Source organism: Pholcus phalangioides, unplaced genomic scaffold (genome assembly GCF_987345545.1).
Source record: "Pholcus phalangioides strain wild (caught in Gottingen) unplaced genomic scaffold, Ppha-v1.0 ptg000010l_1, whole genome shotgun sequence".
Classification (NCBI taxonomy): domain Eukaryota; kingdom Metazoa; phylum Arthropoda; class Arachnida; order Araneae; family Pholcidae; genus Pholcus; species Pholcus phalangioides.
Window position 1 is genome coordinate 22,281,169 of NW_028301603.1, and position 58,597 is coordinate 22,339,765.

The following is a 58,597-nucleotide window of genomic DNA, read 5'->3' on the forward strand; positions in this document are numbered from 1 at the left end:
CACACTTGAGCTCTTTTCTTTTCGTTTACCCCTGCAGGAGATTTTGGGAAGAAGACACAACCTTCTTTCTCTTTTGTTGTGCTGAAAAAAATGAAAAGATTGGAGGAATCTCTCTCGCGCGGTCACCTAATTTTTTTGCTAAAGAGAGCAAGAGCGTTGTGGGGAGTATTACAAAATTTGAAGGTGCTTTTTTTTATATGGGAAAGATTTTGAGCCAGAGGCCTTTCATGCCCCTTTTTTTCCGACTTGTATTACTTGCATTAAAAACGCAGAATCGAATCGCCAACACAGTACAGTATTGCAATATATAGGCCTACATTATATATATTAACTAAAACCTGATTTTCTGACCATTTTAAATAGGGATCCTGTCCTTGGTCATGTTTCCATGCCAACCTTTCACACGAGGAGAAACAAAAAAATGTGCTCTCTCTCTCTCTCTCTCTCTCTCTCTCTCACAAGAAAGCCCAAGCACTTTGGCGCCCCCGATCACAGGTCCGTCTTCCGACCTCGCCAGACGTTCCTGGTAGTGCAACCAGGGCAGCTCGGTCACACAGGGGCCACAAATCCAAGGTAAAAGGACAAAAAAAAAATTCGGTATGATATTGTGATGACATAAAATATCGCTGTTCCTTTGAACGCATCAAAACGAAGCGATTGAAACAAAAGGTTTTTTTTAATTGAGGGAGGTCAGGGCACAAAAATAGATTTCGCTCCGGTAGACATTTTTTCTCGAGCCGCCCCTGAGTGCAACGTATGTGTATGTGGACTTCAAAATTGTAACAAACCATACATACACAACTGAACATCTTTTCGGAGTTTCATGGATATTGTTCCAGATACCCGGTGAGCCTCCTATGAGGCTCCTAGATAGTATCTCTGTCTAGGAGGCCTTGGTAAGGTGTGGCCACAACGGGTCTCTAAAAAAGACATTTTTTTTCCTTTCAAGAAACTAACGAGGAACTTATGCTGAAAATTTAATTTGATTCTTTTTAAACATCCTTCTAAACCAGATTCCACAATCATGACCCCCTCCCCAGGATGGGATCCCGTCCTTTGGGATCACCTTAAATCACTCGTTTATGCGATACCCGTGGACACACCGGAGGATCTCATAGCGCGGATTGTAGTCGCTGTGGCAGACATCAAAAGTATACCTGGTATCTTCGAGCGCGTCCGGGAATCGTTTTTACGTCGTTGTAGACTGTGCAATGACGTCAGCGACCGCGACTTCCAACAACTTTTGTAATAATTAATCAAATAAATCTTTTTGCAGTTATTATATATATTGTAGTTTTTGTCGTTCCAACGTGACGTCGAAACCTGCATGCGTTTCTCGCGATTCTCACCCTCTCAACGTGGTTCACGACACCATGTTCCATTGCAATTTTTGTTCCTCTTGATGTCAACTAACAACCCTCTGAGTTTGTCGGTCCGTTAACAGAACACCCTGCATATTGCTTTATTCCATTAGGATCGTTGTTCCTAAATATGCTTCACGGCATTGTTTTGCACCTTCGAAAGTACTAGATGGTATAATGCGTTGCACTAAATAGATCTATTATTTGAATAATGTGCCAGTTTATTAACGCATGTAATTCTTCCACTACGTTATACATTATTTGGGAATACGAATCATTGCATGAACTTAATCAATGTAGCTGCCCGCAACTGGCAGGTAGACTTATGTATTACAGTTACATAGGCACAGTGGTAAACATTTTTGATTAGCGAACCAAAAAAAAAAGTTTGAGAACTAGAGTGATTTTATGGCCATGTTTTAGGAAATGGAAAGATAACATCTCTAGAGAAATGCGAGCTTTTCCTGGAGCAGATTGGGTGGTCTTTTGTTGCCATTAAAAGGAGATGTAGAACAGTTGGAAGTTATGATTAGCTGAGCTTTGCATGACTCCTACTACTTAATCCGAAATCGACCATGACCCCCGCTCTGTCCCCATAGGGGATATAAGATGGTCACCCAGATAGTTTCGGCCATGGTGGAAGAGCGATGCAACATCCGAAACACCACTAAGTACCGAAAGACCACCAGCGCGCAAGAAGACAAAAAGTTGAGGTTACATGGGCAGGTGCATACGCACGTCGCCAGCAGGCCTCGAAGGGGGGCCCACGAATAACTATAGACATATGTATATGAGATATAATATAAACATATATATATATACAAACATATAAACACTCCTATATGTAATATATACAAGATAGGCGACATTACACATTGACAGCAACGGGAATCAAGGAACTTCAGTGTCTGTCAGAAGACGCGCACAAAGACACCATGAGACAACCCCCAAATATCTCATCTCATGCCAGAGGATCATAGTCTGAGTCTGATGAACGGTTGTTATCAACTTGTGAGGGAACTGAAGCATTCGTACTTTGGTACTGTTTCGTGACTGTGATTTTATCTTCGTTTGAAATGATATATCTAATAAGGCGCTTAATTCTTTCGATTCTGGAGTGTTTTCTCAGTAATTGTAGCTTCGAGGTAATGTAATTCTGTGGCATAGTAGAGCCAAAATGAAAGTCCTTGGTATACTCGCATGTTGTAACATAGTGAAAGACGGTTCCCTTCCCTCCAAATTTACACATGCTAGAAAACCTACTCTTATGAAAACGATGAAGATAGGAGGAGAAGGGTCCATGCTCCGAAAGAAAAAAAATAGCCTCTCTAGACCAGCCATAACTACAGTATTTAACTTGTGGAAGAACTTCATAGATCTGCTGTTTTCGTGTCATTTGACCATCGTGATTGCCATTTCTGTAACAGATCATTTCGCAACTTCTTCATCGCCTACGACTTCGGAAGGATAGAGAAATCGGTTCCTGGTCTTTCGGTCGCTCTTTTGGCTAACAGATCAGCTATTTCATTCCCAGTATTTCCTCTATGCGCTCTGATCCACGAGATATAGATATGTCTATTTGGCAGTAATAGGTCTCTGATATTTCTAGCCATCATGTGGCGTGATAGGAGATCTAGAACCGTTTATAACGAAGAAAGTGAATCAGAAAGAATGTGTGTTTCTTTCTTGCTGGCGCTTGCGTGTTGCGTAGTTATGAGCAGCGCAAACAACTCCGCCTGGAATACCGTATTTAGATCATTGAATTTATTGCTCCAGTTACTTATCTCCAAGTCATCCTGAAAGGTAACCATGCCCGAAGCCACTCCATGCTCAGTCTTGGAGCTACCAGTGTAGATCTTATATTTAGTCTGTGGGTGTATTACTCCTTTTAGGTCAATGCGGCATTCCCCCACAGCTTGTGCTACTACTTAACCGTACATGCACCTCGTACACATTCCTCTTCCGAATTTCTAACGAAATGCCACATGCCGGAATGTGTGTTCTGAGTGAATGTGTGGCCCTAATGTTCCTATCTATGTTTTAGAGTTGCGCTTGCTTCATATTCATATGCTACCATCTGTCTTACATTTTCTTAAGTAAAGATGGAAATGCTTGAATTTTCATGTTATGTCAGTATCGTGTTGTAGGTCTGCCTGCTCTCTGTGGAGAGACATTTAAATGTGAGACTCGCATTTACGCCTCGAAGCTAGAAAACCACATAAAACCAACTTCAACTGACCACCACTGTGCCGTCAACGGAGTTCGAACCTGAATCCTCTGGACGAGAGTCCAGCACGATGTCCAGCTTCACATGACAGTATATCGAACTCCGTTTTCAGAATTGTTCGCTCTGTACAAGTGGAAAAGTCGACAATACAAACTTTCCTTCCTTCAAAAGTGGCGGAGGTTAATAATCATCGATTATTAACCTTCCTATTGGGAATTCCTGGACACAGGAAGCTGGACACAGCTATGTCTGTCGAGTCAGAAGATAGGAATGCAAAATGATTGTCATTTTCCCGTTTTTTATGACTTTTCAAATAGAATTGGGTCATTGATTGCTGTTTAACTCTAAAAAAACAAGAGTGATTTTTTTTTTACCGGCGATTACGCAGTAGTCCTTTTAGACTCTGCATGCATAAACATGCGGGTTGCTTTTTTTTCACTTCAGATTTTTTTTTTTTTTTTTTTGACCTCGGGGATGTTCAGCCTAAACTTCAAAAGTTGTGCGTTATCATTGAAATTAAAGCCGAAGTCCCTGAGGTTAGAAAAATAATCTACAGATAGAAGAAAAAACCCTTCCCCAGGGACGTAGCGCGCTTTCTCGGAGCAGACTTTTCTTGGAGCTTCCTTGAAATGGTTATGCTCAGAAAAAGGAGGAATTATAGGGGCCCCATTCGGCTCGCTATATTCTATCTGCTTCCATAGCTTAGATGGCAGAGCACTCGTCCGGAGAGACCGGGGTTCGAGTCCCCGAAGGGGCAGTGATGAATTTTCTTCCTTGTAATTTTCATTTCCACAAATAACCAGTCTTTCAATGAATCTTGTATTGACAAGAGGAGAGGACTTTTCTAAATGCAATAGCTACCTTTTGTCGACCATGTACAAATGCAGATAACAGATCGATTCAATACTCACAAATCATTGGTAGACACAATGCAAATATTTCTCCCTCGTCACATCAATTCAAATTGTGGAAAACAACTCACCGCATGCAAAGAATTTTATGATAGTGGTCGTTCCAGAGAGCAGAACACTCGATGCCGAGTATTCTGTATGACGGAATAAATGGATTAAAACTGACGAAAATTTGACACCGGGAAACGCAGTGTAAGTCCTTTTACAATGCAACACAAATCTTTATCCTAATATTCATACGTTGCTGCAAATTCTTTCTGTACTGCTGATTTCCACAGCTACTTCAAAAAAGAACATTTTCTACTCTTAGACGACTAAAAACCTATTTCAGAAATACAAACTGGTGAAATGATTTCTTGCCAAATATGATAAACTGCTTACGTCACTCTCTCACCGGCCAATCGTATCACTATGCCTTTTGAGAATTAACGGCTCGTCGTTGATCAGGACGACTATATTATAGTATATGGCCTTGGCATCAGCTACTCCGTCGTCTGCATGCTCCGGTTTGAACGGAAGGGAAAGAAAACGCACAAGAGTGAAGAGGACATCAGCAAAACACGCGGCGCACGACACATTTGACTCCTCCAGAAGCAGTCGACCAATCACGCCCGACGTAAAGTGTTGTCGTAAGCCGTATTGCGCTCTATAGGAGAACAGTCATACTGCTTTTCTTATTGCAATAAGAAAAGCTTCGTCCTCTCACCATTGAGAGGACAACGTGTCGCGCTGTAAGCCAGGTTTTCCTAGGAGCATGTTTTCTGTGCCACGCGCAACGTGAATCACTCAGCTCGACCCACCGTCCTCTCACCTATGAGAAAATCAGTATGGCTGTTTTCCTACAGAGCGCAATGGGGTTCACAACAGCGCTTTAAGCCAGGTTTTCCTAGGAGCAAGTTTCTACAGCGCGCAGCGTGAACACGCTGATTAGTCAAAAAAAACCCTGAATTTCAGGTTTTTAACCAATCAGCGTTTTCCGCTGCACACGGCGCAAAATTTCTACTCCTAGGAAAATCCGGCTTTACGTCGGGCGTGATTGGCGGACTGCTTCTGGAGAAGTCAAAAGCGTCTTGCGTCGCGCGTTTCACCCATCTTCTCTTCATTTTTGTTGTTTTCTTTCCCTTCCCTTCAAACTGGAGCATGCAGACGACAGAGTAGCTGATGCCACTGCAATATAGCTTGGTGCATCATGATCTGATGCACCAAAAGTTACGAAAACACAAACGCGCAGCGTGAATGTGTAACACGTTTCTGTCGACGTGCAATGGCCGGGGCAATTCGGTTCACATGGCACAAAAAACTTAATCCTAGGAAAATCCGGCTTTATATTTATATAGAGGAGAAATAGAGTATATTTCTTATATTTCTTCTCGATGGGTTTAACAAATCCTACACATGGCGAGAAAGCATTCGCGCATGCGTGTTCTGATATCTACCATCCTGTAGTGACAGCCCACAAGCCTCATAGGGAATTTCGACGCATTCGTGACTCAGTGAAGATCTCATCAGAAATTAGGCACAACGGGATGGTATTACTTTTGTATAGAATTTCGTAGAAACTTCTGGATCGGGCATAATCAGTAAAACATCCGCGAGGCTTCACGCAACTGATCTTTGCTTTCATCCTCACTCAAGTCTAGCAAATATCAAAGCTCGTGATTGAGAAAAAAAGAAAGAAAATTACTCGTTCTAATAACAATTGTAAGTAATTTCAAATTGTGTATAATTTGTTTAAAAAATCCTATCCTTATTTTATTTTTTTTTTTTGTTTCTCATTGTGTTGTTTTCACGCACCTAATCCTTGTTATTACTTTGAGATGCATGTGTTTTTTCCATACATATTTCGGAATGGCTTAATTTGAAGGAAACCTCTATTTTGCATGTTCATTAAAATTGTGCGTTAGTGTTATCACGAGTGATTTTCTAAGCATAACATGTTATTGATCCACATTTTGTACTCGGTGATTGTATTTATAATTTTCTACAGCTTATGATAAAGTTTTTTTTAAACTCTCTAATCATGGGCTTAACGTACAATTACTTAAATGATTGGAAGCTCTCCTGAAAAGGTCTTTTACAGTTTGTCCATTTTAAATAAAACTCCATCTATGTCTGTGAATTCTCCGCAGTGGTCGGTCCTCTCCATTATTTTTTAAAATTCACTTAAACAATCTCAGTACCGCAAGAATTGTTTGCAGATGACTGCGTTATTTACCACATAATTACCATTATACCGTATATGAGTCGGATCAAAAACTACGTCAACGGAATCTGCCTCCAGATCATGGCCTGTTGCTCTGTCTGAGGGAAGAAATATAAGCAGATGGTCGAAGAAGGCTTGGATCATGCCAGAAAATGTGTTGTGAACCTAACGTATTGCTTGTTCTGCCATCAATCTCTAAAACAGTGTTTTGCATTGTTTTGCAACGAACCTTGGCTGATGGGAAAACAGTGTTTTTAAATTTTTCTTAAAAATCTTCTGCGACGTGTGTCACAGATTTTGGTATATTCTGCTTTGGGGGCATTAATTATTTTTTAAATGTGATCCTCACGTATTCTCAAGGGATTAGCATGATTCGTCCAGGGATTTTGTTAGACATCCATGCCTGAACTGGGATTCGAACCCAGACCTGCACAGTCAGAGGATAGTTCCCGAACCACTGGACTGCTAGGAGTCTATATTTTTCAAACTATGTGTGAAGTGGAATGATTGTAGATCAGTTCACATTTGCACCCTAAAAGTTGTGGGAACCACAAGAAATCAACTTCAGCCGATTGTCACTGTAGCAAAGCTCATCTTTGACTAGTGTACGACATGGGAAATGCTTATCAACACCTTAAAAACAGTTTTCATGAGGGTTTCCTCATAAAAAATATCCCTTTTGAATTTTCATAATCAATAACTTAACTATATCTCAAGTGTCTGAAATTAAATACCTAGGCAGCAGTATCTCGGCAGATCTATGTTAAAAGAAACATGTTGATCATATCTATCATAAATGTCTTAAACTTTTCTTCTTTTGCTGCAACCTTAAACATTCCATTCGAGATGTCGGACTCTGCTATCAAACAAACCTATTTTTGACTACTCACTGCTTTAAATTTATTTACAACCATCTTATTAAAAGGCATGAAATGAACTTACACTAGAAAAGTAATATATAAAAATAGCATAATAAAAAATGAAAAATAGTCAGTAGGGGAAGCACATATAGAGCCAGGTCGAAATCTTCAATAACAAATCTTGCTTAGGCGTCGCATACAAGTTCTGATGGCAAACTGTTTCAGATTCTTCTCACCCAGCATCTGTACCCGTTTGATAAACAATCTCTTCTGACCATTGGTATTCTTATTTGGAAGTGATGCCTATGTAGATTGGCTCGGCTGTTTATGATCAAGTGGACTAGTTTGTAGCACATTTTCAAATCAGGGATTCTACGCCATTCTAGAGAATGCAAACCTAGATATTCCGACCTCTGGTGATGATACCAGCTATGAGTTTGATGAACTCTCTGTTGTTTTTCGAGTGGCTTTATGTTGTTAATTTCTTAAGGGCTCCATACTTGTGAACAGAACTGTAGAGTTGGGTGAATGTACATGCACACAAAAAGCATATGACAATGTATGCGTATCATATTTGCAGTATACTGTGAATAACATGTATGAAATTCTATTAGCTTTGCAAACTACGTCATAGTAATGTTAAGTAAAATCCAGCATGCGGCTGATTGCACTATCTAATTGATGCAAAATTCCATTACCCCAGTTGATGATATTCAGAATCAGTGCATCTGTCCAAATGCATTGATCCACATTTTGATAATTGAAATAGGGAGTTTATACATGGCAAGTCAACTGGAAAAGTTGTTGGCATACAATTACAGCTTCTTTTGTCGCAACATAGTTGTAAGGAACAAACTCCTCCTCTCTATTGTTGATTCTCCCACAATCATTAAATTTTCATGCAACGTTAAACAATATATGTATAAATAAATTACTATACGGAACTCTCATGATTTTCCATTTTTTTACTGTAGGTTTTGATTCAATATGGTGAAAGAGACTACTTACTATGATGTTCTTGGTGTCAAGCCCAGCTGTACTGCTGATGAGTTGAAAAAAGCTTACAGAAAACTCGCTCTCAAATATCATCCTGACAAGAATCCATCCGAGGGTGAAAGGGTAAGATAATTTGGTTAATAATAGCCTTTATTTTAACAAGTGAGCCAGATTTATGTAAAATGGTGAGTGATCAAAATTTTGCTAATACATCTCATAAACATTCACCGGTGGAATTTTTAACAAACTAACAGGCACTGGAAAGTGTTGGGTTATGTGCTTGCACGAATAAATATTTGAGGTTGTTCTTTTTACCAGGCAGCCTCTGTTTACACCCTAGTGAACAAAGGCTGCCTGGTAAAAAGAACAACCTCGGATATTTATTCGTGCAAGCACATAACCCTTCACCCAACATTTCAAAGAAGAATATTTTCTGGGCATCAGTGTCAAGATGAACATCGGAGAAAAAGTTATTTTTCTCCCCCCAGTATCGGGTCCTCTTGAAAGTGTGCTACCAATACACCAGAACTGAATGAATGAACGCCAGAACTTTACCACTTTACTTATCCCATTGCCGAGATTTCTTCCAGCCCAGCTTCATGATAATACACCAGGACTTGACAAATCTAGAAAAAATGCTAAGCACTAAGGTTTTTTTTACTGACAAAATCATTGTATTTTTTTGGGACCAAGTCTATTCTAGCAAACATTTGCCGACATAATTTCTGATGGGTTTGGGCTGTCTTTAGATTTCAATTAAGTTATCATACATGAAAAAATTAAGTGTCAATAATAATTTTTAGCCACACTACGGTGACCTGGCACTGGAGCCCCTGCACCAGAGATGCATTTCTCTGTATCAAGCAAACATAAGTACTATTGTGATGTGTTGAGTGGAGGCGTTTTGCCCCCACCCCCTTTTAACTTTAGCAAATACACTACTTCTGAATCGCACATGCACCTTATCCATATTTCTCTGCTAATGAGTGAGTGCATGTTAGAATGTGTGCTTATGGATTGTGAACCTAATGTGAAGTTTGTCTCTGTGTAATGCTAGTTATAATGCTTCCATCTATTTTTCAAGCTTTTGTGAATGAAAAAAAGTGGAACCTCCCTTAATGGACACTCCCTGCTAGCTGCCACCTCCCATTAATAGACACTTTTCTGATCCCCAGTACTGTGGAATAGGGCTTTAATGTATCTCGCTCACCATTAGCGGACTATCGATAGCGGACAGTAAAATCAGGCAAACTCTAATTTGCAAATGTGTTCATAAATCCAGAATTTACCTTATTCAATGGTGATTATGTATAATCTCAAGCTCATATTTGTAGATATGATAATCTGTCAATTAATTAACTGAACATAATTATGGTCCAGAATGCTGATTCCGAATGGTAATGTTAATATTTTATTTGCACATGCTGATACGCGTGAAGAATACTGACATAACTGATAATGTTGCTAAAAACGTTTTTACTTCTTCACACTTATTTTAATTTCATTTTTATTGAAAAATATATGTAGTGCACATATCATGTATGAGAAGAAAGGTTATAATTTTTCCATATTTTTATCAGACTTTCCAACTTTATTTGGGAATTATGCATAATCACTGGTAAAAGTGATAAATGTAGTGCAATTTCATCAAACTTTCTTTATCGAGCCACCAATATCCACTTTTACATAGTAACATATAGGAACCAATTGCGGACATTCCCCGTTAGTGGACAAAAGTTTTGGTCCCACGGGTGTCCGTTATTGAGAGGCTCTACTGTATAATGATTGAATATTTGTACCATTGTAGGCTTGTTGCTCTCTGTTGCAAGTGATCAGCAAGTTATATGGTGATCAGCTTGCATTTGCACCTTGAAGTTGGGAATCATAGAAAACTACAGCCGGCCATCTGTGGGATTGGGACGAATAGTGATTTTACCAAATACTAAATATTCAGCTTATGTTTTAGCCAAATACCACTTTTTTTTTAAATCTGTCACAATTATGAATAAAAGTAGTGGTGTTTTTAATTAAAAATAAAATAGTGTTCCGGATAATATCTCTAGGGCTCCCACTCGTCCTCCATTTCCTACTTTTTGGTAAAATGGCCTACTTTTATCCTACTTTCTCGGTTTTGTCCTACATTCTAGTTTTTGTCTTATTTTTCCTACGAAATCCTATCAACAAAATTCATGCAATTAACTTTAATTGAGCAAGGAATCATCAATATATTGTAAATGTTGTAGATTGCAATTAATGATTCTGCCAAAGCAGAAATTGTATTGTTGCAAAGTTTCTTTGAAGGAAGGTGTGAATGAGAGATTGATTGATTCATAAGCCTATTCTAGGTAGAGATGTAAAATTCTCGAGAATAATCTGTAGATGATTGAGGAGAATATTCTCTGGAAGGACCATTATAAATAACTTGAATATTATTCTTAATGAGAATATTCTAATTTTATAATATAAATATATAGGCCCTATATCTTCGAAAATATTCTTTGGAGGGACTAATTTTACAAATTACTAATATTCTTATCGAAAATAGTAACAATTGTTCAGAAGTTCAAGTAAACTGTTATTTTTACAGAATTATAAATACAAATACAACGCCACAACAGGCAAAATGCCCAATGAGGTGGCTTATTCTGAAGTTGTTTATAATAGTCCTTCCAGAGGGTATTCTCAAGAATATTTGTAATAACATGCATTACAATAAATAATCTCTATGAATAACTTGAGAATAATTTATATTATTTCACGATAAGAATATTCTTCTGGTAATTTATAATGGTAGTCCTTTGAGAGAATATTCTGTGTCCCCCATCTCTTCCCGTGAAGAAGACAGATAATATTGTGGTTTGCAGCCCACAATATTGTGGTTAAGTTTAAATGCAGGAAAATGAAACCAACATAGTGAATTGCACAACTTGCAAACAAATGTGAGTGATACAAAATTTTTTAAGTGTATGTACATTGAAGAAACAACAGTTCTGTATCTTAGAATTAACTATTTTCTACCGTGTCCATTCAAACATTTTTTCTTTCTCTTTGCATTTTCTTTCAAATATTGTAAAATATGTAATTTAATTTTAAACCCGTAATTTGTATAGTATTATTGAAATTGACTATATTGAATATGTTATGTTAGAACGAAGGTGATCGTATGAGAATAGCTTCCTTATCAATCAACTTTGGTTTAATTTCTTTTAAGGGCCATGGGTGTCATATTAACTTTTTTTTCTGTGGAATTCTTTAATACAGTTCACGTCGCTTAATGTGATCACACCCAGACTCAGGGTTTCTGATAACACTAACTGAATACTAACTATATCCGAAAAAGTCTTGTTTGCAAGTACAGTGATTGTACATCTTGTTTGGTTGAACAAGATCTATGATTAATGGGACAACCATTTTTCTTTCCCATATAATCGGTTACAAAATGTTCGATCATTCCATTTTTTTGAGATTCTATTCTAAAATGGGTGGCCCTCTTTTTTTTTTTTTTTTTTTTTTTTTTTCTTCTTCTTCTTCTTCTTCTTCTTCGAGCTAAAATTTTACATTTTCTGTTAATCAGCCATGTAAGGTGTTGGAATGGAACTGTCTGATGTATATCAAGAGTTGCAATGTTTTTTTTAATGTATAATATGTTTCATAGATCCCTTTTAAAAAGTCTCAAGAAATTTGAATCTAATCAACTGAAAGACTTTCTGGTCATGAACTGAAAGAGTTTTATTTTATTTTTTTGGTCATACATTTGCCTTCACTGCAGGAAGGTTATTGCAAAAGCAGTCCTATGTATACATGGATCAAAGTGAAAATACAGTGATACCTGAGTTTTCATTGATAATCTGTCTGAAAACAATTGGCGGAAGCTGTGGCAATTATTTTCATATAAATCAATGTTAATCCAATTCTTTCTAGATAATACTAAAAACAATAAGACATTAATATAAAATGAATATAAAAAAAACTAATGTAAATATTTTAAATGAACATTTAACATGGAATTTCACATTTTTATACCTTTCTGAATACTGGCATATGGAAGACGGCGAGAAGTGGGGAAAGAAAGGTGCAGATATATTATTATTTGGGGGGGGGGGGAAATGCCCCTCCATAAAGACCTTAGGTATTGAGGCACAGAGTTCACGTGGATTCGGACAAATTTTTCAGTCCCCGACTTGTCCAAACTTGCACCTACACCATGCCTAATGGCACTGTGTATGCCAGTGTGCCTCTTGAATTTTTCGAACTAGCCTCTGCTGGCCTTAAAGTCACAAAGCACACTAGCACTTGTCCCAGGCATTTTCTTAATGAGATCAACATAAAACAGTCTGGCCTTTTCATGCATGATGGCCTCCGAAACAGAATCGCCATCTATTTTTGATTGATCCAAATTAATAATAATTGTTCGACACCTTCTATTGCTTGCGATCTCTGCTTCATTAGCACATTCACACCTTTCATTACATTAGCCTCCTTTATTGCTTCCTTTTCACCACAGTGGAACTTATCGTAACTTCCTGTACATGTGGCCGATTTCAGCAATCTTAATGCCGCTCTCGTATTTTTCATTTATTTCCTTCAATTTGATTGTGTTCTTGGCCTTTTTCAGAGAGCTACTGGCTCTGGAAATTTTCTTAGGTCCCATGAAATTGTTTGACTAAACGTGTGGGGGGATGATGCTCACACAATGGGAAACAATGTCGCACTGCAGGAGAACGAAAATTAGCAGCGAAGTACAGGGGCAACATAGATGAAAACAAAGATAAATTTTTCACAGAAAAATCAATGAAAACCAAAACTGACGATAACCAGAGTCAACGAAAACTGAGGTATTGCTGTACTATAACTGATTACAACATTAACCATTTAAAGGCCAAATGGAACATAGTTTTTATTTGCTAAAATTTCATATAAAAATTAATTCAAACATTTCCAATTTTTATCATGTACAGAGAAAAGTTCAAAGTATTTTTTGAAATATATTCGGAAACCTCAGATTAATAACTTTAATTAATACTTTTTTTGACAACTTGAAATTTGGCATTTTTTTGGGCATAGTTGCAACGATTAGCTTGCATTTCCTGGTTCTTTAACATTTTCCCCCAGTAGCCATTGAATGGATGAAACAAGAAACACCAATGAAAGAAACAAGATTTAGATTAAACTATAAGTATTTATTCAATTATGTATTAACTATTAATATAACGTTTTAACAATTATCACAATTAAACCTTTCTCTCAATATTACTACAGAATAATAAATGGAACGGTCTCACCGCCATGCCCAGGTTTTCACGTATTAGTTCACATCGTCCAATAGACACTCCCAGGTGTCTACCTCACAACAGAACACTCTCCGGTACCAGTTTCAGACGGCTTGGTGTCTCCAAACACACGTTGAGATTAAAGCTCAGCCACTGCGTAGGGAACTGGAGGCGAACGTCCACGAGTAGCCGGTCTGGCCACTAACCAATCCACAGGCGATGGGATCATGCCGTTGGGTTTTCACATGAAGTTCAGCGATGAGACGGGTGAACTGCCAATGGGCACAACTCTACAATTTCAGTTCATTTTTTCAGAGAGACGATCTAGCTCACGCCTCAATAGGGCGTGACGTCTTAGTGATTAAGACAGGATGTTAGTCGGAGGAAGGTAGAAGTGACTGTTCGTGCAGATCTGTCCGGTTTTATACAGAAGCATTCCCACAATGCCCTAAGGCAGAACCAATCAGATGATCGAGGGTGTGGTATCGAGCTTGCGTCTAATTATCTAATTGACATAACTTCATGAGAGAAAAGGAAATATTGTAAAAGTTATAATACTGAATCTGGAAACCAAACATAACAAATTGCGGACGATCGGCGGACACGCGATAGATCCAAGAAACGAAAAGGTAAAACAAACTAAAATATATTAAAGTGACTAGGACAAGGATGATTTCCGCGGGGGCCTAAATAGTAATGTTACATTAATTAAATAACTTCAATTAATTACATTAATTAACTTCAATTAATTGCATTAATTAATAGCATTAATAAACTTTTTTGACAACTTGAAATTTGACATTTTTTGGGCATAGTAATGATGGGTAATTTAGCCCACTGATTGACAACTTGGCACTAATCAACAATGGCTTGTACCATAGGCAGAATTTTCTTAAGTTGAGGGTTTAAAATTTTTTTCTTCTGAAGTGGGGGAGGGAGGGTTAAGTGTTTTCCTACAAAATAACACTATATAATCGTGGGGGGGGGGGGGTTTCCACCTTGCATATGCCAATGGCTGGTACATTTTTGGAAAATGTTCCAACAATTTTACTTTTGTTAATGAAAAATCCCTACATTGTTTCTCAAATATCCCTTTTACATTTATTTTTGTGCAGAATTTGAACCCACACGAAAACCTCACTAATTTTCATTCTTAAATGTTGGCAGCTATGGAGCTATGGGACAGGGTCACCAAACATTGCAAAAAAAAAAAAAAATTAATACATTGTAATCAGTGTTTTTGGCAGTTTAAACCAGTTTTTGATGCTGCTTGTCATCTCAAAAACCCAACCTTGCATTTTATGTTGAATAGAAAAATTTGATGTCACATGCTATTATGTATCCAAGTTTTTCTTGCTCTATATTGTTGACTCTAAATATTTTGAAGTTCTAAAATTTCATCTTCCAGTTCAAGCAAATTTCGCAAGCATATGAGGTCTTGTCCAATCCAGACAAGAGAAGAATCTATGACCAGGGTGGAGAGCAAGCTATCAAAGAAGGTGTCCCTAGTGGCAATGTCTTCTCTTCGCCTATGGACATATTTGATATGTTCTTTGGTGGTGGTGGCGGAAGCAGAAGAAGGGAGCGCAGAGGAAAAGATGTTGTTCACCAAATGGGTGTAACTTTAGAAGAGCTTTATAACGGTACAGTGAGGAAACTTGCTGTTCAGAAAAATGTGTTGTGTGACAAATGCGAAGGTAAGACTCTTCATGGAGTTTGTTATGAAATATAGAACTTGATAATTTGAAGGTGTGGTACAAAAGTTAAAAAACTGGATTAGCCTGGGTATGGTTGCATGTGCTACTGCCGAAGTGTGGCCAATTGAATTAGCAGAGTTTTGGCCAAAGTCTGATTTCCAGAAATGATTCAGGCTTTGGCCGGTCAATTTGCAACGTGTCCGGAGATATCTAGCCAAAGTTTGATCTGCTGATATAAGACGTTCCAGTAGGCACCAAATCCTTTTTTTTTTCATCTCCACTATGTGATACATGGCTATATATAGTAGCTGTATTGGATTAGCTCCATATGATGAGATAAATTTGAGAAAACTATTTATATATAATAATATACACATATAATTTTTCTTGTCAAATTTTAAAAAGATTACTATATTGTGTCATAGCTAATATGTGCATAATTATTGCAAAAAAAATATGCCAAATAGTGATAAGCCCGAGTCATGCCTTTTCTTTTCAGACTTTAGCCAGGGATCTATCTCCAGCCACTTCGCAAACCAGTTGGTCAAAGAATGAAACTATGAACCTCTCTGCTAATTGTACGAAGTACAGATGACTGGATACCAAGCAAAGATAATTAGAAAGAAAAGTCACATTTCTCGTTTGGGAATCAAACCACCAACCTTGCACTTTTTGGGGGCTTGTTCTACTATTAAACTACATAGGACAGACAGTTTATTTCCAAGAACACTTGGAACACATTTTATTACAAGAACACTGTGTTCATTTGGGCTGAACAGGACTGCACAATAAACAGCCTCCTAACTCAGCCAATCTCTCCATTAAAAAGTCTTGCCGCAGAGAGCAACAGGCCTACAACGTTACAATTATTCACTCACTATTGCTACGGACAAACGGGCGTGAAGCGAGAGAAGGAAAAACTGCAGAAAAATTTACAATAAGAAATTGTATAGCACCGGTCACAAAAGGTGCACGGTAACACGTGTTCCCTGCACAAAAGGTGCGTTCTCAAGGTCGCATGCACAAAAACTCAACTGGTTCCATTTTTCACATGATTTTCATCAGTCTGGGTGGACATGAGGATTTTATCATGCTGCAATTCTTTCTTTTTTTTTTGCCATTTTTCTCCATTTTTCTTTTTGCCAGAAATGGAGCATTTCGATAGCGAGTTGATTATTGTAACTAGAGCCCAGATTATATGCATTTGCATATTTTGGCCTTTTGGCATTAATACGTAATATATAAATGCATAAAATAAGAATTTTCAGAATTTTTTTTTTCTGGTAGGATTTGATGAATTAATTGTTTACAATACAGTATTTTCAAAATATCAACCGTTTTATTGTACCGTATTTGCCTGTGTATAATCCATTGGTGGCGCATAATCCACCCATGAAGTTTAAAAAAGAAAAACCCCATGTGTAATCTGTGGCAGCGTACTATCCGCAGGATTTTAAAAAAATAATAAAAACTTGTTTCAATAATCAATCCATTGATATGCTTATTAATGAAATTTATTTACGAAACAATAGCCTTATTTACAGTTCAATCACACACCTGCCAACTATCCGATTTTTACCTTTTTTCCTGCTCTCCAAATTTGTTAATTTCTCCGGATTTTGGCAGAAAATTAGATTTTACGCGAGCTTTCACATTGTTGTGACGTCAATGCCTACCGTCACCGTTAGGGAAAACACCCATAGAGGAGAGCCGTGGTCATTTCCATTGAGCAACCGTTAAAAAAAGCTTGTTGACCACATTGAAGCAACTGGCAAAGAGGTGACTTTGTTTACTTAACGTTTATCGGCAATCATCTATCAGGGGCATGAACTTGGTTGCTGAAATTCCTGTATAATCATTATTGTATTCTATTAACAGCCGTGCGGTAAACACAAGTTCTTTCGTCAGCAGCTTTGTATTTTGAAATTTTTAAATTCTTTCTTCCGATTAAATATGTCTTCAGAAAGAAAATATAAAACTTTGAGCTATATAAAGCTTTTAAGAGTTCATATAACCAAGATTATCAATCACTGATAGCATCCACGAAAAGAAAATGTTTTCTTTTGTTTCATAAAACATGAGTGTTTCCGAAACATTTGTTTTATGAACAGTATGTAGATGTGATTTCTATATTCTGCATGGAAAGGCTGACATGGAATTATATTCTGCTCAGGGGCAATGCAGAACCTGCCTGGAGGGGGGGGTGGAAATTTTTCTTTGATCGAATCTGAGTGTCGGGGGAGGGGGTACCCCCCTCGGGAGAATTTCTGGATTCCAAAAGTTGGCACGTCTGCAATCACAAATTTTCAAATTCAGACTCATGAAAATACTCATCAGTAGAGCCCAGATTATATGCACTTGAAAATGCCAAAATATTCATTAAAACCCAAAATATGAATATCCTGAAAAACGAAAAATTCCAAAATATGTACCAAAAATGAAAAAAATACCCATAATAAAGCTGTTCAGTAATAAAATACCAATAACAAAATAGTTCCGACGCTATTTCTAAAAAAATTGAACGTTTATGACATCTCTGGAAATATCATTACAATAAAATAATTGATATTTTTAAAATACTGTATTACAAGCATCTTTATTAATTCACTAAATCCCACCTCCAGAAAAAAAGATATTATGAAAATATTATGAACAATATTAACTTGAAACATTATTCAAAAAAAGTAATTGAGCCTAAATAAATCTTTAAAATTATGCACTTATTCTGAAAATTCTTTGATTTTATGCATTAATGTTAAAAAGGCCAAAATATAATCCGTGCCAGGGTATGAAAAAATCAAACATCGGATTTTGATTTAAAAAAAATTTTTTATTAAAATTAACTGACTGCTTATTAATTATAACAAACTAATTATAAATGGCCATAATCAGAAAAAATATGCCAATGCGTCTATGACCCCAAATCATAGGAATCTATGTAGGGATATATAAGGATCAATATATAGGGGCCAGTGAAAGCCAGAATTTCAGGCATTGGCAGGGTCAACTGGGCTGACCCTTTTTAAGGGGCAGTGTTTGCTTGTCTTAATGGGCATAAGGTTGCTTATGACAGACAACCAATTAGGAGCTGGTACCGTGATGTCACAAAACTTGCGTTGGCGTCCGAAATATGCTCTCGTGTGACCTGGGGGTAAAAGGTGTTCGAAAACAGGTTTGCGTCCAGCGGGAAAACTCTCCTGTGTGTCCATAGCCTTAAAAAATTGATTGCAGATGGCAGCACTACACAGAAACAAACTTCACGGAAGGTTCACTATATATATACACACATTCCAACATGTACCAATTCGTTAGAAGTTCTGCAGAGGAATATGGACAAGGTGCCTGTCTGGTTTAGTAGTAACCTCCTAACTCAGCAGCAGCTCGTAAGGAAATTAGCCTCCAGATGGCGACAGATTCAACGACATTCTATGTTGCTATCTGGAGGCTAATTTTGTTACGAGCTGCTGCTGAGTTAGGAGGCTGTCTATTGCACAGTCCTGTTCAGCCCAAAGGAACACTGTGTTCTTGGGAAAGAAAATGTCTGTCCTCTGTAGTTTAATCCATTAAGGACGACTTCGATTTTTTGAAAGAAAAAAAACAGTGCAACCACTCCCACCATTTATTGGCAAAGAAAAAAACTAAAATGTTGAATGGCAGATTTTCTTACCAACTGGTGTTAATGGTAGAACACGCGCCTGGAAAGTGCAAGGTTGGTGGTTTGATTTCACACAGAGGAATGACTTTTCTTTCCAATTATTCTTGCTTGGTATCCAGTCATCTGTACTTCGTACAGTTGATCAAAGCCAAAATTTGGACATTGGCCATGTCAATTTACAACAAAATTTACCAATTTGCAAACTGGCTGATCATTGACTCTGACAGTAACATACAAAGCTTAAATATATATTTAAAAAAAAGAATTTTTAGATATTGATATGTATTAATGTACACACAGTGTTGTCCAGAAAGTAATACCTGTTTTCAAATAAAGCACAAACTTGAATTTTTCTTACATTTACATACTTTACGATACTTTCCTACGTAGTTCCCATTTAAATTTAATCATTTGTCATATCTTGTTACAAGCTTTTAAATACCACTCATATTTTTCTGTTGCCATTCCATGAATAAAGGCTATGACCTCTTCTTTGAGCTCCTTATTTCAAAAATGTTCACCACCTATAAACTCCTCCTATAAAAGTTTGGTGAAGAGATGAAAGTTACTAGGGGCCAAGTCAGGACTATAATGGGAATAATCAGTTATTTGCTAATGGAACTTTTCAAGGACTTGTTTCGTTTTTTCAGCAACGTGAGGTGGTGCATTGTCACGCAAAAGCATAATGCCACTAGACAGCATTTCGTGCCTTCGATTCTGAATCAATCATCACAGTTTCGTCAGTGCGCATCTTCATTTATGCTATCACCTCGTTGCATGAACTCAATGAGAAACAATGTTGCCATGAGTTTTCAACTCAAGATTGCTTGAGTTTTTTTGGCCTAGTCGGTGAATGAACATGATTCTACTGCATAGACTGAGGTCTATGGAACTCTTCCAGCATTAAAACTTTGATGCACAGATGACATATCAGTCACATCACTGCACACGTCTTTGATTTCCTGTAAAAAAAATCTTCATTTGGCTGCACATTTTTAGCATTAAGATATCAAATTACAAACTTCACTTTGCAAAAGGTGGCATGCTCATGAACAAAATCTTTTGAAAACCTAGTTTTAATATTTTGACTATTGTGCAGCTATATAGTTACATTTCATAGACCACCATCTCACGTGTGAATGAGCACTTAATCAAAAAGTATCAAATGTTTTGAAAGGTGTTATTCAATTTTCTAATGGTATTATTTATCTTTTCTTTGTATAATATAAATGTTTTGTTTACTTCATGCCCGATTTCCCTCATACCAATCCTATTTTTCTTTTTCTTTAGGTCGTGGAGGAAAAAAAGGAGCCTGTGAGAAATGTCCCAAGTGTGGTGGAAGTGGTATGGTGGCTCATGTTCAGCAACTGGCTCCTGGAATGGTTCAGAGAATTCAGACAATGTGCCCAACTTGCCAGGGCCAAGGTGAATACATCAATCCTAAAGATAGGTGTAAAAATTGCAATGGCAAAAAGACTGTACGAGAACGAAAGCTTCTTGAAGTACACATTGACAAAGGTACTTTTTATTATGTATTATATTTTGATTGTATTTATTTGCTAGATACATAGCCAATGTTTGATATCTGGAATTATTCCTGAAAACCAATATTACTTTGTAGTGTAGAACTTGAATTTATATAAAATATACAGGATATTAAAATTTCTTTGAGGAAGAAATCAAAAATGTGAGTTATATATGAATTTTCCTGCAGTGAGAAAGACATTTTTGATTTTGTGCAGTGGAACCTTGATACTCCAACCTACCTACACTCCAAAAGTGACCTAAGCGATTGTCAAGTTAGCGAGGTGTTATTTGATCTCGCCCTCCCAATTTTTAAACATCATTTATGTCATGTAGTTGTACTGAAAAACATCGTTTAACAATTCTATTCTATCATCTATAAATTAATTTAAAAAATTATATGACATTTTCTTCGAAAAATTTCTGAATACGCTTGAAATATAGTGAAATAAACATAAGTGTATCAAAATATCTGTTATTTGCGAATTAGCGGTGCGATTGTAGACAGTTAGGAAAACTCATTTTTTAACTTAAAAATTTCAATCAAAGAAACCTTTGTTTTTTAAAATATTCACATCCATCTCTCACTCAAGAATTACTGATATCATCAGTAATTATCTATGACTTTCATAGTCTACTAGCTTACCCGTCGCGTGTTGCTGTGATCTCAGAAGAAAGGAAATTCAGGGAAATGAAGGAAAGGAAAAAAAGACTATGCCAGTATCCTTCGTGGGAGTGTACTCAACAACTTCCCAAAGTTTCATGGCGATCAGATGAATGGTGTAGTAATGCATAAAAGACATACATACATTTGTTTTTATATATATAGATAGCTCAAGTTTCCAGGCTCCATAATTTGGAAAATAACCCTACCCTCAAGGTACGAGGAAGTATTTTCGACCAACAAATGACAAAAAAAAATAAAATGAATAATTGGTGAAATGTCGTGAAAATATGGATTAACTGACTTGCCAATCCATAAGCAATTTCAAAAAATTAGTTGTGGTAACACAATGTGAATAATGCACAATGGTTAAGCCAGGTTTTTTGGTTTAAACCGGTTTTTTGTTTTAAATAGTATTAACATTAAAAACAATGAAATTTCTGAAAAATCATTCAAACTTCCAATAATTAACTAAAATAAAATGTTTATTAATGTAATTAACACTATTCCCATGCTAAATAATCAATAAATATTTATTACATTTTAACAAAAACCAACTTTTGCAATTTAATTATTTTTTGCTTAACTCAATGGATTACTGTGTGTTTAAAAATTCTTTTAATGTTATTATTAATCATATAATATATAAAGGTTTTTCTCCAGTTACTTTCAGTATACTTCATTAGGAAGCTATTTTGCAAAAAGTAATAAAAATTAGGTGAATATAATGTATTTAATGAAGCATAAATAATGCAGATTAATTAGCGATGATTTATGATATACAGGGTGATTATAACTACGGTTCTGATTTCAAAACACTGTTAAAAAAAGAATGATTGTCAGAATGACTTGAAAATTGACATGAATATTCCTGAAAAAATTCGATTTTATTTTATAAAGGGGAAAAAATACTTAATGTAAAATTAATGACATCATCCAACATGTGGGAAATTTACTCGTAGAATGGAAACGATAGCCAGTCATGGCAGAATGATACCTTAATTATAGCATTTCATGATTTCATAATTCATGGCAACATCACAAAAACGAATAAATTGAACAAATAACTACAACATACTTAAGAAATGTTAAATATGTTGCCCACCAAGTGTTCTGGCTATGAGGTTGAAAGCACAAAAATTCTTGTTCAACAACAGAATCGGAGTATGCTATGGTCATAATGTGGATGTGCTTGCGATTCAGCTTTATTAAACCAAACGCCCCCCCCCCACCCCATTCATATTCCTGAGGAACTTCTAACACATATAGGGAATGTGCTGGAGATTGCAATTCACCCAAGTTTGCAATCTGACCACTGTTTATAACATTTTGAGGTACCCCTACAGCTAGAAGTTGCAAGGGTTAAGGTGCATCCTTTCAAAATGCATCTTCAGCAGCTGGTTTGCTGGTATTGCAATGTGCATCTTGATGAAGGTTCTATCCACACACTGATGCTGTGGAAGTGCCGAAATGATGTTGCACAAAATAGATTATACTGCTGGCCAAGTACAGCATCATCTACTTGCACATTTTGCACTTTTTCTTTTGCAAAAGAAACGTCCATTGTTTCAGGAGTATCCATGTAAATTTTCAAGTCATTCTGATCAGTATTTATTGTATAGTTTTGGAATCAAAACTTTAATTATAATCACCCTGTATATAGCTGATTATTTTTCATAAACCTGTTACTACTATACAGTAGAACCTTGATTAACTGGGCTTAACAGTGTGTGTGTGAAAGTATAAAAAAAACAACTATTGAACATTAAGACTGGGAGATATACAGTAGGAGATGTGCTACTTCTTATGGGAAAGAAAATGAAAATGTATGTGAGGTAATGTAACAACTAGTACACTAGTCTTTAAGGACAGCTGGTGTCTTTATTGGATTATAAGACCACCTGCTCCTAGCATGATGGTGTCGCTACTGTAGCTGTTTCTTTGTGAAGGAAAAAAGAAACCATGTGAGATAATACACCACTACATTCAGATGTGTCATGCAATCCTTTAGGTCTGGACACACATATCCGCACCGTGCCCGACATGTGCGTCGGCCGAGTGTAGGTCATCACACGGTCAAAGAATAATTCTTTGCTAAGCAATGCAGCCGTTCACACATCACCGCACCGCGTCCGCTCCGTCACCAACTAGTTTATTTTATATTTTTACGGTGACGGTGCGGTCTCGGGAGAGAGAGAGAGAGAGCAGATTTTTTTATAAAAGAGGAGAGAGCTCATTTATTTTATGTCGCTTCTCAATTTTCATCAATTGCTGAATTATTAATTCCATTTATTTCTTGATTTTAATCAATTTCTGCATTATTACTTTTATTAATTATGAATTTTCAATAGTTCTGGAATTATAACTTCCATTAATTCTAAATTTCAATCTATTCCGAAATTATTTCTTTCATTAATTCTGAATTTTCATTGGTACTGAAATAATTTCTTTCAATTATTTTTAATCCATCGATTCTAAAGTTTTCCTTAATTTTTGTGTTAATTCACATTTGTGTAATTATTTTTTTTTGTATGGGGGTATTTCTTAGCGCTCGTGTATATTCAGTATGCCGATTCCCTCTTCCCACAAAATATATGAAATCTTGTTTTAAAGAGAGGGGGTGTCCTAAACATTTTTCGTGCCCCAAAATTGTTTAGATGCACCTGGCCTTGCTTCTGTGGTACTAGCGTAATATGTAGAAAACATATGGATAAACATTTTCACAACTTTGATGGGAAAACAAAGTTTAAAATTATGTTTCACATAGCATATAACGAAATTTTGCCAGGGAGATTTTTGTTAAAATAATAATGTAAACTTGGAAAACTAACTGGGTTTAATTTCCGATGCTCTATAAATGAATCATTGTTTTGGTTTTAACATAAATTATATATATAAATAGAAAACGGTTCGAAACTTTTTGGGGTTTTTCTTATGGGAAAATATAGGAGACATTTTAAATTTGGTACTCACATCAGATGCAACATGTTAAGCCATAAATGCTTTACCCATGTCCTGTGCTCCAAATGCGGCCCTCGGAAGCATTTGACATAGCTGCCAATTCTCCCGAATTTTAGCTTCATCGCTCGACATCCCAAAAAGTTCTTAAATCTCCCGAATTTTTACGAAAATCACAAAAATCCCTAATTGTCCCTTAAAATTCCCTACTTCATTAAAAAAAATCCCCACTTATGAAAACAATCCCTAAGGAATTTCTTTTGGGGCATCTTTTTTTCCCTTTCGAAATGACGTCACACGTCGTAAATGGGGAAATTCCCTTTTTAAGGAAGTTTTACAAACCCTCTAATGGTAACAAGAAAGTTGTTTGTCTTAACGTGCAGGGAAATGGCTTAGCAGCCAATAGTCGTGGATAATAATTGAAGATTATAGTCACGCGCATGTGGTCAAAATTTCTTTTGTTATAACGTGCGATATAACAAAACACGAATACTGATAAGCAAAAACATATTTAATCAATTTTAAAGGTACTTATTCCGATGAATTTCCTTTCATCAAACATTCCAGAAGAGGGCCGACTTTTCCTTTTTGTACAAGTTATGTTACGGACATAAACATCGGTCATGGAAAGACTGCCATCATCACTCGTGAAATGAAAAAAAAAAACATCAAGCAAGTGTCACAAAAAGTCGGTGTTCTTCAAAAATTGACTGTGTTTTCCTTCATCTTCCGATGATTTTGGGGTCATTCGCTCAGAATGTTTGTTCACAGCATTTCTGATTGAACACAATATTTATTTTTACATCATTGAAGTTTTGACCTCCAATTTCGCTTGTTTTTTGAGTAGGTATTTTATTCCCTACGCTCTAACTTTTATATTTGGAAAATCCCTATTTTATTTGGAAAAATCCCTATTGTATTTATTAGGGAGTGGTTTTAGCATAAAATATGGGTTTGCGCGAAAATCTCCCGAATTTTCATTTTCAAAAGTTGGCAGCTATGATTTGATGTGGCCCGTGACAACAAAAAACAAAACAAGGCTCTCGAGTGGTCTCAAGCACATTTCAAGATCACTTGAGCAACTAACAGCACACCTCCAGTTCACTTAAGTGGATCATGATACATTTGCAGATTATCCTATTTAAGTGGTTAGTGGCACATTTCCAGATCTCTCGAGTGGCCTGCGGCACGTGCCACTTTTTAGATAATTTTGGAGGATCGAGGCTCATTTCTGGATAACTTAAGAAGCCCACGAAATATTTCAAAACAATGAAGTGGCCCACACCTTCCAAAAAGTCAAGCACCTTTGTGCTAAATATCTGACAAAGGTGTTTCAGCGACTGGGACTTTGGCGATGAGTGCTTTAAATTACTATCGAATACTGGTGAGGCTTTATCATTGAATCAAGCCCCGGCAAACTAAACACCCCAATTGTTATTGATTTTAATATCCATTTGCCATCTGCAGAGGAGCCAATTTTCAGTTTAGAAGATTCCGCAAACACACACACACACACAGAGTAAAAGATATGCTCGCTCTTTCGTACAATATGCTCCTACTGAGCTGAGATACACTTCTCCGAGGTGTTATCCGAATTTGACACCACCTGCCCCTACAGATGATTATATTTATGATGGCGGTTGACTCTGAATAAAAAAAAAACGAGTGTGTAGATGAGGAAGAGTACCCCTCTCCCCCACAGATTGTTTTGATTTCTATATGACTTTTTTTTTCTCTCTCTCCTTTTATCACTCCGTAAATAATCTCCTCTCTCCAAACTATAAACAAGAATGCATATAGTCAAACTAAGCAAATGGCCGTCTTTTTATTTTCAGCTGCATTAAATAGATCCTATCCTTTTTTGCGGGTTTGTCACATACAAAAAATCTATCAGAGATCAATCCAAAATAAAAAATTTATATACATGTATAGATTATTTACAGAAATGTTTAGAACAATTAAGTATTGTTAATTTACGCTAGGGTTATTATATCCAAATCACTCTTAATTAATTTACTGAACATTTTGATTACACCGAACCGGCTGCGTTAAAGACTTGAAGCAATCGACACAGCTTCCTAATCAGCATACGGCAGCGACACGGGCAACACGCGGAAAGGTGTGGTCTGAAGAGGAACGAGCCGAGCTACGGTCCTGGCACGGTGCGGATATGTGTGTCCAGACCTTTATTCGGGAATTTGCTTAAGATATAGCCAAAGGTTAGAAAATGTGATAAGAATGAAAATTTTTGGCTTCTGTATATAACTTTAAATAACTAAGATATTTCATGTGAAAAACATATATATATATTCAGGCCACCTTTATGAGACTTTTTGAAAGAAACCACTTATGAAATCTTATGTCATTTAAAGATATACCATCAGAATGTATCCCAAAGATATAAAATGTGGTAAAAATTAAACATTTTGGCTAATAATGAACCAATATGATATTTTTCAAGGAAAAAAATGATATTTAGGCAACTTTTATTAGATTTTTTTCCCCCTGCTGTTACGGGAAGCATTTTTGCAGTTTACAGGCAAAAACAATTAAGAACGCTTCAAACTAAGATGTTAAATTATAAATTACCAACCCATTGTCTGTCAGAAACAAAAAGTTTTGATTTTAAATAGCTATATGTGTAAAAAATAAACTTTTCTATGTGCTATTTCGAAAAAATCATTGGAAACCATCAAAATGGCAGAAGAAAAAAAGTAAAAACATTTTTAAAACTTTTTTTTTTTTTTCAGCATATGTGTAAGAAATAAGTTGGTTTCATTATTGTAAGGGGTAAAAAAACAAATATTTTCTACAGCGATATTTGTTTTCGTAACAGTGGACAAAATCCATGATTTTCAGGTATTTGAGATCAATTTTATTTTTTGAAAATTCAACTTTGAATTCATTTCAAAAATATGGAATGAATAATTTTTTTTGGGGGGGGGGGATGACCCAGATATCAAATAAAAAAAGTGTTGAACATTGGTTGAATTGAAGAAGATGTGTGTATAAATACACTGTATTAATCTGAATTTTTCTGGTGCTACGAGTCATGCAGCTCATCAATATTTACGCAAAACAATGATAGATGTTTAATCAATTGCTTGGAAATGTTTTTAAATCAGTTAATACTTTTTAAATACTTAAATTTTTATGCTTACAAATATTAATCGAACATGCAAATTGGCATAATAATTATATGTTGAGGTATGAATTTGAATAGTTTCAGTATAAATGCACCATTCCTTTATATTTTTGATATGAATCAGTACCTTGACCTAGAAATGTCTCCAAGAAAATTCTATTAGTTCATGTGTAAGTTGTTTGATGTAAGTTATTATATGGTCCATTAAAGCGGGGCCGAAATGTGTTTTCTGATAAGATATAGTATGCATAAAATTCAGCATTTTATAACTATTTTTTTCCCCTTATTTTATATTCGGGTGCATATTAAGAATTTTTTACTGAACATGACTTGCAGGACTAAAATTTTATTACATTAGTGGACAGTCTATAAAAATGAAATGTTGTCATCAGGGCTGCAAATAGAAACGAAAATTCATCATGGCATCCTCCTCCCATAATTTTGAGTCAATTCAGCAGCCGGGGTGCCAAATTCTGCCCCTCCCCAGTTGCAGCCCTGATCAATGTTGTGATATCTCATGAGTTGGCATTGAATCTTTAGGTATGGAAGATGATCAGAAAATAACCTTCAGTGGTGAAGGGGATCAAGAACCTGGACTAGAGCCTGGCGATATCATAATTGTACTTGATGAGAAAGAACATGAAACTTTCAAAAGAAATGGAAATGATCTCATAACTAGAATGGAACTCACTTTGACCGAGGCATTGTGTGGTTTCCAGAAAACCCTCAAGACACTTGATAATAGAATGCTTGTTATTTCTGCTATTCCAGGTAATTTTTTTCTCCCATTTATCATTTGGTTATTTATAATTATTTCTCATGTTGGTTTATAATCACTTTGACTTTTAGGCCAAAACATTGATTCCTGCTTCTGTAATAGTATTCTGCAGTTCTTAAAATTGAAATTAGCTGTAGACGTTTAAGGGAATTTGTGATTCAATTCACAAGAGACAGTTCCAACACTTCTTCATCAGAAATTATTTAGTATTCCTCGGGATAAAAACAAAGATGAAATCTCAAGATTCAATAACATTATTTATAGTGGATATAGAAACAGAGTTTTGGATGTTTGAGGCAGGGTTGTCAAAGTTGCTCCCATGTAGATACCCATTTCCCCCCCCCCCCCAGGCTGGGTTTTTTAGGCAAAAAAACCCGGGTCTTTTGGGTAAAATTGTTTGATTTCGAAGAAAATGTGTCGCTTTCAGGTTAAAATTTTATTTTAAGGTTAGTTTATATATTCCAAAGATTGCTGCATAGTGCAGTGTTTAGAATATGTATATTTTGAAGTATTTTTAAAAGATTTTTTTTGGGAGCAAAATGAAATAAATAATTTCTTGAAATCCCACACACACTTTTTTTTATAATTCTTCTGACTACCTTTTTTATGTAAGCATTTAGGTATGAGGTTCACATATTAACATATGTTACAAGAAGCCACAAACAGAAAATGTAACCATGGACCTTAGTTTAACAAATATAGCTGATATGTGATAAGTAGAAATTATTGCTTATTTATAATACAATTTATCACACACAGATCCTTGTATAAATAAATTGAGGCCTCTGTGAAGAAGTAAATCAATGTATGTAAACTGAATTTTCATTCAAAGTATATTTACACGTTTGCATTACTTATAAGTTTTATACAGGTATCTGACTCTCGTAACTGAAATATCAAGAGACATTAGCTCTAGAATAACATTAGCTCATAACAAAAAGAAAATAACTTTGTGGGATTTGTGAATTGAACATTAGTAATGAACACCTTCAAGTGAAACAGAACAAAAAGTATAGTTTTTCTCCAAAAATAAGACCGCACCAGAAAATAAGACTTAGATTGATTTTTCAAGATGCTCATAAGCACAAACCCCACCCCCCCAAAAAAATGCCTGTTAAAATCATCAGGCAGATGGACAGATCAGGATGCCTTTGAATACATTTCTGCAGGGTTTGAAAAATTTGAAGAACAAATTCATTCACCATCCTGATTTCTCAGAATTTTCATTATCCAAATTCATTTATTTTTCCACAAATAATTTTCTTGCTGCAGTTCTGCATACAACTCAAGGTTCAGATACAATTATGCAGAAGTGAGTGTTTGTGTGTGTGAAAAATTATTCCTTGTATGATCAATTTTATTAATCAAATACATAGTTTAACGTGCACCAAAAATATATGTTTAGGCATAATGTAAGATGTACACATAAAGGATGCAAGTCTTTATCGCAATCTTCTGTTGGCAACGACAGTCGATACCGGTTTCTGTTTATCAGACAAAGCTGCGATTGGCACAGAACTGGTGGAACATTCTAGAAGGTTCCACCCCTCCAGACAGTGGTTCAACAGCCCCATACGGTGGCGCTGCCAACTTGGAAACTGTGAAGTAGAATTTTGTAGAATGTTTATTTTTTCTCGAAGTTTCGGCAGACCTATAAACATAGGGAGAATGAGAATAAGGGATGTAGATTTTCCAGGATAGAGAAGAGAGACTTGATGAAAAGTCAGTTGTGATTGAACTTTGTGAGAAAGTTGTTAGCTCTCTGATTAGCCTGTAAATACATGTAAATTGCTGTTCTGTAAATAAATCTGTGTTTGTCCGTTGAATTGCTTTTTGTTTTGCAATCTCGAAGTCTTGTGAAAAATTATCCGGAACAATATATTTTTGTTTATAGAATTCTCCTCCTTGCTACACAGTTCACAGACATTACAAGACACCACAAATGGGTAAAATTGAAAGAATTGTTTTCTCTGAATTTTTTTAGTAAGAGATGGGTTGAAAATGTATAATGTTCGGAAAGAGCTATAGACGTTTTTGACAATGTGAAATTTATATAGAACAAGTCTCTTTGAGGTAAGCCTGCTACCTCTGTTGGCCTGGCAGTAAAAGATACTCCGTTAAGTATGAGATGCATTTTTGCATGAATGTAGGCTGACTATATTCCCTCGATAAAAATACGGTAAAATCACCCATTATGATTGAAAATGATGCCAAGGGTAAGCAGAGTTGCCAGTTATTTCTAAAATTCTTAAAAATCACCAAATGCAGAAAATGAAGCACCATAGCATTGAAGCAGTATAGATTTAAACGAATTATGTGGAAAACACTTTAACATGACAAATATGTGAAATGAAAATATAAATTTAAAATCACGATTATCATGATATAATTCATAGAGGTGAAAAAATAATTTCAGTAAAGAATAAAAATTTGAATTTCTTTGAAAATTCTGGAAAAAATTATAAATTTTTATGAAAAAGTCGGGATGGGCAGAATTAGCATGAAAATATAGGAATGCTCTGGAAAATACGGGTCATATGGTGATCGTACACATGACTATGTGTGCTTTCAGATATTTTTATAAAAACCACATTTTAATAGTGTTTCAAATATAAAATTATTTCTGCTGCATCGCTAGTGTGGAACCCTTATTTGATTGGTGACATTGAATTAATTGAAAAACCCAAAAGCGTTTCGCAAGGTGTCTGCCTAATCTCCGGGACCTCTTATCCTGAATGAATGTAACTCTTGGGGCAACAATCAAGCTTTGACATTTTGAGTTTCTTGATCAGATTTTAAATTTATCATAATGTAATGCCCCCCCCCCCTCCCCCCTAAATGCACAGTGTGCCATTGTTTGCTTTTTTTCTTTTGATTTTTATCATGATATTTTTTTTTCTTCTGCGCAATGTAAGTGCAACCAGCCTTTTGTAGATGTAAATAAATAAAACGACAATTTTTTTTTTTAAAGCAAGACCTTTAGTACTTAATATTGTTTACAAGCTGAAATTAGAAATATAATTGTTTTAAAAATTAATTATCTTTAATAAATTAGCATTTCAAACTCAAAATTAAAATGAGTAAATATGCAATATAAATTTTAAAAAAATCCTATTGATTTCATTTTTTTTTAAATCACGATTTTTATCAAACATGATATGAATGGCTTTGAATTTTGCCTGTAAAAGTCCTTGAATAGTCCTTTTCTCTTTCAAATAGTATGAACCATGTTATAAAAATAAACTTTAAAACATTTTTGAGCACGATAAAATCTACATTAGAGCTGCGCAAATCACAAAAACATCTAGGCGCCAAAGAAAAAAAAATTACCTGAAAACAAAAAGGCCCAAAATAATGTTTCCTTTGACTTTTGAGACTTTTGATTTTCCCTTCTTTCATGTTGGTAGGTGTGCTGTTCTCAGCCTGCAATTTAGTAATTACGCAAAGAAAATTTTTTGGCACCAATACCAGTTTCTTAGTCGCTATGGCAATCTGGCCAGCTTTGATTTATCAGTTCATAATTTGAATTTTGCTGAATTCAAGAATGAAATATTTAGGTTATATGGAAATGAGAGATTGACACAAATGCAGTCACATGGTGGAAAATATTTTATTCACAAAAACTGAATACTATATTAATTAGACATACTCCCTATTCAAGTCTGTGCATTTCTACCATTTGGCTGAGGAACCAATTGGCGGTGGTGAATGAACATCTACAGACAACAGCCTGCAATTCCCCATCACATTGCAGTCAGAGGTGCTGAAATGAACAAAACATTAGGGGTTCTGAAAGCTGTTGACTGACCCATATATACAGGACTCTAGCTCTTTTGCAGGATACAAGATACAAATACAGCGCCACAACAGGCAAATTGCCCAACGAGGTGGCTGACTTAAGAACATCATGGATCCCGAGTCATTTTTATGGCCATTTTTATCCCCGAGCCATCCTGTGGAGGGAAAGTTGTGCATTACATTGTATATTCATTAATTATTGTGAGAGCTCAGCCCCCCCCCCCCTTGTAGTAAATATCTTGCAAGATTATAAATAGGATTTTTAATAAAAAAATAAAAATCATAAAAAAATCTTGTAAGTTTTTTTAAAAGAATGATGTCTTCATAATTTGCTGTGCATTGCCAAAGAAAGTTGACAGACGACTGTGGAAGACTCCATAAAAAAATGTGTGGTAATTACCACAGATAATTACATTGATAATTATCTGGTTGTAGAGTCCTGTTTTGGCCAAAAATTGTTTTTGTCACCAAGTCATTTCTGTCATTTTGCTTTGGCTCGAGGATACTGAAACAGTGCTATGATGTTTATTATTTTCAATTTAAAAAATAATTTATTTTAGGTTTTTTTATTATGGTATGGTTATGTTGTCTAAGGGGATTAGGCACCTCCATCCTACTTTTTGTAATTTTTTGAGTGGGCGTCCTGTGGTTGCATTAGTTGACCTCACTTGCGCATCCCTCATTTTGTCAAACAAGGCATAGTCTGACGGACCCAATATTAGTCCGCTTATCAAATTTTATGCACCTATTCACACACCATGATCAAACTCGACATGCCATTCACATTTGCTGCTGTTCGTGATGTTGAAGGTTACATGATGTGTACACATATCTTTGGCTGTGCTTTCCTGCCCACTTGAACTTGCCTAACCAGCAGAACAATTTATCTTCATGATGCTCTGTCTCCGCACATCAACACCATACACGATGGATATCACCTCTTGAAACATCCTCTTTCCATAAAAACTATACTGCTGATTGCTAGCTATGATAATCACCTTTTACCTTTGTTGTCTATGCTTGCAATGACAGTGATGGGAAAAATGACCACTTTCCTTTATCCTTTGCCAGCTGCTAGTGTCATCTATGCATTCCGCGTAGCTCACAATCCCTGGTGTCTATTTTTCTGCGTTTTGCTATTGCGCTGAGTTTGGTTTACAATGTGAGAGGACTTGTGTCAATCATTTCTGAATGACCCAAGTATAAGCAAAAGAGCATTCCCAATTTATATATCTTATGTTTACTCATCAGATGAATTATGATTTGTCTAATGAATGAAAAGGGCATGTTTTTTTTGTCAAATTGATGTAGCTTACGATGTACATTTCAGGTGAGGTTATCAAGCATCAATGCTTGAAGTGTGTATATAATGAAGGCATGCCTCAGTACAAGAATCCTTTCGAGAAAGGGAGGCTCATTATCCAATTTTTGGTCCATTTTCCTGAAAGAATAGATCCTGCATTGGTTCCTCAATTAGAAGCTATTCTTCCATCTCGTCCTGAACATATTGTCCCTGACGATGCTGAGGAAGTGAGTACATGCTGTTGCTTTTTTTTCCGACAATCGTCAACTTTCAACTTTTCTAATATTTATAATTTCTCTTTTATGCTCTGCTGTGTACTAATTTTTTATATATTTTAGGTTTATAATTTATTGTTATAATTTTTCCTAGATAAAATTCCCAATTTTTTTCAAAATTAAGTGCAAGCTCACCTAATTTATTTTCTCCTAGGTGGTGGTTGTAAACTTGGTCATCAGCAAATAATGTGTATATTAATTTCTCTGAACCTTATGTTATTAATGCAAGATGATTGAAAATACAGTGAGACCTGTTTGTATGGTTTTTACATCATACACAATGTTTACTCTTCCCTGATACATCTTTTTTTTAATGCTGAAATATTTCATTTATACGTCACATGCATTTTCAACCTTTTGATGGACTTGGGACATTATGAAATTAAATGGTTTGACATTTTTCATGAATACCATAATGATAACTTCAAATTATAATAAGTGGCTGTAGCTTCCTAACAGGCAGCCCAACACTGGGCATGGGTTCTCAAATTTTTTCCACTTGTGGCACCCCTCACCCATAATCAACACTTATTCGAAGCTCCTCGTAGTAGTGTAACAAAGGATCTCTTGAAAAAAAAAAAAAACCTTTGTCTGGCTGCTGCTCCAGGGCACTCCTGACAAAAGCTAGTGGCACACAGTTTAAGGACCCCGTATTCTTGGGCAGTCACTCAAATGTTTTGTTTCATTGCCCCCCTCCCAATCAATCCAACCCATAGGATCCTATACTAAACCCAAAGCTTGTTCCGGCCCCTTGGAAGCTTCCATCGCCCCCCCCCCCCCCCCAGGGGGTGATATTGCTCACTTTGAGAAACACTTGTCTAGGACAAAAGGGCCATTTATTGGCCTGAAGATGTTGAAAATGTTTTCAGCGAATAGGATTTTCTCAGCCCAAGGTAGGGGTGTGCACAACCTGCTGCCCGTCCGCGGGCTTCAGTACTAAAGTATTAATACAAATGACATGATAAATGCCTAGGTTGAGCATATTTCCATCAAGACTAGGGGAAATCGGGATATCCATATGGAACATCGCTAATTGTTTTTTAAAAAAAGTCAACTAAAGTTGCCAATGACCTTTGATGCTTGGAGATGAAGTGTTGTCATTTCTATGGAAAACCCTGTGGTTAAGTGGGGCCCTCACTGGAAACGCAAGCCACGAGTCGACTGAATGATGTTTCTTCCCCTCCCCTTTTGCTTGCAATTCTGTTTATTTAACATGGTGGCTCACTCACACTTCCCACACTGTTGCTTTTTCGCAGTTTTACTTAATTTCTCAATGGGAGAATATGCAGGTAAATGTAACTTAGTTTTCATTCTGACGATTATTCATTCGACATTTCTGTCTTAAATAAACTGAGCCAAGGCTGTAACAGGGGGGGGGGGGGGCTTGGAGGTTTGGTCATTCCCCCTTCCCTAAAGAATGTGAGAAAATGACTGAAAAAGATGAGCAACTATATTGTTCTATCACTTTGTCTCTCTCCCCCTTCCCCCCGAATGAAATTTCTGGTTATGAGCCTGAGCAGAGTGCCATATACTTAGATCTCAGATTGAAAGTTTTGGTGGATGTTGACAAGAAATTGATGTTGAAAGTTAAAATATAAAATTGAATAATTGAATATTTAAAAGCACTGTGTTCGCCATAATTAAAAAGTTATTCAATCATGAAAGCAGAAAAGTTTAGTTTTCTTTCTATTTTCAATTGGCAACCTTCAGAAATGCATGTTTCCTGTATTTTTTTTAATCTAGCAAGTTAATGTTTGGCAGAGTAATCAGATTCAATTGTAACTTTTCATCAAAGTGTAATTAAAAAATATACATATTTTTGTGTAGTAATGCAGTTATGTCCATCTAAAGTTATTCTGTTACTAATCTTGGCAGATTTTTTTCCATAGAATTTTTCTTTTGCACCAATTCGAAATGTCATTAGCCATCAGTATTTGGTACCCTATTTTAAAAGATGTGCATTGTTTGCAGGTTGTGCTGATGGACATGAATCCAGATCAAGGATACGGACATCATAATTCACGATCGAGGCAGGTCTATGAAGAGGATGATGACCATTATGGACAGCCTCGGGGAATCCAGTGTCAGACACACTAAACTTTTCTGTATATTCCAGTTTAGTATTTATTTCCAAACTTCGTGCGAATGGATTTTTTTCCCACATTCTGAAAGTATGACAAAAGTGACGATTTCCTTCTCATTTTTTTTAAAGGATTGGAAGTCTTCTTTCATTCCCCTAAACAAATTTCTCGACAGAGGTTGAGAAATTTCATTTTTCTTGTCACTGTGGAACTGTTAATTGAATATGCTCAGTGAATTATAACTAATTTTTTTCCCAACACTTCGCTTGATGTTGATTGTGCTATTGTAAGTTTTATTTGCACACAACACAAAGATGTATTCACTCATTATCCTAGCCCGTTATTAGTATAAATTTTTTTGAACAGGTATTAGGTGGAAACTAATTCTGCATTAAAAATATGTCCATCAAATCTGTGCTTTCCTTTTTTCTCCCCATGTGTTACATAGGTTTTTAGTGTATGATGTAGATATTGCTATTTATCAGATCATTTTTTTTACTAGATGACAAATGCGTTGTACTGAGTTTGGTTGATATTTGAAAAGGGTTCATACTATAATAATCCAGCTGTAGTATATAAATAAAACTACTTTGATTCATTCTGAAATCATAGTTATCACATTTTAGAGTAGATTGCAAGTACATGCTGCTGATTCAAAAAAAAAACCGGATTGAAGTACACTTCAAAAACGTGCATTGATTTAAAGAAAATACATAGTTTTAAAGAAAGGGTCATCTTGGTAGTTGGAGTGATCATAACTTGAAAATTGGGGTACAGTAAAATGTAAAATTATTTTCTATTTGTCTACTAGTTTTGAGTGATACAAAAATGCATGTAAAATGGTGAAAGTTAACGTAGTTAATATTAAATTAACAGCCTTTGCATATGCAGCTATCCATTATTGACAATTTTATGACAAACTTGTTTTGTACAAACAAAAGAGTTTTGCTTTGTTCTGATAGTTGTCTTTGAGAGGTGATTGTTCCTAATTTTGTCTTGAAAATGTCAACAGCTTTTTACATGTCATTATGCTCTGTTTCACTAGAGCAGTGATGTTTTTCCCCTAAAATTACTAATAAATTTCTATTTGTTACACTTCAATTTTTACGCAGCCTCCATTCAACATGTTCGTCCAATCGAAAGTTGTATTTCGCTATTTAGTTCTTTTGAAAGGTTCATAAATATGTCGACAGTTAGATATATATGTTATGACAAATGTGATATATAAATCAGTTATTATGCATGCTTACCAATTGTCTAGTGTATTATGAAAAATTGCTGGTAAAAGCGATAATTTTTTTTTAGTACGTATTAAATTTACCAACGATGCTTGGGTACTATGCATAATTGTTGCTAAAAGTGGTAAATTTATCTAACTTACCAAAATGCTTGGTAATTATGCATAATAACAAGTTATATATAATCTTGGGCAAACAATGGGGACAAATTTTTCTTATACATCTCGGGATACAATACTTTTTTGAAAAATAGATCTGATAGGAAGGGGGATCTTGATTTACATGGAAATTATGTTCGTAGGCTCAATAGTATAATGCAGCGGTTCTCAACCTTTTCTGACTCGCGGAGCCCTTTTCAGTGAATAATTTCTCTGGCGGAGCCCTGTTTAACTCGAGGAGCCCTTTTTAGTATATTATTTATATGGCGGTACCCTTCAGGCCTTTTTTTGTTTATCAAATTTATTTTATTATTCTCAAGTGGCCTTGGGGCTCCACGGAGCACCGGTTGAGAACCGCTGGTATAATGTACAGAGTAGGGATACTGAAACTACATGGGTTGAGCTTGAAAACAAAAAGCATCATAAGCGTTTGAGGAGTTCGCTATAACCCACCAAATCAGGATCCAAACTGAATCTCCAAGCTTCATGAAGAAATTTCTTGCATGTTTAAACATAAGAGGGTATTAATATTAGGGGATTTTAATTATCCGGGAATCAATTGGGAGAACCTATCGGCTAGAAATTAACACTTAAACAACTGCTCACGAGATTTCTCATGTTTCAGTGCTGAGACATAAAAGACCGGCAACGATATTTCTCTATTTTTAATTTCCTATATGTATTTGTTTTTCATTTTCAAACGAGAAAATCACCGGTTTTAGAGTAAGCCTACGGAAAGTAATATGCAGTCATTTAAGTGTTAATGTATGAGATATTTGAGTTGGTGATGAATAATTTTTTATTTCAGAAGCTACTAGGGGTACTTCTATTTTTTGGATTTGATTAGTTCTGAGGATCTTTTAATGAACATGTTTTGGTTGAAGACAACTTTTTCTCTAGTGATCATCGGGTCATTAACTTTTTTTTTGTACCTTTGCAGATAAACCAAACAATAAAAGAATTATCCTTGTTTTCGAAGAATTAACTTCCAACTTAGGAGGGAAAGGTTAGAGGATACATTTGCCCCCCCCCCCCTATAAGATGGTTTAGGGTAAGCATGTGTAGTGCTTTCAATTACTCTTCAATAGTGAAGGCGATATACAAAGTACCAGTGCATCATTGGGTGACAAAGTCCTCAACGATATTCAGGTGAAAGATATGGAAGTACTAAAACTTCTAAAAAATTGTATATGCAAGCAAAGCACCAGGATCAAATGATATCTATCCTATGGTCCTCGGGGATGTGCTAATGAATTATTGGGGCCAGTCTCCCACATATTTACAGGAGTAGTGTTGCTGAGGGTATCCAAGAGATTGGAAGCTTGCTGATGTGGTTGCAATATTTAAAAAAGGTTAGTAAAAATGTCATAGTTTATCTTGGTTTCCAGAATGTATTCAATCGGGTCCAACATGGTTCTACAAGCATTTACATGAGATTGGGATTATGGACAACTTTCTGAATTAGATAGAATCATTCTTAAGGGATATTTCACAATGGCTATGGTGAACAGGGTATTCTGTGATTGGACAGGTGTTGCAAGTGAAGGTCCTCAAGGAAGTGTCTTGGCTTCTATACTTTTTTCACTTTTTATCGTTTGATTTAAACATTCACTTTTAAACGCTCGATCGGGGGACGTGAAGCTTATGGGGGGGGGGGGGTAGTCGGGGAATCGAAGCAAAAGTGAGAGGCTCCAGATGAATATGATTGCAGCATGGACTAACAATTGGAGCATGGCCTTTAGCATTGACAAGTCCATGGTCGTTCATTTTGGCTCGAACAACCCATGTTTCACTTACAAATTGAATGGTGGTGTCATTCCGGATGCAACTAGGTTCACCGATTTGGGAATCCTCATTGACGAGCCATTTAAGTTTTCTGAACGCTGTTTAGCGGTGGTGAAAAAAACATACTGAATACTTGGTTTCGTTCTCAAAAAGTTCTCTAAGTGATCTTTTCATGGGCCTAGCTTGTCTTGGATTGGAGTATGCCATTAGGTTTTAGAGATCATACTTACAGGAAGACATTGACTTGTTCGAAGTGGGTGCAGAGAAGAGCCATGCTCGTCTCTGGTACTTGATGGTACACTGGGCTTAAGCTATGAAGAGAGACTTCTTTAAAAAATGCATGGCTCCCACTCTTCCTACTTTTTGGTAAAATGTCCTACTTTCTCGGTTTTGTCCTACTTTTCCTATCAAATCTTATTTACGAAATTATAGTAATTTTAATTGAGCAGGGAATCATTGATATATTGCCAAATAGTACAAATGTTGTATATTACAATTAATGATTCTGCCAAAGCAAAAATTATATCATTTTTAAGGTTATTTGGGAAGGGGGTGTATGTGGACCATTTGGTTTATTAATTTTTCCTTAGTTTGGGGGTTCAACAAGTAGAGTAGTGATTAAAAACTTCTGCCTGTTTGAAAAAAAATAATTTTTCATGGTCTTGGACAGTAGCGAGCAGTCATCATTTAAAATTATTGTGCACATTTTGTGTATAACAAAGCAGTTGGATACATAGGCCTATTCTAGGTTTGGTGATCCTGATGCTACCCAATAGCATTCTTCTGTGATTTTAGGGCATGCAGAAGGCATAAACAACATTTGCAATGTTCAGCAATTTGCACTGTGCTTTTGAAAATGGTAGTATTGAAGGAGCATTATTCTTAAAAATCTTACATGCCTTCATAATTTGCTGTGCATTGTCGAAGAGAATTGACAGATTGGACTGTGGAAGACTCCAAAAAAAAGAAAATTAATGTAATTCATTTTGTGAGAACAGAAGAGTTATCTGTGGTTGTAGGGCACTGTTTTGGCCAAAAATTGTTTTTGTAACCAAGTTATTTGTCATTTTGCTTTGACTTTAATCAATCTCATAGTTCTATGAAAAAACTCTTCCCCCCCCCCCCCCCCCCATGATTATGTTGTCTGAGGGGGTTTCCCATCATACTTTTTAGTTCTGCTTTTCCCAATTTTTTGAGTGGGAGCCCTGAAAAGGGCACAGGTGTCGTGGGGGGATGTGGTCAGTGTTTAAAATTTCCAATGGGATGGATAAAATAGACCGCGAGTTATTAATACATCGTCAATCAGCTGCTTCAACAAGGGGAATGCATCTGTAAGGGATAATTCTAGGTTGTGGTATTGCTGGGAGTTTTTCTCTAATAGGGTCATGAATAAATGGAATAGCTTGCTTACTTACCTCCGGGGGTCGTGAATTCAAACATGATTGACACATTTAAAAAGAAATACAATAAACATGTTGGGATAAATCGAGCAGCTATCGTTTCTTAGATGGGCAGTATATTTATACTTTATCATAATTATTGGATTGCTGTATTTTTGATAGATATGTATTTGACATCCATATTTTTTATGAGCATGTTTTTTTGCAGCCACTTCATTGAGCATTTTGTCTGTTGTGGCCATTGTATTTGTATAATAAGTGTGTTTATACATTTACCATACCATATACATGCAATATTTTTGATAAAATAATCTATAGGTTGACTATACACATTTTCAGGCATCATTATTCTAAGAACTTTTATATTTTTTATAATAGAAAGTGTCTAACATAATTTTTTGCATTCAACATGGAAATTGTGATCCGATATTTTCAATAGAATAGTCGTGCTATCGCTGATTATAAATGTTGTCACAAAAAATTTACACTAAAATTTAGAACGATTCAACATCGGTATTTCTATCTCATGTTTATTAAATAAGGTATTTTAAATACTTTTTTACATTTAACTGAAGAAGCAGGTTTTTGTATAATATTTTTTGAAAATATCCTATTTTTCTTTTGGCTGAAAATATCGGGCTATTCCAGACAAAAATTACACTGATTCTCGATTGAAAATATTAAACAATATTCTTGGTTTAAAATATTGAGCCATTCTTGACTGAAAATATGACACTGGAAATGTCAGACCATTCTTGACTGAATATTTTTATTTTTGAACAAATTTGTTTGTTCACAGATAAACTAATTTATGATTGAAAAATTCATGTGCCTATGAAAGTATCATGACATTTTGAATATATAACATCACAAAACCTGATCATGAAGATCAAATAGTAGCTACATCAAAAATGTGTGAATGTTTTTTGACAAAAATGCTCCAAAAATTAAAATTTTCAAGTTCGTGGAATTGATACCATTCCATATTTGATGCGCTTGTACTTTATGAAATTTATAGTGCACTTATACAACCATATCAAATACAAGGCCACAACAGGTAAAATGCCCAACGAGGTGGCTGAAAAAAAAAGACTGCATATGCCAGCAAGCTTTTATTACTATGGTAAGCAACACAAAAATAATTAGTTAATTCAGCACATCCTTGGCAGCTACATACTCTAAGTGTTATGGCCCAATACGTTCTGCAAATTTCTAGTAACAATTTGACCCATAAATTATCACCATTTTCTTCTACATTAGTTGATGACATTCTGAAACTAAAGCAATAGGACACAACAAATGTGACCACCATGACAAAAAGAGGGGTCCATTCTTCAGTAGGGGGAAAATAAACTTCCTCTAAGGTTGTTACTAGAGTACATCCCTTCCCATTTCTCCCTGCTGAAGAATGAACCCTCTTATTTTAGTGATGAAAGTCATAAAAAGTCAGGGGCCATCTTTCTGTGGTCCCCCACTGTAACAGATTTCAAATAATTCTACATCTAATCTTTATCACAATGTTTTTTCAACCTTTTTTATATTGCAGCACACTTGGATTGGAAATTTTTTTCTTTGTTTAAATATATACTTTTTTAAGGATTTTGGTATGTTATCGTGAGTGATATACCTGACACTCCAAGAATGAAGACATATTTTAGATACATAACATTTAGACAGTAAAAGTATATATACAGGAATATTTATATTACTGCAAGGGAGCGTGTGTCCATATCGTGTAAGGCCGGGATTATGTTATAAAACGTTATAATAAGCATGTCGGTTACATTCGAGTAAATGTAACCAATAGGCTCACTGGTTGAATTTTTATAAAATTACACTATAAACGTTTGATAAATGTTATCTCGGCCTAAGAGTGGAGACCAACCATTACTTTCTAACACACATCACTCTCTGAAGGGGCATCTGGTCTCACATGATCATCTTGCTTCAGAGAGTATGTAATGTACTGACATTCTGTCATACAACCAAAGCACACTTGGCATAGGCTAGTGATGGACAAATTATGGCCTGCCACCAGGGTTTAAGCTACAGTCACATTTTTTGCAAAATATGAAAAAAAAAAATCATAGAATGCGAAAGAAGTAGTAGCCACTTTTGCAAAAATGCATACAGGAGGTACGAAACAAGTAGACATCCAACCATCACATTAGCATTTTTTTTAAAGCTTTTCTCCCCTATTTTCACAAAAGGAATTTTTTATCCTGCCTGCCAGCCACAGAATTCAAAATAACAGTATTATATGAGTTACTTACCCCGACCCGGCGAATAACAGTATTATATACATAGCATGTAACTCAGAATTTCAATAGAAGAAAAAAAAATTGCAAAAAAAAAATGGACCGCCCTAATGAGTGAAATTAAAATATTCATTTTCTTTTGTGTGTGTATAAATTTGCAATCAAGCTGTGGCAGTCTTCAAAGAATACAATATGTACCGCCTCTTCACTTCTGAGCATGAAAATTCCAATTATAAATCTATATCAGAATATGGTCCATCCCGCCAGAATTTTTCTGACCAGGTCCTAAGAAATTTAGACCATCACTGGTAAAGGCTAGTGCGAAACATATGACGTCAAGGCTCTACAATTCAATTGCTAATACAGTAAAAAAAAACTATTGCTGAATTGTATTGAATATAGAAAAAAAAAATGTTATAATTATACTCCTTTATCGAAATTAATTTTTAGTCAATTTTTTTTTAAATTGTTGTGGCAACCCTATGATCCTTTTACAGTACCGTGATTAAATAACCCTATTAAATGTAGATTGTATAACCAATGGCTCAAATAAAATTTAACCCTCTAGCTATAGGAATATTGGGTTTTCTATAAAATTTTGTGTGGTATTGCATTATTTTCATACAGAAAAATTCAAAAATCTCACAGGGCTGGAGAGTTAATTTACATACACAAGTATTTCTACCTTGTTTGGGGACCCGCACAAGATCACATTGTAAACCAACTGTAGTCATTCAAATGAAGCAATAACTACTGAATAAATTTATTTCACTACAGATGAAACAATTTTTTGGTGATAAATACATTATACGTAACAAATGAATTGTTGACTGTACATTATCACTACCATACTTTCTAAAGAACTGAAAATTGAAATTATTTGGCTATTAATAAGATATGTATTTTTAGCTCAAAAGTTTGTTCACAAATTCATTTTCTAAATTGTAATGGAATTTTAAAACTGCGTGTGGGGATAAAAACAATTTCAACAGTGCGGGATTTTTTTTAAATTTTGAAAGCGTGTATAAATTGTTTATACACGATTAAATGAACAAATTGTTTAAAAATACATCGCGATGGCATTCACAAACTTGGAACAAGATCTTTCAATGAAGAGCAACTCGAATCGCTACAGAATTCTATGACTTTCAATTTCAATATTTTAATATCGTCGTAAAAGAAAGAATTAGAGTTCATGCTTTCTCCTTCCATATTAGATGAAATCTTCAATGCGTTTTCAGAAGACACATACTTGATGTAACGACACTGAAGCTCTTCAACTTCTTCTTTCAACTGCCTTGCCTCTTGCATTTTTTTTTCATTTCCCGTTGATCTGAGGTACACAGCTGCTGCACTTCAAGTTTTATAATAAAAAAAAAAAAAATTGTTTCAATGCACAATAAAAACTTTACATGATTTAAAAAAAATACTGATTTTGATGCACCAAGTCTTTTTTAATACCAAATTACTTTGTACAGGAGTTGCCAATCCGTGGTATCGGCAATGGTACACGAACATTTTTCAAAATTAAAGAAATTCAACAAATAAACAATCCTTTTCTTATGAATTATGGTTTAGCATGGCGCAGGCACTCTTAAAATAATTACTACTTGTAATGTAAGGCTTTACTCAATGGGTTTCTATCTTTGGGCATAGTTGCTGGATGTCCCATGCTTACGAAATTCACGATCATCTGCATGTATTCCATGCAATGTATATCCATGAATTTTTGTGAAGGGGAGGAGGAAAGGTTCCCCCAGTTCCAGTGTCTATGCCCAACATGGTGTACAATGATCTTCTACCGATATGCAATCTGCATTGTGATAATCAAATTCATGGCTCAAAAATAATTTATAACTCAAAAGGGTGACAAACTCGTCATTTTTGCAAAAATAAGACAGTTGAACAATATTTTGCAGGAACGGAGAGGATATTCGTCCCATAAAACAAGTAGTATGGACTGCATGGTAATATTCTTACGGCCGTATTCACCAACACAGTTTAAACTATAATCGCAGGTTAAAGGATTAGTGATCGACACGGATTGGTTAAAATCATCAATTTAACCAATCTGTTTCGATCTTCAATCCTTTCACCTCCGATTGTAGTTTAAACTGTGTTGATGAATACAGCCATCAGTGTGGTACACACAACAGAACACAAACACAGAATACACACACAGTTTCTTGATTGTGGCGCGGCTTGGAAAAAGGCTAGTCACCCCTGATATAGCATATTGCTATACAACATATACGTTTAACCCATGGCCCTTTTGAGTCATCTGATGTGGCCACTGACCTAAAGCTACATTCCTAAAAATGAACTAATCTGCAATATAGTTTCATATCACTTAAGTCGTTTGTGACGTATTCCCAGATCATTCAAGCGCCCCACAGTACATTCCCAAATCACTCAAATGGAATGCAATGTATTTACAGCTCATCGCAGCACATTTCCAGATCAATAAAGTGGCCCGCACTTTCCAAAAGGCTGAGCACCCTTGCCATACAGCAGTGGTTCCCAAAGTGTGGGGTAATAAATGAACATATTGGCAGGGGTTAAAAAATGTTGGGCGTACACAGAATACTCGCTGTGATAGAAAATACTTCTGTAGTTGAAAAATAATCTTTTATAAGGCAAGAGGGTGGCAAATCAACTAACATTTTTCTTCCAGAAAAGGAACCCAAAAATATTTTTGCACTGGGCCCTGTGTTTGGAAATGGTGAACTTGAGTGTAGTTACGAAGTTATCCACTCTGCAATATTATGATGCACAACACAAGATATGCATTCTGTCCTAACTTGCGGCTCTGTTGATGACAGGATTATGGAAATCAAGCACATTTATTACAAAAAAAAATGGAAAACGGGACATATGGTCATACAATGTAGGGGATTCAATTTCTTGTGATAAGTGGGGGGGGTCGCACTTCAAAAATTTGGTAATCACTGCCATACAGTATACAGAAATATTTCAAGTGCTTTAACACTAGAACCACGGGGAGTGGGTCAATTTGACCCAAATCAAACTTTGTTTTCATTTATCTCGAAAACTTAGGGGCAGATGTTAAAAAAATTTCGTGACTTTTCATGATATAATATGAATATTAATTCGCGAAAATTTTATTATCTTCACATTTCGTGTTTCAGAGCTATAAGTACTTATACCTAGAACCGCAGTTTGGGTCATTTTGACCCAACGTACTATTCTATAAGAAAAAAGGGGTGCAGAATTTTCTTGGAAGTGGTTACCCCTCCTAAAATTATTTGTAAATGAAGATAGTGAAGGATAAAGGTCTGTCAAGGCCAATTCATTATCAGAGCAAATTATCTTTTTTTCAATGGAAGAATGGCAAGTAGAGCTAAATACTTTTTTCCCTTGTAAACTTGAATACCTGGAATTCTGACGGGACTCAATAAAGATTTTGGGAGAATAAAAGCTTAACTTTAAAAAAAAATGTGTAGTTGAAATTTCTGTAGGCAAACGATGTCACAGAAAAAGAATAATTAAAAGTTTGAGGCTAATAAAATGAATTTTCCTGATTAAAATTTTTTATGAATACATTTAAACTGACTTCATTTTTTTAAAATAATTTCAGCTAAATAAATCACCAACCAAAAAAATTATGAGAATTTTAATAATTACCAATTAATTTTCAAAAATTGAAATAATTAGATTAAATATTGGTGCGGCGGTATATGCCGTCGTAATCACCTGACTGGTTAAGGTAGATGGATACTTTCGGAATAACATACAATAATTAAAACCTGAAAGTGTTGACTGTGAAGAGGTACACACTAAAAATAGGGTCTTTAAGCAGACTGTCGAACCATCGAGAGTAAATTAAATTTCAAATAGTTTGGCAAGTACCAACCAAATTTATTGTGGCACTAATCATAACTAATTGAATTAGAATTTAGTCATGCCAGAGCACTGGTTATAGATTTTTCCTACAATCCTATGAGGGGGGTGGGGCCGGAAAATCAATTAAAATAATTTCTTTTTCAGTATGCGATAGGCAATGGCGACTCAAATGAGGTGTGACTCACGCAGACCCATGGAGCCACAGAGGAGGCGTCACATCAGGGTTAAGGAAAAAAATAATTAGAGAAAAGTTCGAAAATTTTTCCTAAGGGTGTCACAAGAAAGAGGTTTGGCTGGTCTAGCAATTTGCACCAACTTCAGGACCGTAACTAGCTCTTGGGCACCGAATACATCATTAATTTATCATCATGGAAATTTATACCGCAGTAAAATATTTCATTTCGTACTTTGAACAGTTTTAGGTGGAAACAAAGAACACCATTACAAAATTATCGAATTTTAAAGTTGTGGGGGTGGCAAAATAATGTTTGCCACGGCCCTGCTTTGAATAGTGATAAAAAATTTAAATACATATAAGGAAATCGTCGGGAAAAATGAATTTCACATGCAATATAGAATTCTTTGCATTTTACTTAACCTTTGCTATAATGAAAATTAGAATACACAAACTCATCCTGATGTATTTTCATCGAAGAAAAACTTTTCTTACACACTCGAGCACAACAGTTTCAACTGTAAATCTGTCGATTCAAGTCCGGTAATTAAGATAAATAACACTCTGCCATTAATTTTCGAAACAAGATCCTATGAGAAACAGTTTCTGTACGAAAAATCTACAAAAATATCACTGATAAGTTTCGTTTAACAACGAATTATATGAATCGCCACTATCCAGTGAATTCGCCTGTTGGAAAATCCAAATATGAAATGCCTAGATCTTTGATAGAGTAATTATGTTTGTACTTCATCTTCACTGTTTACACCAATGGTTCTCAAAGTGTGTGTCGCAGCTGCTAGGGGCACCGCGCTGAGCCGTCGATATTGATGCGTGGCAATCATTCTGGCCAGCAACTAACTCGCTATCTAACATGCAGAAAAAGAAGACGACGACTACAGCAATTAGTGCAATGCGGTTGCTGTAGGCACAACCATGCTAATAACATCCAATCACAATAAAGAATTGGCCATTGACAAAATCAGACAACCAAAAAAATCTTCTCACAAGCTTCTGCAGCTGGTTGTCGGCAAACTTCACTGATCGTTTAATAGCATTTTTAGCGTTGGGGAAAATAAAAGAATTTCGGAAAAAAAAGAAAGAAGAATATCAATGGTTTCAAAATTTTCTTTGCTTCCTTGGAGTTACCCCCCATACCGACGTACCATTTACCCCACACAAATATATCAGCTGCTACTTCCGCACCCAAGGGGATGTCGGTCAAACTGAAAGACCCTGTTTTTGCATATTCTCTTCCTTCACTAATTGTAATAGAAAGGAACACTTTTTGATGTTATCAGGGTTTGAAACTGGAAGCTGATTCTTCTCCCACGAAATGTAAGTTTCAGGAGGGAAAAAAAATAATGCTTCCCATTTCAGAAGAAAAGGATTTCTTTTACGAAAATTGCGGCCCTCCCCTAATTTTGCGACCAGGTGGTAACGCACCTTTTGCAACTGCTAGGTCTGGTCTGCTTCAACAAAATGGAAAATGAAAAAACAACAAGATTTCTATCGGTTTGAGAAAGGGGTCTTCTTTCTGTCACACGGACCCCTTGTGATGGTCACAGATGCATACCCCTTTAAAGAATAATATTCGGTATATAATAAAAGAATAAAAAGTGAATCGTTTCCTCATCCAAGATCACTGACCCTCCTGAAATCCTTCGGAAGAACCGAAATAAAAAATGTTCGAGCCCACGTGATCATTCGCAGGGCTACCTTTAAACAACGATCTAAAAATCATACCCCCAACTGATGGGGGGGGGGGGCTAACAGGGCTCCTACCAAGAATGAAAATTTGTTTTGGCACTTCCCCCCCCCCCAAATTTCCCACTACAAGCCGCCAATTCTACCTTGGAAATACTGTATACAGCGGCACCCTGTCTTGGCCGATCTCGTGGCACACCCCTTTCAAGTAGGAACCGCAGCTGTACTCGGCACTGTTTGATTTCCAAACAAAAATATTGCTCCAAATGGAACCGTAACTCCAGAAGAGTGCGCAGGAAGGGATGAAGACTGGGCCTCCATGTGATCAGAACTAGATAACTGATAAAAATTGAAAATATTTAAGAAAATTTAATTAAAATATCATATTGGTATATAGAGAAAATACCCATATATATATATATTTGATATTTTAATTAAATTCTTTCATCTTAAAATCATAATTTTTAAGGTTAGTACCGAAACATTTTTCGGAAGATATTCCTTGTATCCTCCCGCAGCAGAGCCTCAGACTAAACTTTTCATGTGCCCTTCTATAGTTAATTTACAATGAGCAAACCAAAAAATTATAAGAGAATCGTCCCGGGCCCCCGAACTGTAACCCTGTTAGCGAGTTCCTCCTGCCCAATATAGTCGTTTGCTATACATTAATGTAACGAAGTTTTTTTACATAAAAAAAAAAATTTTGATATCAGTGGTTCTAAAAAGTGCACGGTTCCTAGTGGGTTCACTTGCAACATTGATGCGTGCCTGTTCCGTGCTCTAAATTGATTTCTTTCATCACTTCTAAAAGGCGGAGGAGAAACGATGGCTAGGACCAGGGCCCCCACAAGGGTGAAACTGACAGGGCTCCAGCCCTGGGCCCGGGACGATTCTCGTCATTTTTTGTTTTTCACGCTATAAATTCATTATAAAGGGGCCCGTGAATGTCAGGTTGCGCCCCCCCCCCCCCCCGCAAAAGATACCATTGGCATGGAATCTTTTGAGCCCTCACAATCTCATGGCCTCCACATCCTGGAGGAGCCATGCACGAGGGAGCCGTGGTTGGCAAACACTTGAGAACCACTTGATATTGTGATATTGTATAAGTGGAACTATTGCTAACCTAGCTGCTTCAAATGAAAGAAGGTCCAAACACTCAGAGAGCTTACCTTGATGAGCAGTCTACAGCAGCGGATCCTAATCTTTATCTACTCGTGCAGCCTTTTTTAGTATATAATTTCTATGACGGAGCTCCATAGATTCGTCTCTTTTATTTATTTATCATTTATCATCTGAGATAATGGAAGGACGCCTGCATGCAGGGCCCCAACTAGATACTTTGTCACACGGGACAAGCGGGAATTTTTGCATCCCTTGCATGAAAAGGAAGCAGTTAAAGAATGAATTCGGCGCCCCTCCTGGTTCAGTGCCCAGGGCACCAGACCCACCTGCTTCCCCCCTAGTTGCACCCCTGCCTGCGTGGACAGAATCGTAAAAAAAAGCGTGTGTGGGATCCAAAAATACCCATCATAGGTGCCTGAAGCTGTGGGAATAACCACTGGATAAGTAGAGCAAAAGGACAGAACAAGAGGTATAGGATGAAGAAAAAGATTTTTCATTTTTTGTTAGGTTTTTGTTTACTGTAAAACACTGTGGGTGCTCAAGAAGCAGCAGCAGTAGCACCCCCCGGGTTCTGATGCCACACCAAAACATATGTACCTGGATACCCTCCATCCCTTAGGCAAAACAGGGAAAAGGGGAGCACAAGCAGAAATGTGAGAAAGCGGGGGGGGGGGCGAAAACACTGCAGTAAAATGTTTGCTGTATCAGTGCCTAAAGGCTCTATCAATTGTGATGGCAGCGGGGACTCCAGCAAGATTCAAGACTCATAGAGAGGAAAAACAGGCAGTTTGTCCTTTAATTTTTTTTTTTCTTCGTGTTCGATATTTACGGGGGAAAAAATCAGAAATCTATATAGGAGGTTTTTATTCCTGAATCAATTCTGTGGGTGCTCTGCCTTATTTTACAAGAGAGTGTGGGTGCTCGAGCACCCCCAGCTCCGACGCCACTGTACGTATGTATTACATAGTCTAATTATGTATGGTAAAACTGTAAAAATCTTATGTATACATTCATATATAAGATTTTTATCATTGTTACTAAGGTATTTACTTAAATATCTTGGTAAAAACTGTAAGAAATGGTACTAGTTTTTACCATGTCCTGATAAAAAGCCAACCCTGGACACTGATACTGGACATACACGCCAAAACCATCTGCACAGCATTTTTTGATTCATGGACCAGTCGGTTTGGCTGTTCCTCAACAGTGACCACAGATTGTGGAACTGAATTTGAATCTCATCTCTTCCAGCAGCTTACAACACTTCTTGGAACAGATTGCATACGAACCACTGCATACCATCCAATTACCAATGGTCTGGTGGGGCGATTTCATCTCATCCTAAAATGCCAACATTGCTCACGACAATACCAAATGGAAAGAATAGCTTCCTATAGTCCTGCTGGGTCTATGATCCGCTTTCAAGGAGGATGTTCAAGCTACCTGTGCCAAACTGGTGTACGGAACTACTCTTTGATTGCCATCAGACCTGCTTTCTGATGAGGTGTCCAAATCTACGGCAGACACTACCTATGCATCAAACTGCCTCCACTTATGAGAAAATTATCACCCGTTTCTCCATCTCATAAGAATACTTTCAAGATTTATTCTTGGTAACCCTGTGGTATTCAACATCTGAGAAGTCATCCCCATGCAAGATGGATCAGTGAGATCCTAAAAGTGGATGGAGTCAACTGGATGGCAAAGCATCAGACAGAGTGAAATTGAAAAATTTAGAGGAAACCTTTATCCAGCAGTGGATTGAAAATGGTTGATGTTATATATTCATATTATCCATGCAAAACAATCTAATAAAAAATTGCACTTATTGAAGGATAGCCACACTACTAATACACTGGGTTTCATTGCCAGCAGAAATACTATAGAAACTTGATCATCCAGGCTAATTAATGTTGGGGAAGGTGATAACGGATAACACCAAAAAACATGATTACCCTTTCCCTGTCAGTCATCCTGAAGAGTTATACAATTTACTACAAGAATGGCACAAACAAGGTCTGGTCCAGTCCCATGTGTTCACGTGACTGCATTCAAAGCTATACCATTCTTGTGCCATATTTCAGTTGCAAAAAAAAACAATATATTTAGACTATCTTCTCAGCATTTTCTGTAATTGGCTGTAAATCATAAAGTGCTGATCGCCCCAGGGCAGTGTCTGGTTATATGTGCATATGGAAGCTTCCAGTTTCAATGCGTTGGCATGGGAATTCAGCTCTGAGAATGGGGTTCTGTAAAAGAGTGAAGAAATCCAGTTCTATGAAATGGAAATGTTTGTTTTCATTACATTCTCAAAATCTTACATAACCAATAAAAAAAACATGGATAGGGAAGATCTGAACATGAAATTGAAATTTTTGTAGGATGGTTAATCAGCTTCCCAATTAATGCACACCCGCATAATATAGGTTGTACTGTACATATATTTTTAATTTATAACATTTCAAGCAAACAAAATGGTATATGCTCTCTAACCAGATAACGCCCTTCAAAAGTGCTATGTGATGACTTGCACTGAAACCAGCTTCATATCCTTTAGCAAAACCCTCTTTTTTACTTTTCTCAGCACCAAGATACTTTCCATCAATGAAGCCAGCCTAAGAAAGGAGAGAAATTTTTTTTTTAATATATATGTAATGACATGTCCTGACTGACTCACTGATTTATCATCGTCGAGCTGAAATCACTGAAGTTATGAATATTAAATTTTTGGTCTAGTTTTATTTCATGACATAAAAACTAAGAAGGGGATTTTTAAAATTCGACCTCTAAGAGGATCAAAAGTTACATAGAGAAATCACGCCAAGCCGAAACCGCTCCAAAGCTATGATTATGAAATTTGGTCAGTAGTTTTAGTTTGTAATGTAGACTCACACTAAAAAAAAAAAAAAGATATTTCAAAATTTGACATCTAAGGGGGTTCTTGGGTTTCCCAAGGGTTATAAAGGCACAATCATCCCTGAGTCCAAACAGCAGAAACTATCAATATGAAATTTGGAATTATATTTTATAATACAAAGAATCACTACGATGGGATTTAACTCCCAACAGGGTACATATGTTATATGGGGGAAATCATTGTAGAACAATTTTCAGATGACCAAATCCATGTGAGTGAAGCTGCGGGTTACAGCTAGTAGAATATAAACGTGTACATATTTTTAATTTTATGAGTCAAATGGAAAAAAGCAGAAGAATAATGAGTTAAAAGAGTAAACGAGCACGACCGTTTGCGAGGGTGGCAAAGCCATTTGCTTGTCACAGGCATGCGCTATCTATAGCGGTACGGTCTACACAGGTCGTGTTTATTGATTAAATAATTATTATTCTCTAATATACATATTTTTTTTTTATTTCCACTTTTTTTAAATTGGTTTTGGATATTCTGTCAGTAACCCTAGCGCCAAAGCGGGTTTGGCAATAAAAAAAGTCGCCAGATCGCTGTATATTGGGAATTTACCTTCCAGTCAGTCTAGGGCTTGTTGCAGAACAATGCAAAACATTCTACTTTGGGGGCCACTACTCTCAGTGGGACACACAAGCCCTCAAAGCAGAATGTTTTGCATTGTTCTGCAACAAACCCTTGGTTGCCTGGAAATGTTCTGAAATAGAAAATTACTATAATAGATTTTTTTAAATTTTTCTTAAAATGTTTCCAGGTTATTCTGCAGTAGCACTGATTGTTCTGCAACAACGATTTCAGCATATTCTGTTTTGGGGACACAAGCTATACAAAAACTGTAAAAGGACAAATGTTCAGGAGCCTTCTTCATGACAAGGGAGGCACTATTAAGAAAGAACTGTACCAACAAAATGCCAAAAAAACTTTTGGATGGCAAAGAGTTAAAAATGGTTCTACAAGACGTTATATTAGGACTGTTCTGTAGCAATGTTTTCCAACTGGTGTGCCACAGCACCATGGTTGTAAATATGACTTTTTTTCCAAGAGTGCATAAGTTCCTTAGCCGCCCTTCCATTATATAAGTTGATAACTTTCAGGGCTGTAACTATGCTGAGGCAGCCGGGCCACCACAAAAATTTTCCCCTCATTTGGCATAGAAACCCATTCAAGGAGGCCCCCCCCCTCTTCCAGAAAAAGGCTGTCCCGAGAAGGCACGCAGCAGCCCTGATAACTTTATATGCTGATGTTTTTGTGTCTCCTCCCCTTTAAATTTGTCGCTTGGGACACCGGGATGTAAGGTACCTCTGGTTTGAGTAAAATTGGTCAGGATATGCTATGAGATCGCTGGCCAGCATTATGGTGCCACTTTGACCCCAGCAAGTATTAATGCATTTAAAAAAATCAACAAAAAAAATTTTTCATAAAAGCAATGGGTTTTTCACACGACTACATTCACCTATCAATCCAGTCACTAAAAAGTTTTTGAAATTTCTTTAATTACTTTCTCAAAATGATCTTTTACTAAGACACACATTTGAAAAATTAGAGGAATACCTGACTTTTGATTTTTTTTTAAAAATAACATTAAATTTTTTCAACTCAGTTTTCACGATTGAAAAATCAACAGATACAATTAAAATATACTTGGAAAATAAAATTTACTAATTAAAATAATATTCACTGTATTTTCACCAGCACCAGAATTAGTGTTATTCGAAGTCGGAAACAGTCCTCGCAAACAACTAAACAAGTTGATTGCACAGATCTTGCACACAATTCACTAACAGCACTATCTTTATGCTCAACCTCGGATATCCAATGTTTCACGATTAATTTGAAACCATTATCAAGAAAACTGCCACTCTTCCGAGACACCATTTTGATCTGAACACTGCAGCAATCAAACAAAAAAAGGCTTACACAAGTGGTGTGGCATTGGTCATTTTGACCCCACAGAAACTTTGATTATGCAATGATAGAGGGAGGAAAAAGTAGAAAAACATTATAAATTTGTCAAACACGTGCAAACAACTAGCTTGAAAGGTATTGAAAATAGATGGCCAAGATGCATTTCTTTTGTAAGGGGTGGCAAGATGACCCCACCATGCCCGTTAAGGGTTAAACCCTAGGATAACCTCCCGCATATTCTGGATCTTCAAACCTCGCTATAATGATTAAAATCCCCTCAACAAAGATTATTGTTTTCATGTCTTGATAGGAAATGCCTGTACTCTAATGTTAAAATACAACCTCTCGATATAACGGTAATCCCTCTACAACAATGCATTTTTCCTGGTCCGCAGAGTATAGTTATACCGAGGTTTCGCTGTATAGCTTTAGCTGGGAGCGCTCTACATATTGCTTGCCCCTATAGGCGGAGATAGACTTGGAAGTCTGGGGGGGGGGGGGGCACGATGATGATGATGTCAATTCATATACACATTAGATCAGTCGACTCCCCCTTTGACACTGGGGGGGGGGGGCCGTATCTCCGCCCATGCTTGCCTCTAAAATAGTCTCTATGCACTACCCTACGAACACAAAAGGGGGGAGGGTAACATACTTTCTGATGATCTTTCTGTAATTTCCGCCAAGCACATTTCCCTATGTGATCGAAATCATTCTTTTCGTCCTCCGATTCACCATCAACTACTATCTGCGAGGCCATCTTGCTCGGACTTCAATATTTCACAGATTTCACAGCTGCTAGAGCCATCCGCTGTTGCTCGGACTTCGGCTCGGCTGTAGTCAGTGTATTTTTCTAATGATGCCACTGCTTAAAAACGAAAAAAATATACCTCCTTCACATGAGTGTGACGTCACCACCGGCAGCGCCAATTCCAAACAAAATGCAACAGCAGTCAACGTGGAAAAGTCGTAGGACACTTTTCCCTAAAGCCGGATTTTCCGAGGAATAGGTTTGTTGCGCAGCGTGAACCGAATTAGACTATTTCGCGCCGACAGAAACGTGTTACATAATCACGCTACGCGATTGTGTTTTCCTAGCGAGGCGCATCAGATCAAGGGCGGCTATATAAAGGATATGGCTTTGGTTTGGTATCAGCTACTCTGCCGTCTGCATGCTCCGGTTTGAAGGGAAGGAAAAGAACACACACAAGAGTGAAAAAAACTCGGCAAAACCGCGGCGCACGACGCATTTGACTCTTCCAGAAGCAGTCGGCCAATTACGCCCGACGTAAAGAGCTGTCGTCAGGCGTATTGCGCTCTGTAGGAAAACAGTCATGCTGCTTTTCTTACTGGTGAGTGGACGCGTGTCGCGCTGGACGAATCACGTTAGGGTACGTCCATAGTGAACCACTTCTCGCTACTCGCTTTATCGCGGCTGAAAATAGATCGTGAAAACTCATTGGGGCGGCCATAGTGCGCCCGCCTACCTGCTTTTACCGGCTTAAACTGCTTTTACCCGCTTTAACCGGAATGAATTGTTATTTCTTTTTCTCGCTTGATCGGCTCACCGCTTGCACTTTAAAACGGATACTTTCCTCTAAGTGTTCGTTTTATAGTGGAATAGTAAATCGACGGAGTTGATTGACTAATCGTTGATTAATTATGACATAATAAGAGCAAAATCGTTAATCATCAAGTAATTAAGGAAAATTAACAATTATAGTGTTAACAATAACAATTATATTGGAGTTTTTGTGAGAATTAATTATTGTCAATACTAATCGTTAACTAGATATGACATAATAAAAGTGATATCGGTGATTAATCATTAATTAAGGTTAATTAACGATTATACTGAATCCAACGGAGTTTTTGTGACGGATAATTGTTGCTAATACTAATCGTTAATTAGTTATGACATAATAAGCGAAATCGTTAATTAATCAAAATACCGTTGGATTTCGTTTTAGCGTTAATTCGTTAATTAACTAATTAAGTTGATTAACTAATTAACGATAAAACGAAATCAAACGGATTTTGCCGTTAATTAACTAATTATCGGCCAGTTTAGTTTTATCGTCATTAGTTGATTAGTTAATTATCGATCATGATTTTAGTTTTATCATTAATATAAACTAATTAACGATAAAACTAAATCAAACGGAATTTTGTAACGATTAATTCTCGTTTTTCTAATCGAAAATTTGTTGTGGCACTAAAAGCGAAATCGCTGATTTATCATCAATTAATTAATTAACTATAATTAGCGATTACACTAAACCTATTGCAACTTCAAGGCGAGTCCATGTACATATTTTTTGTTGTCAACAAAAACACAATAGATCCCCACGTGATAGCTCTATGATGCCAACTGCTCATGCAAGCAGACGCTCCCGCGAGCGGTGCACTATAACCACCACCGGCTAGAATCGCGCGAGGTCATCTCGCCTTCTACAACTGCCGCGGTTTAAGCAATAAAGCGGGAAGCGGTCCTAGGAAAACCCGGCTTACGAGGAGAAATAAGGGATTATATTTCTTCTAAACTTTTCCCCCTTTTTATGAGATAAATATAGAATTTTTAATCAAGAGTTAAAGCCGGGTTTTCCTAGGAGCAGGTTTCCTGTGCCGCGCGCAACGTGATTCGCCCAGCGTGACACGCCGTCCACTCACCAGTAAGAAAAACAGCATGACTGTTTTCCTGCAGAGCGCTTTACGTCGGGCGTGATTGGCCGACTGCTTCTGGAGGAGTCAAATGCGTCGTGCGCCGCGGTTTTGCCGATATTCTCTTCACTCTTGTGTGTTTTCTTTTCCTTCCTTTCAAACCGGAATATGCGGACGACAGAGTAGCTGATGCCAAAGCCATATACTTTATATAGCCGCCCTGATCTGATGCGCCTCGCTAGGAAAACACAAACGCGTAGCTTGATTATGTAACACGTTTCTGTCGGCGCGAAATAGTCTAATTCGGTTCACGCTGCGCAACAAACCTATTCTTACAACCCTGCTTAAGGCCCGTTTACACGCGGTAATTGATCAAGTTGGTAACTAAATTTTAAGTTACCGATTGTTTTTGAAGGTGTCCACATATCATATATATAAATGTGAAAGTCTGTCTGTCTGTCTGTATGTATGTATGTATGTCTGTTCTTTATACAAATCTACAGTTGTAGGCCGATCGTCGCCAGATTTTGCATATATACCAAACAGGACCGGTATTGAACCGTAGGCTACTTTAAAAGTTCGTCAGAGCTGGACAAATGCCCGAAATGGGCGAAAAACTGTAGGGCAACAATGGTTTTGGAGCCTCAACAATTACTTTCGGAACGTTTACTTTGGTTACCGTGGTTTCCAACAATGCGTTTCAGACGTGTATATATGCCTTTACAATGGTTTGTCACACTTTTAATTCTGTTATTATAACAGTTTATTCCTTTATAACGGTTTGTAACTTTTCCAATCCTCCCAGTAATTGAAAAAAACCCGGGAAGAGCGCCAGGTATTTCTGCTAGCCTATATACAGGGTATCCCGTAAGTGCTAATGCGGCCTTTTATCTCATCAACCGTCCATCGTAGAGGAATAGTTTCAATTTAAAAAATGCTTAAAAGGCGTTTGAATAATATTCGCTGCACAAGCTGGACGTATCACGTCGCTAACAACAGAGGACAACAACTACGACGACAAGAGATTGATGTAATTTACGTCGATTTCCAAAAGGCATTTGATAAAGTAGACAGATTCCTACTACTGAGGAAGCTAGCTTGCATGGGTGTTCCGGATAAAGTTGTGAGGATAATTCAAAAACTGCTGTCAGACAGAGTTCATCAGGTTCGCGTAGCCAGCGTGATGTCTAGAGAATGCCAGGTGCCAAGCGGAGTTGTCCAGGGATCGGTGTTAGGCCCGATCTTATTTACTTTGTACACTTACGATATTACTCAGGCTGTGTCACCCATCTCTCTATTGCAATTCGCTGATGACGTGAAGTTATTCTCTCCAGTGGAAAACACTAGGGGCCTAAGAATTGCATGCCAACAACTTTTCCAGTGGAGTTGTCAGTATAAGCTACCTATTTCATCATCAAAAAGTGGATCAATGCATTTAGGTAGACGCACCGATCCTGAATATTACCAACTAGGTAACGAAACGTTACAGCAATTGGATACATGCATGGATATAGGTATTGCAATGAGCCGCATTCTGGATTTCACTGATCATTATCATGGCATAGTCTGCAAAGCTAATAGAATTTCATATATGTTACGTACGGCATGCCGTAAGTGTGATGCGCATACGTTGTCATATGCTTTCTGTGTGTACGTTCGCCCGACTCTGGAGTTCTGTTCGCAAGTATGGAGCCC

General features: G+C 36.6%; 2 protein-coding genes across 2 annotated transcripts; one reads left to right on the plus strand and one right to left on the minus strand.

Moving 5' to 3' along the window:
• The first annotated feature begins 5,956 nt into the window (after nt 1–5,956).
• Droj2 (DnaJ heat shock protein family (Hsp40) member A4-like) lies at nt 5,957–36,807 on the plus strand. The gene is made up of 7 exons (XM_089237918.1): nt 5,957–6,200; nt 8,537–8,681; nt 15,237–15,525; nt 20,471–20,698; nt 28,012–28,242; nt 33,378–33,577; nt 35,597–36,807. Exons 2-7 carry the CDS (start codon nt 8,550–8,552, stop codon nt 35,720–35,722), a joined length of 1,206 nt encoding a protein of 401 aa, XP_089094044.1. The 5' UTR covers nt 5,957–6,200; nt 8,537–8,549; the 3' UTR covers nt 35,723–36,807.
• A 6,477-nt stretch (nt 36,808–43,284) lies between these two features.
• On the minus strand, nt 43,285–55,087 carry LOC149081127 (uncharacterized). Its single transcript, XM_089237919.1, has 3 exons — nt 54,897–55,087; nt 51,907–52,028; nt 43,285–43,899 (listed from the first exon to the last, which is right to left on the minus strand). The coding sequence occupies exons 1-3, from the start codon at nt 54,999–55,001 to the stop codon at nt 43,629–43,631; spliced, it is 498 nt and encodes a 165-aa protein (XP_089094045.1). The 5' UTR covers nt 55,002–55,087; the 3' UTR covers nt 43,285–43,628.
• Nucleotides 55,088–58,597: the final 3,510 nt, after the last annotated feature.

What these genes read in the sequence shown, in the direction of transcription:
- LOC149081127 (XM_089237919.1), bottom strand. Translation starts at nt 55,001, where the DNA reads ATGGCCTCGCAGATAGTAGTTGATGGTGAATCGGAGGACGAAAAGAAT. An exon ending in TACAGAAAGATCATCAGAAA is followed by an intron (nt 52,029 to 54,896) that starts GTATGTTACCCT and finishes CTCCTTTCTTAG; the next exon opens with GCTGGCTTCATTGATGGAAA. An exon ending in CTTTTGAAGGGCGTTATCTG is followed by an intron (nt 43,900 to 51,906) that starts GTTAGAGAGCAT and finishes TAAAACTTGAAG; the next exon opens with TGCAGCAGCTGTGTACCTCA.
- Droj2 (XM_089237918.1), top strand. Translation starts at nt 8,550, where the DNA reads ATGGTGAAAGAGACTACTTACTATGATGTTCTTGGTGTCAAGCCCAGC. An exon ending in ATCCATCCGAGGGTGAAAGG is followed by an intron (nt 8,682 to 15,236) that starts GTAAGATAATTT and finishes TTCATCTTCCAG; the next exon opens with TTCAAGCAAATTTCGCAAGC. An exon ending in TGTTATTTCTGCTATTCCAG is followed by an intron (nt 28,243 to 33,377) that starts GTAATTTTTTTC and finishes TGTACATTTCAG; the next exon opens with GTGAGGTTATCAAGCATCAA.